The 72,089-nt window shown below is 42.1% G+C and overlaps 2 protein-coding genes across 2 annotated transcripts; one reads left to right on the top strand and one right to left on the bottom strand.

Moving 5' to 3' along the window:
* Nucleotides 1-19,085: 19,085 nt before the first annotated feature.
* nvl (nuclear VCP like) lies at nt 19,086-49,985 on the top strand. Its single transcript, XM_071528468.1, has 24 exons — nt 19,086-19,150; nt 20,068-20,147; nt 21,032-21,102; nt 23,721-23,773; nt 23,933-24,023; nt 24,160-24,220; nt 24,312-24,557; nt 25,024-25,132; nt 25,696-25,772; nt 25,988-26,122; nt 26,475-26,576; nt 27,698-27,815; nt 27,977-28,121; nt 32,335-32,695; nt 38,905-39,123; nt 39,766-39,870; nt 40,193-40,255; nt 43,991-44,110; nt 44,329-44,428; nt 44,564-44,670; nt 44,903-44,979; nt 45,316-45,404; nt 45,547-45,644; nt 49,849-49,985. Exons 2-24 carry the CDS (start codon nt 20,091-20,093, stop codon nt 49,891-49,893), a joined length of 2,649 nt encoding a protein of 882 aa, XP_071384569.1. The 5' UTR covers nt 19,086-19,150; nt 20,068-20,090; the 3' UTR covers nt 49,894-49,985.
* Nucleotides 49,986-53,526: 3,541 nt separating this feature from the next.
* degs1 (delta(4)-desaturase, sphingolipid 1) lies at nt 53,527-60,734 on the bottom strand. The gene is made up of 3 exons (XM_071528470.1): nt 60,514-60,734; nt 55,922-56,664; nt 53,527-53,682 (listed from the first exon to the last, which is right to left on the bottom strand). The coding sequence occupies exons 1-3, from the start codon at nt 60,593-60,595 to the stop codon at nt 53,536-53,538; spliced, it is 972 nt and encodes a 323-aa protein (XP_071384571.1). The 5' UTR covers nt 60,596-60,734; the 3' UTR covers nt 53,527-53,535.
* Between the last annotated feature and the right edge of the window lie 11,355 nt (nt 60,735-72,089).

Genomic DNA, 72,089 nt, shown 5'->3' with positions numbered 1-72,089 from the left:
AGGACATGCAGCAAAGGACCACGGGTCGGATTCGAACCCGGGTCGCTGCGGGAAGGCCTGAGCCAAATGGTACGCACCCTACTCGGTGAGCCACCAGGGCTCGTTAGGTAGCTGTTTTTTTGTTACTGCAATGCATTACCGATAATTACAGTAATCGACAACGGCACGCTCCAGAGACTTCCGGCAGGCACCAGGGCCCTCATTTATCAAGAGTACGTAAGTACAAATATGTGTGTAAACCATGCGTACGACCATTTCTAAGCAAAGAGTCGGATTTATCAATTTGTACTTATGCTTGAGAACGTGCGTAAATTTAAGCACAGCTCTGACCATGCTTACGCACAGCACCAAGCGGTTGAAAATGAAAGACCACCAAGAACGACAGGAACAGATAATCAAATGAATAGGCATTTTCATAATTATTAATACAAAATTCCATAGGCTTCAGTAGTTGAGACTAAAAGTGCATGTTATACCATTTATATACAATTTCGACAGTGCATATTGTTCAACTATATTATCTAGTCCATTTAAGCATACTGAATTAAATCGATTAATCATCATTTTAATTATTAGTATGGGTGATGAAATTCAGGGTATAGGCAATCATAAAAGGCAACAATAAGACATTGATAGTTGTGTGCGTAAAATGGCTCATCTTGCTTTGATGGATGATTTGGAGCATTATGCATTGCGCATGGAGCGTTCTCAGAGAGCGCACCAACTTTTTAACTGAAAGCGATGAGGGGCGACTCAGTAGATTTAGTTTTATTGGACCTCTGCCCCACCTTCTCCTTCAGGGAGGACCTGCAGGCTGAGAGAAATATATTCAAATGAAAATTATCTATCACAATCCGGTGTCCGGAGTGTCCGGTCCACATCGGACAGGCTGGTCTCAGTCTGTTCTCCGCCTGTTGCAGCAATGTCCCTGTTGTTGACTCTGATTATTTTGGATTCAGGTCAAAACTTTTTTTTTTTTTCTGCCACTGCTCTGCTGATAAAAATGTTTAATGCCGCCGCTCTCACCTGCTGACAGGCTGGATGTTTTCGCTTGTTTATCAATCTACCATCGAGTGTTCCAGAAAGTACTTTGTGGTGCCACAACCTCGGTTATTTTTAATAATTTTAATAATTCAGTGTCTGCATCTGTAAATTCTTCCTCCTGCGTTCTTTGTCTGACCTGTGTTCAGCACAGAAGAGATATCAATGACGTTTCCTGCTGCATTTAAAGGGAAGGTTGTCACCATATATGGTCAATTGGGGGCGTAAATTTATGTTAATGAGTGGCTGTGCACGAGCATGATGGTGGTTTAGAACGTGTGGTATTTATCAAGGCAGGTTACTTACAGGTGTGCGTACGCACGTTTGATAAATACCGATTTTTTTGTACTTATGCACATTCTAAATTGTATTCGTAAGAGAGAATTTAGAACCTTTTCTACGCAATGTTGATAAATGAGGGCCCAGGAGTTTACCGGTATCCACCATTGTTTTTAGCTGCGACCAGCAGCTCTATAGCTCGCTCTGTTGGTCGGTCGGTCGGTTGGTTGGTCCACAAAAATTTCCCCACCCTTTGGCGGCTTATAGCCGCACAGTGTGTGTACATGTTCGCAGCTATTGCAAATTCATGCTTGTTTCCTTTGTTTTTTTCCCTGGCCTGTATTTGGGGCCGGCCTTTATTTGTTCGTGTCGACCACGCCCCCGGCCATTATTGGAGACCCGGCTTTTAATTGACTGGCCACTATTAGAGGAAATACGGTATGTATGTATATATATGTATGTATATATATATATATATATATATGTACACATACATACATACATACATATATATGTTATATATATAATAATGTGTGTGTGTGTATATATAGTGTGTGTGTGTGTGTGTATATATATATGTATGTATATTTATATATATATATATATATATGTATATGACCCAACTGCTATGCCCAGATTTTGTTTGTGGACAGCTTGGCTTTTAATACCATCATACCTGAGCTGCACCATAAACTAGCTCAACTCAACTCAACAAACAGGAAGTAGATTGTCAGACTTGATGCATATCACTCCAGAGTTCTCTTCACCAACATAGGTGCCCCTCAGGGGTGTGTGCTATCTCCTCTCCTATATTCACTCTACACAAATGACTGAACTGCCAATGACCCCTCAGTCAAGCTGATCAATTTTGCTGATGACACCACAGTGTTAGGCCACGTTGTTGTTAATGATGACAGCATCTGCAGGAGAGAGGTGGCCCAACTGACATCATTCAGCTCCTCCAACAACCTGGAGCTTATTACCCATAAAACAGTTGAACTAATAATAGACTTCCGGGGGAAACAGCCTGCTCATCCACCCCTGCAAATTAATGGCTCAACCCTACAACTGGTTGAGTCATTCAAGTAAATGGAGACCACAATATCCAACTCTCTGAAATGGGACGACAACACAAATACAATATTGAAAAAGCTCAACAAAGGGTGCACTTTTTGAAACAATTAAACAAACTAGACATCTCCCCTCCCATCCTGGTCCACTTCTTCAGAGCAGTTATTAAGAGCATTCTCACTTCGGCCATCACTGTCTGATTCTCCTCTGCCTCCTGCCAGCTGAGAAGATCATCACAAGCCCCTATCATCAATCGAGGAGCTCTTCACCCAGAGAGCTCATTTATAAAACTGTGCGTGGTTTGATGTTGATAGGATGAAAAGTCAGGGAGCTATTACAAAATAAATGCTTGAAATAATCATAAGATAATAATCTACCAATGCCAGCTCTGTCCAGGACATTTATAAATGTTTTTCTGGAAAATAGAAGGCTGTGAAACTTCATGATGAGCTGAAAAACAAATAAAAAGTGGTTTGATGTTGATAGGTTGAAAAATCAGGGAGCTATTACAAAATAAAGCTGAATAAAGCTGATCTCCACTGTGTCTCTCTCTTTCTCTGTCTCTCCCTGTTTCTCGCCAGTGACCAGGTGCTACTCATTCCCTAATCAGCCAGTCCCTATATGAGATTGTTTTTTCACTTTACCTTTGTCAGATGGTTCTAGCGTTTTCCCTAGTCCGTTCGAGCCATTTTCCTGTCTGCCTGATTATTGTTACCCCGGTTTTGATCCTGCCAGTTTTTTTACCTTGTTTCTCTGCCTGTTGTTTTGGTACCTTTACCTGAGTTTTGCCTTTTCTGGTTTTGACCTCCTGCCTGTTTGAACTACAAGACTGCCTGCTGATTTAAAAACCATATTAGAACTGTATTTCTGCCCCCACCTCTGTCTGCATTTGAGTCCTCTCAGATTTGTGACAGTACGATCTGACCAGAATGGATTCAGCAGACATGAATCAGCCACTGTGGAGGGACAGGGCTCTATGTTGCGGGGACAACAGCAAGAAATCCAGACAATTAACCATAATCTGTAAGCCTTGGTTAACAGCATGGACAATATAGCCACTCAGCTACAACAGCTACAGCTTCCTCCCTAGCCAGCACCTGTTACGCCTCCTGCCGCTCTTGCTAACCCAGCACCCCCTGCTCTTCCAGTCCGAGAACCACGTCTGCCACCACCTGAACGCTAGTCCGGGGAACCAGGTACTTGCAGGTTTTTCCTCTCCCAGCGCTGTGGGATTCCAACTCACCACTCTGGACCTGGTCACTGGCGAGATGAAGAAAGTCTTCAACCGGTCTGTGTTTGGTAGGGAGGCTGCAGTAGTTGCTAGGTATCCATCAAGTTAATTGTAATGTATAAGATTATGCCATTGAATTCCGCACCTTGGCTGCTACATGTGCATGGAATCCCGAAGCTCAGTTTGATGCCTTTCTGCATGGACTGTCTGAAATTATTTTTTTTATATATTATTTTCAGAGGTTTTGTTGTTTTACAATACATATCACAGATCAATAACAGCCATCTGTCTGCAATAGTGTGGTCATGAGAGAGAAAAGAAATGAAAGAGAGGAAAAGAAAAAACAACAAAAAAAACAACCTCCCTCCCTCCCACACACCCACCCACCCAGGAAAGGAAAACAGGGTTAGTAAAAAGGCAAGGGGAAAAAAGGAAGAAAAAACACAAATACAATGTCGCCAGACATAAAAACAACAGTAATAAGGAGCATACACTATGTCATGGATATGCAATTAAGTCAGATATACAATAAAGTGTTTTAAGTACAACCAGTAGAGAAGCAATATCATGTGCTATTAAAGCACTCAACAAAAGGGTCCCAGATTTTACCGAATCTTTCTAAGGACTTAGACCTGCTGCTGTTCTCTCAAACTGCAGGGAGGAGACCATTTTGTTGAGCCATATTTTAGAACAAGGAGATGAGGTGGATTTCCATTCTTTCAGAATTACCCTCTTGGCCACTCCATGCCGAACATAAGAGCTTGCTGCTCGTTGTGTGGTAGTTCACGGGTGCTATCTGAGCAGCCAAGTAGAGCCAAAAGGCAATCCGCAGAGATCTCCCTCTCATACACCTTGGAGTACCAATCAAAAATGTCCGTCCAGTATTTAGATAATTTGGAACAAGACCATAACAAGTGAGTAAGGTTACCATCTGAAGACAAGCAGCGATCACAGAGAGGTGAGACAGAGGGATACATTCTGATAAGTTTAGTCTTGGAGTAGTACAGTCTGTGCATAACTTTGAACTGAATGAGTTGGACTTTGGCGTTAATAGAGCATGACTGTATTCTGCACATTCCTTCAGCCCATACCTCATCAGAAATGTCTTTGTTAAGCTCTGAGCGCCAGGCGTCTTTTATGTGACTGGAAGAAACTGGTAAGAAATAAGAAACAAACTACTAAGTGTTTTGAATCTGGTGGTAGGCAGGACAAATTTTATAGTTGGGGATACTGTTACGGGCATAATCTCTAACCTGAAGGTACCTGAAGAAGTGTGAGGTGGAGATGTGAAATTTGGTTTTCAGTTGGTTGAAGGAGGCAAAGTGACCATCAACATACAGGTCTTTGATAGTAGTCAGTCCCTCCTTCTCCCAGGCTGAAAAGACCCTGTCAGAGTGTGCTGGAATAAAGTTATGATTATGACAAATAGGGGCATACATTGAGGTTGCAGGTATTTTAAACAGTTTTTTGATCTGATTAAATATTTTTACTGAAGTCCAGAGGATAAAACGATTGCATGCCAGCTTGTTAACTAATTCAACCTTGGAAAACAGCATTGCTGGAATAGAGCTTTTCAAATGAACATGTGCTTCCAAGTCCAGCCACCTGGGGGCATCCGTGTTAGTGGTAACCTCCCCAGGGAAGTAGTCTTGCCAAAAAGTCAAGACTCTAGCATTGGCAGCCCAGTAATAATGTTGGAAATTAGGAAGGGCAAGCCCCCCAATGTGCTTAGGCTTCTGCAAATGCGCTTTAGAAATATGATGTGTCTTATATCCCCAAATAAAAGGCATGATTATGGAGTTGAAACTTTTAAAAAATGACGCGGTTAAGAAAATGGGTAGATTCTGAAAAAGAGAGGAATCTGGGAAGAGTGACCATTTTAATGGCGTTTACGCCCTATAAGGGTCAGGGGTAAAATTCTCCAGCTCTTTACACTCTTCTAAAGGTTTGTGATCATTTCCCCAAAGTTCAACTTAAATATGAGTTTAGGATCTCTTGGAATAATTACACCCAGATAAGTGAGATGGTCAAATACAATTTTGAAAGGTAGCCTGTCTAAGAACTGGGGGTCTGGGTTCCTTGAAATAGACATGAACACACTTTTTTCCCAGTTAATTGATTATCCAGAGAAAGTACCAAACTGTTTGATTAAATCTAAGAGGTATGGAATGGAGGATGCAGGATCAGACAGATACAGGACAACATCATCAGCGTAAAGCGAAATACGGCTCTCATAGTTACCAATTTTGATTCCACTGATATGATGATGATTCCTGATGCTTATGGCTAGAGGCTCAAGGGCTAAATTAAAGAGCTCTGGACTAAGGCAACAACCCTGTCGAGTTCAGCGATGAAGTAAAAAGGGATCAGACCTGTTATAGTTGGTGAGGCAGATTTAGGGTGGGCATATAGCATTTCAATAAGAGATCGGAATCTAACACCAAAACCAAAGCACTGTAGGACTTTAAACATATATTTCCATTCTATCTGGTCAAAGGTTTTGTGCGCACCAAACGCTATAACTGCTGGATTGGTCTGCTTATCATAAGTATTATATACTATGTTAAGCAACCTTCAAACGTTTGAAAAAGAAAACCTTCCAGAAATAAAGCCTGTTTGGTCAGAATGGATAAGAGATGCCACATGTTTGCCTAGTCTGTTAGCCAAAAGCTTGGCCACTGTCTTTTGATCAAAATTTAACAAACATATGTCTTAAGGGCCTATACCCTGATGGGTATAGGCCCTTAAGACATATATGTTCGCCTCATAAAGGGCGTTGGGGAAAACATTCTTATCTATAGAGTGTTTAATCATTCAAAGTAGTAAAGGGCTAAAATATCACTGTATGCTTTATAAAACCCCCCCCCCCCCCAAAAAAAAACCATCTGGGCCCACTGCCCGCCCATTAGGGAAGGATTTTATTGCATCTATTATTTCCTATAAGGTGAAATCAGCATCCAGATCCTCCCTCGCCTCATCACCAAGCACCGGCATATCAATGGAATCAAGAAAGCCATCAATCACAGAATCAGGAACTTGGCATCTAGAGGTATAGAGGCCTGCATAGAACTCCTTGAAGCGATTATTTATATCTTTAGGGTTAGTTAGCAAGTTCCCTGAATTTGATTTAATATTATGAATTGCCCTGCTAGCCTGAACACCCCCCAACTGTCTAGCCAGCAGTTTGTCTGGTTTGTCCCCTAGTTCAAAGTGCTTCTGTCTGCGCTAAAGAATGAGATTGTTAGCCTGGTCACCAAGAATGGAGTTATACTCACATCTCAATTTCAAGATGTGAGTAAGGTCAGTTTAGGGCAGTCTTTAGACTTTCACAATCCCAAAGAGGAAGTTGTACTTCAATCTCAGACAGTCGCTTACATCTTTATCTGGAGGCTTCATAGGATATAATATGCCCTCTCAAAACAGCCTGAAGAGACTCCCACAATGTAGCATCAGATACATCCCCAGTGTCACCATAGTAATGGGCTTCTCATTACCCACAATATTAACCCCTTGTGTCATTGTAAATTAACATCAAGTAGGGGAGATCCAGGGCAATTGTAGCACTTTTTTGTTTTTTCCTCATTACAAAAATATTGCGTCACCTAGAGTTACAATATTTTAATGCGGACAACCTTCACATGTGCCCTACCAATATAAACAATAATTTCGTCCCACGGATCAATACATCAAACGTCATCAGACCGAAAAGAGAAGCTGCGTAGTGCTACTTTTGCCCCTCGCTGTCGGGACGAAAGTAGCACAGGCAGGGGACGAATGTAGCACCGGTCAAAACGGACCACAAAACAGTTAACTAACACATTTTTATGGCATATACTTATCATTAGTTCACCAATTGATCATCCAAACAAATGTTGAGATTATTTAATACAATTTATTACATTATCTGTTACAAATATATAAAATTCAACCTTGGATCTAACTATCTTACGGGTTAACCAATATTTTATCCTCCATTTAATGCCCCACACAAACAAATGTTTTGAAGTATCAATTTATTGTCATGTTTTGCTTGTAATGTCTAGTCTACACCATGGTCTACACTCCCTTCTTTTCAGAATATGTACCTAATCTATATATTTGCTGTCATTTTTCAGTGACAGCTGATATATTAACGGGGACTTGCGTTTACCGGGTTAAGGTTATAAGACTGTGTCTCATGCCAGACCGCCTGCAGGCTCATATCACTTCACCTCACTGATCAGACCTCTGTCTGTCTTCCTCACATTAATCCCAGGCAAATCCAGCCAGCATAACACCAAAGAAATGCATAGTTAAGGCTGTGCTACTTTCGTCCCTCCCGTCTCTCCCTGCATTTAAGCTAGGAGAACAGAAAAGCTAAGCCAACATGGTACATGAAACAATCGCTGATGTTTAGTCTCCCAATAGGACTAACAGATGACAGAAGTTTGCAGCATTAAATAAACTCTATGACAAAAACAAAAAACACTTCCGTTTTCAATATTTTACTTTCCGACATGAAAATCACATTTTTGACCATAACTTGCTACAACCGTACTGCTGCTACAATCGACCTGGTTCTTCCCTACTTTATTGACATAGGTATAGGGATGGGAATTGATAAGATTTTATTGATACCAATGCCATTATCGATTCTGCTTATCGGTCCGATTCTTTATCGATTCACTTATTGATTCCCGATCAATTTTCTGTGTGGAAAAAAAAGTAGGCCTACACAGGTTTTCAGTGTCAACGCAGCTGTTTTATTATCTCTTGAGTCTGAACACAGCGTAGAATGTCTGCCTAATAACATTTGAACATGTTAAAATAAATTACAATGCTCCTTATATAACTTGGAAAACAAATATCAAACTGACTGATAAAATAAACAATTTTTCTTTAGAAAAATAGGCATGTATGCCTAGTAACATTTGAATAAATTACAATACTCCTTTTCAAAAGGGAATAAGCTTGAACCAACTGTAAAACTGGTACATAAAATCAACAATTCTTCTGCAGAAAAATGAGCATGTCTGCTTTCTCTGGGAGGATCCTAGATCTCTCTGGGCTAATGGTGTCTCCAGCTGTGGAGAACACCCTCTCAGATGGGGTGGAGGACGCCTGAACACACAAATAGGTTCGGGCAAAATCTGACAACAGGGGCAGTGTGTCTCTCTTCTGCCACCACCAGAGAACAGGGTCAGTTGATACAGGGATGGGACGCAGGCCTCTGTAGATCTGGACTTCTTGTTCAACTCTCTCACTGATGGAGTGGGTGGTCTATTGGATAATCTGCTGCAGCTTGCGGTCCTCCGCTGCAAACAGTTCCTCCAAGGCTGTCTTGTGTTGCTTTAAGGGGTCTGAAATTAAATGGACCATAAACTTACCTTTACAGGAAGGCTTTTTAGTAAATCTGTTGTTTGTCTAGTTTCTATCCCTCTTTTATCACTTTTATTTCACCTGTTTTTATTATACACTCTATTTTATCAGGTCTTATGTTCTATGTTTTTATTTATGTTTTTGTTGTTATCTTGACTGTGTACTATTTTATCTTGTTCTCTAAAGCACTTTTGTAACTGTGTTTTGAAAAGTGCTATACAAATAAAGTTTATTATTATTATTATTATTATTATTATTATTATTATAACCAAATGGTTTAGTTTAATTCAGACTTGCCAACCTTGGGAAAATATTTTGAGTACCACAAATAGTGTAACACTTAGTTCACATGCTTTCGCACCAGTTCGATTTGCATTGTCCTACGGTATGGAAAAGGTATTGTAATAAACTTTAGCTGTTAAAGATTTTACGGTAGCATAAGGCTGCCACCACCTTTGTTAACCCGGTCTGGTCCGGTGTCAGAGGCAAGAGAATATTCACCAAGTTGCTAATCGGACTGTAAACAATGACCGGCGCACAGAAGAGGAAGTCTTGGCCCGGATGTCCGCTGGCTACACCGGAAACCCTGAAATATTGACCGTCGTCCCCAGAGTCTAATCGTCGTCAGACCGATAGACGATGGGTTCCGAGATTGCCTCTTAATGGGCAAATCACTAAAATCTATTTTTACAATAAATCATATAGACCAAGACCAAAAGAACTCTTAACAAGACAAAATATAAACATTAAACATAAAAGTGTTTTAGACTTATCTCACCCCGGTCTGGCGACAAGACCCCCCCCCCCGTGGGGTGCAAACATGGAGTCTCCCGTAGAACCAGGAAGCGCCCACAGAAACACTCGCTGCAGCCGGGATGCCAAGACAGTGACGGCAGACAACCTGCTTGAGACGGCGTGAGGTGATGTGTGGAGTCACGATGATAACTATGAGAAAGGCACATACTAGTCCCAGGTCCCTCTCTACCTAAAGGAGGTGTCCAGCCTCCCCTCCTAACACAGGAACGGATCCCCTGCTTGGCTGTCTTCACTGTCGGCAACTGTCAGCACCCTCCCGCCACAGTGCCACAGCCACAGACAAAAGCAATTCAGTCTCTCTCATGCACCGTCCGGCCGTTCAATACACCTCTTATTCCAGCGTGATCCTCCCCACCCCCCTGACACAGGTGAGAGTCATCAGTCATCAGTTCTCCCAGGTTCTCCCCCACATTTCCTCACTACACTCCTCCCTCCCCTAATGGAGAGGACTCGTCCTCGAGTTAGCATGACCGGCTGATGGCCATGTTAGAGGCAGGACCATCAAGCCAGTTAATTTCTTTTTCCAAAACTACCAAAACTACGCTCCTTGAGTTCCAAGAAACACGCCAAGGGGAGCAACGGAATGCAGCACGCACCTGAAGATAAAGACAAAGAAGTAATGGGCCTCATTCAGCAATATCTTCCTAAGTTTTTTCTTAAATTTGTTCTTGAGAAAGGTCCTAAGAAAAGTCTATGTCAGATTCATGACATGTTCTTAAACCGCAGAATTGTTTGCACCTGTGTTCTTATAATGATGAATCCCATTGTCCTCGTAAATTGAAAGCGCGTGCCAGGTGATCCTAATTAGCATAGGTACGCCCCGCCAATCCCCATAAAAGGGCATGAGACTGCAGGGTCGTGTGCACACAGAAATCACACACAGAAATTGAAAAGAAAAGTTGAGAGAAGTCAAGAATGCCCAAACAAATGTCTAAAGAGGGTGGAGCGCCAAACCTAAAAAAAACTTCAATAGTTATGAAGTGGAGGTACTGCTGCAGGAAGTGAACACCAAACGAGCTGTCATATTTAGTAGCATCAGTAGTGGATATAAAATAACAGGAAAAAAAGATGCATGGGATCCCAATTAACATAATTGATATTAATTGAAGTGTTAGTGTAGTGTTTATTTATTTTAAAAGACCATAATACTTTGTAAAATAATGAAAATAATTATTACAAAATATTATAAATGATAAAAATATTATTGTAATTTAAATCCCATAATATTATACAACTGTAGAATTGAAGGAAACGCAATAACCACTTATTTTGCACAAACATGTCAGCACTCAAATGTGCTAAGTGTGCTCTTGAGTGTGCGTAGATTCTGTTCTTACCTAAGAACAAATCCCAAATAAGAAAACATTGGTGAATGTCAGAATCTTCGTGAAAACTGCGTAAGTGGGTTTTAAGAAGAAATTTCTTCTTAAGAACGGTTGGTGAATGAGGCCCAACGTTAGTAGCATACATTTTTTTTACATGCATACAGTTGACAGTGATGCCTGATAATTTTAAACAGTTTTCAACCTGGGCCTTGTATGGAAGAGGATTAGGGCCACATGTGAAAAATGTATTTAAATTCTGAGATTAATCTCAGATTTCTGAGAATAAAGTCAGAATTCTGAATTTAAAGTCAGAATTCTGACCTGGGACCTGCCTACATCCTTCCTAAATGCCGCACTCAGTACCACCCTTGCTTGAGTCTGTCACATTTCCTTACTACAGTATTTTAAAAATGTTTTAACTACAGTAACTATGGCAGGCCTTTTTAACATTTAATCCTTAAAATGCACTAGTCACTGTAAAATTAGGCACTAGTGCTTATTTTCTAATGACTAGTCAATATTCTTCCAATTACTAGTCACTAATGTAATTTTACCAACGAATAGGTTTTGGATTTCAACAGGATTACAATATGAGTAATAATTATGATGATATAATATCTTCATTCACCTCGAAACTTTATGTCTGTCATGATCCCTGCCTAGCCCTTGTGTTTTCCTTGTGTTTCCCCTTTCCTGTGTTCCTAGTGCTCTCCTGTCTGTCTTTTTCCCTGTCCATGCTTTGTGTGTGTGTGGGTGTGGTCTCCCTTCCCTGTTCTCCTGGCTCCCAGCTCAGCTTATCCTGCACACCTGAATCCCATCACTCGTCACCGTCTGCTCACCTGCTTCCCTTCACTCCACACTTTAAAAACCCCAGTCTGCCATCCACTCTCTGCCGGATCATACACCTTGCCATGCCTAGACCTCAGCCAGACTCCAGTCTTCGCCTCCAGTCTTCCTGCCAGGTCTGTCTCCCGCTTTGGATCCCCGCTGTCTGGAACCTGCTCAGCCTGACTCTCCTCTGCACTTTCCCTGTCCTGCCTTGGCCCAGCTTCACACCTCACCTGCTCCAGGTTTACCACTTCCAGCCACATTAATAAACTGTCCTTGCATTTACTCTCTGCCTTCTGTCTGTGTGTTCTGCAATTGGGTTCAGCCTAGATACGTGACAATGTCTCTGCTACACCAGGTCCATCATCATCTTCCTCAGCAGACCCACAAACACCAGATGCAAGTACTGTACCTCTTGTCTGATTTGTGAAATTATTTTGCATAATATAGGCTATATATTGTAGCAACCCTGTTCATATGTGTTGTGATTATGCTTACTGTCAGTTATGGCCAGTTATGGGAGATGTTTGTTAGCGAGTTTGTACCTCTCATCTGCTGTCTGTCAATCACCTGTGTTAGGGTGCTGAGTGTTCCTGTTGTTGGTTAGAGGCAAGGGGAGGCGGGTCAAGGAAGTAGGTGATTGGTTGTTGTTGTTGTTGTGGTTCCGGCTCGGAGTCTGGGAGAGTTGTTGATACGGCGTGGTTACGGCCGACAGTGACCAAAGTTTATCAAAATAAATGCACTGAATTGCAAGATAATCATTTCTCGTGATTATTCAACGTATCGGTCCTTGAGGGGACGCTACATTTGGTGTCAGAAGCAAAGTTTGACAGGCTATTCGTCATCCTGCGTTAGCCATTAGCTTCAGTTAGTCGGCTAGCTGGCTTGTCGAGTTGGGGTTGCACGTGTGGGACATGATGAAGGGGAGCGGAGCGCGCCCGAAGGTTAAGGAGGAAGAGGTGGGAAGTGATTATGCTTTGACGTCGGATCTGGCGAGGGAGTTTGGACGTGCATCAGAACTCAAGGCCCGCTTACGGGAAACAGCCAAGAGACTGGCTGCCGATGCGGGGATGGGCTCTATCGACCCCCAGCAGAGCGGCAAACATCATGCAGATTCCCTCCCTGGTGCGGTGTCGCCAGTGCGCTGTGAAGGCAAGGATTACGCACAGACTGTACACGAAGATGGCGGCGCCCATGGCAACCAGGTGCCGGTTAAAACGCCAAAGTACTCCGGTAAGGCGGATTGGGAGGCATTTCATGCCCAATTCGACCTGCTATCGCGGGCAGCGGGCTGGTCGGAGGACAATAAAGCTCTACAGTTGGCATTATGCCTTACGGATGAGGCATTAGCATGCTTGTTGCTTCTTAGCCCAGATGAAAGAAGTGACTATGGGGCTTTAGTTGGGGCTCTGCAGCGGCGTTTTGGACATTGTGAACAACCTGGTTTCCTGCGCTCTGAATTGTGTAGCAGGCGCAGGCAACCTGGAGAGCCGCTCCGTGTGTTAGCCAATGACATTGAGACCCTATCAAGGAGGGCATATGCCCACATGCCCCCCGCAGTGCAGAGTGAGCTTGCCAGGGACCAGTTTGTTCAGGCTATAACCCCCAGGGAGCTGCGCATTCAGACCCAACTAGCACACCCCCGTACCCTACAAGAGGCATTGGAGCTGGCTCTGGAAAGAGAGATTGTTGGAGCTGGAACTACGGAGTGCGGACTGAGAGAAAGCAGCCCTATTGTAAGAACTGCAGTGGACAGCAGCCCGGCTCAAGATGGGTGGCTGAGATGACTGAACTGATCCGTGCTGTATCACTGCAATCATCACACAGTGCCACACGACCTCGACAACGCCCCCTGGTCTGTTGGGGGTGTGGCCAACCCGGCCATCTCCTCAGGCAGTGTCCCAAACATGCTAGTAACCAGGGAAACGGCTCGGGGTCCGTATAGATGGGGCGATACGGACCCCTGGCATTGTGTCCCACACTGCTTCATCACCAACAGGAGGAGCCCAACAGTACAGACGGGGGAGCTGGGCTCTACTCCCCCCCTGAAGCAGATGACACCGCAGAGTCCGCGATGGTGGTGGGTTGGACTCATGTTGGGGATTTCTGCCACGTCCCCATCTCCCTGGCTGGGGCCCCATGTACTGCCCTTGTGGACACAGGTTCCACAGCAACACTGATGAGGCCTGACGTTGTTCCAGTGGGGACACAATTGGAACAGACTACAGTGCAGCTGCGGACAGTGACCGGTGAGCTGGCCCCTATGCTAGGAAAGGGGAGGGTGACTCTAAGTGTGGGGGGTCTGTCAGTGAGCTTTCCTGTGTGGGTGGCGGAGGTGCAGGACCCCTGTATACTGGGGTTGGACTTCCTGAGATTTGCGCGCTGCCTGCTGGACCTAGGGGAGAACACATTGAGCTTCCCTGGGGGCCCCACTGTTAAAATGATATCCCCCTCACAAACCCCAAGACCACACCCACTGACTGTGAAAGCCACAGAGACACAATGTCACCATACGAACCCCCCAGCCAAGAGCGTTAGTTCCCCACTCCCGAGTTCAGTTGCTCAACAGAGTTGCTCCCCCACCCCTTCAGCACTTGGTAGCCCACCCCTTGTGCCCCACACCCCCACCGATGGACAGCCCCCCTCTCCGGCAACACTCCCCTCTATGTGCTTGGGCCCCCTTCCCCTGGTCCAGCCAACCACAATTGAAGAGGTGGATAGATTAGAGAGATATGGAAACGCAACTGTGACATATTGGAGCCCTGGCAACAAGAAGAGCTGTGGCAGGTGTTGTCTGAATTCAAGGAAATCTTTGCTCTGACGGACAGTGAAGTGGGCTTGACACACCTGGTGCAGCACGAAATAGACACTGGGGACGCACAGCCCATCAAGACGCGTCCCCGCCGTCTTCCCATGGCGCATCAGGAGGCTGCAGACAGTGCGATTGAGGAGATGCAGCAGGCAGGCATCATTGAGCCCTCAGACAGCCCATGGGCTTCGGGGGTTGTGATGGTCCCCAAGAAACGGAGCCCCAAGATGAGATTCTGCGTGGACTACAGACCACTAAACAATGTGACCAGGAAAGACTCATACCCATTGCCCCGCATCGACGAGTCACTAGACCTGGTGTCTGGCTCATCCTGGTTCTCCTCACTCGACCTGCGCAGTGGCTACTGGCAGGTGCCCCTCAGCCCCGAGGCTAGACCGAAGACGGCCTTCTGTACAAGCAGGGGGTTGTGGCAGTTTCGCGTCCTTAGCTTTGGCCTGTGCAACGCCCCAGCCACGTTTGAGAGACTAATGGACAAGGTGCTGGCTGGCATCCCCCGCCAGGAATGTCTGGTTTATCTGGATGACATCCTGGCTCACGGGAACTCTTTCCAGGCAGCCCTGGGGGCGCTGCGGCAGGTACTTCAGAGAGTGGCAGCAGCAGGTCTGAAGCTCCACCCCGAAAAGTGCTGCTTCATGAGAAAGGAGCTGGAGTTTTTGGGGCACAGACTGGGGGCTGAAGGCATCAGCACTGTGGAGGAGAAGGTGCATGCAGTAAGAGACTGGCCCACCCCCACTGACCAACGACAGCTGAAAAGCTTCCTTGGCCTGGCCTCGTACTACAGAAGATTTGTACGAGGCTTCTCCTGCACAGCCGCCCCCCTGTACTGCCTGCTGCAGAAGGACAGGGGCTTCATCTGGGCGCCGGAGTGCCAGCAGGCCTTCAGCTCTCTCCAGAGGGCATTGACGGAGACCCCCATTCTCACTCCCCCCGACCCCACCTTACCATTTATCCTGGACACGGATGCCAGCAACGTTGGCATGGGTGCAGTGCTGGCTCAGGTGGGGCCAGAAGGGGAGAGAGTGGTGGCGTATTTCAGCAAAACTTTCAACAAAGCTGAGCGCCGCTACTGCGTCACTCGTCGAGAGCTTCTTGCCGTGGTGATGGCGGTAAAACACTTCAAGTACTATCTCTGTGGCCTGCCCTTCACTGTCAGGACGGATCACTCAGCTCTCCAGTGGCTGATGTCTTTTAGGGAACCAGAGGGGCAGGTCGCACGCTGGCTGGAAATGCTGCAGTCCTTTGTCTTCACGGTGGTGCATAGGGCTGGGGCTCGCCATGCCAATGCCGATGCCCTGTCCCGACGCCCCTGTGCTCCAGATGGGTGCCGTTACTGCGAGCGGAGAGAGAGCTCCGTGTGGAGGAGGAGACATGCCCCATGCACGAGGGGAGTGGGCCGGTCTGCCGGGAGATGCAGGTGATTGGCACAGCAGAGTGGAGAGCACAACAGAAGCAGGATGCGGAGCTTCAACCGGTGCTGCAGTGGGTAGAGTCTGGGCAGAGACCACCTTGGGTCGAGGTGGCAGGGAGCTCAACTGCAACTAAGGGACTATGGGCAAAGTTTGAGGCTCTGCGTGTGAGTGATGGGGTGCTGCAGAGAGCCTGGAAGGAACCAGCCACAGGAGAGGAAAGGTGGCAGGTGGTGGTCCCCAGAGCACTGAGAGAGGCAGTGCTCAAAACCTCTCATGGTACAACCGGGCAGGGCATTTTGGAGTCTCCAAAACCCTCTGCCGCCTTCGCCAGGGGTTCTACTGGGGGCGGTTCAAAAGGGATGTAGAGGACTTTTGTCGCCGCTGTGACCCCTGTGCAGCCCACAAGGGCCCCCCAGATCAGTCCCATGCCCAGCTCCAGCAGTTGGCGGTGGGGGCCCCAATGGAGAGAGTAGCAGTGGATGTCATGGGCCCGTTTCCCCGCACGGATAGGGGCAACCGTTATGTCCTGGCCGCCATGGACTATTTCACAAAATGGCCGGAAGCATACGCGGTACCAGACCAAGAGGCAGAGACTGTGGTGGAGGCTCTAGTGGAGGGCATGTTCAGCAGGTTTGGAGCGGCAGAGACCATCCACAGTGATCAGGGAAGGAACTTCGAGTCACGTGTTTTTGCCACTATGTCTAAGCGTCTGGGCATGCATAAGACTCGGACCACAGCCCTGCATCCTCAGAGTGATGGTCTCGTAGAGCGGTTCAATAGAACCCTAGCACAGCAGCTGGCCATCCTCACCGCAGAGCACCAACGTGACTGGGACACACACCTTCCTCTTGTCCTCATGGCCTACCGGTCAGCTGTTCAGGACTCCACCTCCTGCACACCTGCCCTGCTCATGTTGGGGCGGGAGCTCCGGACACCGGCAGAGGTGGCATTTGGCAAGCCCCCTGACACCCCTGCTGTTCCTCCGGGGCGAGAGTACACTAGGAGACTCCAAGATCGGATGGAGTCAGCCCACACCTTTGCCCGGGACCAGCTGGGAAAAGCAGGCATGAGACAAAAACGAAATTATGACGTGAGGACCAGGGGGAGGCACTTCCAGGCTGGAGAACTGGTTTGGGTGTATAGCCCACGTAGGAAGAAGGGCCGGTGCCCTAAGCTAGACTGTCACTGGGTGGGGCCTTGTAGGGTATTGGAGAGGATGGGTGAGGTGGTGTACAGAGTCCAGCTGCCACTCCGGGGGAGAAAGGTGGCACTCCACAGAGACAGGTTAGCCCCGTACAGAGGCGACTCGCTTCCCCTTCAGAACCCTGAGCCCATAGCACCCTCACAGAGAGATAATGACTCAAACACCACGCCCAGCCACACACACAGGCCGGGGAGAACTGGCCTCAGACCACCGGTGGACAGAAGCCCCATTCCCCCTGAACACAATGCTCCAGATTCACTGACTGTGTCCCCCATTCACACACCCCATTCTCCCCTTTCACCACACACAGTCCCCACTGCACAGCGGGGCGGTCCCACTCACCAGGCGGAGCCGCCTGTGTCACTACCTAAACCACGACCTCAGAGACAGAGACGGGCCCCGGGTCACCTCAGAGACTTTGTTTGATCCCTCGGGGCGAGGGACTTTGTAAGGGGGGAGCAGTGTAGCAACCCTGTTCATATGTGTTGTGATTATGCTTACTGTCAGTTATGGCCAGTTATGGGAGATGTTTGTTAGCGAGTTTGTACCTCTCATCTGCTGTCTGTCAATCACCTGTGTTAGGGTGCTGAGTGTTCCTGTTGTTGGTTAGAGGCAGGGGGAGGCGGGTCAAGGAAGTAGGTGATTGGTTGTTGTTGTTGTTGTGGTTCCGGCTCGGAGTCTGGGAGAGTTGTTGATACGGCGTGGTTACGGCCGACAGTGACCAAAGTTTATCAAAATAAATGCACTGAATTGCAAGATAATCATTTCTTGTGATTATTCAACGTATCGGTCCTTGACGGGACGCTACAATATTATTGGATTGTTATTTGTCATTTGCACTTTTATCCTGATGCTAGTGTCATTTTATAGTATTTAATTTTATGTGTATTCTTATTCATAAGTTTATAATTTATTCAAAGCATTCTGTTTTTGAAAAAAAACATTTTATTTGTTCAGTATTTACAATTTGCATGTTTTTTTTGTTTATTATTTATATAATACAAATAATCAAGTTGAAATTTATTAATAATGAAATATAAAATAAACCTTACAAAATAAATGTAATACAATAACTTAGATTACATGCATATGGAATTTGTGTCGATGCAGATTAGATGTGTATTCATGAGTGCTTAAAATAGCGGGGGGGCCCAAACAAGATTTTGCATAGGGCCCCCAACAAGCTAGAAACGGTCCTGGGTTTATGGGATGTGCGTATGGTCATCTTCTCTTTTTTATCATGATAAACTGATCAAATCAGACGCTCTTCCCTGTTCGGCGAGCTGGAAAACCTCTGCCCCCTCTGTGCTGCCCCCTTTTGCCGCTGGAACCGCAGATGCAACGCAAGTGGGGGGTTTTTCCAGCGGGATATTGGCCAAAGGGGGCAGCAAAGAGCAGGTTTTCAGGCTCGCCGCAGAAGAAGAGTGGCAGCCATGACACCCGGATGAAAACAACTCGGACAAACCACACAAAGATGAGATTTTATACTTTCTTGCAAATATTTTCAAACAAAATGTTTTACTCTTGTAACAGAAGAGTGTTCAAGGACGCCAGAAAGCTTGTCAGAATGGCAAAATTCGGTCTGGAAACCTTGCCTAACGATGTGATAGCTAATGGGACCATGGATACAGAGTCAGGGAGCGCTTTTATTTTGGAAAACGTAACCCGGCTTTATATTTTTTGCTTCCGGGAGAGCAGATGCTCCACGAAAACACGCTGCCTAGAAGCACATAGTTTACGGTCAGTTTGGAACATAAGGTAAGTAACCACACCTGTCCGTCTGACATATGACGTTGGAAGCTGGGCATTTCCCCTTTGACTGAAATGAGTGCAAGTCTCAATGCAAGCTGGCAAAGTGGGTAAGAGGGCTTATTTCTGGTTGTTTTCCACATGTGGCCCGGTGTCTTAAAGGTAAATTCCACCCTCGGATACTTCTACAGTGGTACTAAAAATCAATCTGTGATGTTCAGTGCATCCCATAAGAGTTGTAACTTACCGTTTTGTTGTACCCACTTTACCTAACTTGCCTCGATTACTTTTACTGATTTCGTGGGAGGTGGCCCCGCTGGGACTGGCACTAACCTGCGTGGGTGCCACTCCTGAGGCGTTCCATTAAAAAACAAAAAACAAACGTGTTTATCGCATCTTTGCGGCACTTTGACTTCATTTAGGCAATGTTTGCAGACCGAATTGTACCAATCTGACAATATTTCTGGGGTCCTTGGCCCCCTTTCTGTTACACGAGTAAATTATATTGTTTATAAGTATTTGCATTAAAAATATAAAAGCTTATCTTTAGAATGTAAATCTTTCCAAAACTTACAGTTTACAGTGTTAGAAGCCCCCTCCTAATGGCCATATAGTGTTAATTGGCCATGTGGTGTTGCCATAATTGGCTAAAATGCTTATAAGTGGCTACAATTTGAACAGCGCATCTGTTATCCCATTTCAGGTATAGTTATGTGTGCATCTCCTGATGTGAAACAAGTTGGTAATGGGGCATGGAAGAAATTATTAACTTTTGGTGACGTGGTACTAACATATATCGACAATTGCCTAGTGTTGGGTATACGCTCTACTGAGTGGATTTAACAATGTATTGGGGTGGATTTTTCCTGAAGAGTCTGGAGCATTCCTCATTTGGGTCTTAAGTCTGAATGCCTTACTTTGTCCAGGTGAGCAGAAGTAGATAGGCTACATGAAGAACAGAAGTGGTGGGTGGCTGGACAACCAGCTCAGACAGAGAGTGGAGCAGGTAAGAGTATATTTCCTCATTTTCCTTAAATTGCACAAATTATGAGTTCAATGGGGTTTGATTGAACAGATGAGCTTGGAAATGTCCTGTATTTTCTAAGCTAAATATTGGCAGGCATTCGTTTCAATTTACTTTATTATTAAATTTTACTTTGTTTTATTTACTTTCATATCCTATATGGGCAGAACGATTTTAGTAATACTGCACCCTTTTAAGCCAACGTTAAATGAATTAAAAAATTTACAAATACTATAAATGCAAAAACTATGCAAGCTTGATTCAACAGTACAATAACACAAAATGCACTGAAATTTGTAAGTTTTCAATACTTAGTATTATATTGTTGCATCATTATATTGTTTCTTATCATTATTAATAGCCTAGAATCTTACTTTTCAGCAAAAACAATGGCCATTTGGTGTTATTTGCTCATTCCTGCCTGAAAATGCGCTGATTGTGGAAAAAGGAACCCACTTAAAATTAAATGACAAATTTTCACTACAACTGTGATTTTTTTTTTTACTATCCTACCGCAAGTAGATTATAGGTTTATAAGTTTAACTGTTTGCACAATTGTCATCTAAGCAACACATGGTGCCTCAGCTGGGTGCGGTGGGGCATGAGGGGATGGGGAGTGGACAGTATTTGATACTGTGGAGAATATTGCAATATTCGCGAAACTGCCTGGTCTAATTTTTGGAATTCAATATAATTACCATTGTGTTATGCATTTTATCTTCGATTGATAGCTCTGTATGAATTTCATGTTGTGTTCATATTGTTTTTCATATTATGGACAAGTAATTAGAGGGTGCATATGAATTTTTGATAACACAATCCTGTCAGTCATCTTGAGCCAGTTTACTGTGAAATTCTATTTTCAGTACCTCAGGAGCAGCAACAGTGCGTATGTCGACATTGCAGCTATGGCACTTGAACTTCAAAGATTGTACAGGCAAGTTCATTGTACTCATTGTTCTCACATTGTACAGTTAGAACATCTTTAATTCATAAAATAAGAACCAATAGTTTGGTATTAAAAATGATCTCTATCTTTAATCCAATAAATTAACACTTTCAAACAAATCAGGGAAATTAAAGGAACAAACAGTAATTTTACTGGCTCGTTGCACAAAATGACCATAATACATGGGAGTTAGCAAGTGTTGTTGATCAATGCCTGTTACCTCAATGATTGCTGTCATTTCAAGCTTTCTAAACAAGCAGCCCATACTCTGTTTTGGTGGAAATTCTCCACCCCCCATGCATTTCAATACATGCCCAAGCTTTGTTTTTATTGATTTAACAAGCTAAAAGCATTTTGATAGGCTTGTGACTAAAGCAGTCACCAATCACAAGTGACTAGTGTTGGGGAAAGTTACTTTGACACTAACTAGTTGCTTTACTTCGTTACGTTACTAAGTTATTCTTTATTAAAAGTAAAATAATAAACGGCAGACTGCGCTCACAAGCACTTTCAATATGAATCTTCAGGTTAGATAATGAAAGCTGAACTTACAGTTAACAATAATGTTCTTATCCTTCTCTTCGATCAGTTCAAAGTAATGTGAATATTTCCAAGTTCTGCAGTTTATTGTTATGTTCATTCTGAAAGCGAGTCGTAACCTACAAGCCTCCACCGCACCGCCAGCCTTCTGCACAGTCTGCTTTTTATAACATCATGTAGCGTACAATACCTTATTTTTTTTATTTGCACTAACTAAACATTTAACCATTTGAAAGAAAAATAAAAGTAGCGAAACGTAACTTTGAGAAAGTAACTAATACCTGATTACATAAATTGAAAAACTAACGCGTTAAGTTACTTGTTACCTCAAAAAAGTAATCAGATTAGGTATAGTAATCAGATTAGGTAAGGCGTTACTTTGTAACGCGTTACGCCCAACACTGCAAGTGACTATATCACCCCACGTGGGTGTGTGTTTCACTGCGTGGTCTGTGTAAGCGCATAGTGCAAAGTTTTGAATAGCCTACATTATCATTGGACCTACATGATGGAGATAAAAAGGTAAGAGAAGCAAAAATGTATCTCTGTGCAGGGCTCCAGATAATTGTTCTTGCCAGTGCCACCAAAAAATATAACTGGTCACAAACAACAAATCATGATGGTGATTGACACCTGTCAATCAAAAATGTGTTGTTTGATTGCTGTAACCTGCGTTTAAACTCTATCAGATATGGCCATCAAATATAGATGTGCATGTGCTTGGGGCACATGCACATCAAAGCATTGATATGACTAAGTGCTGCCGACTGTTCCATTGAAATCATACAGGAAAGCAAGGTCTCCAGAGGTTATCAATGAATTCAGTATTGAATGTAATAATGAACAAGCATAGAAAGAATAATATTGTTGCTGAATGATGCTGATAAAACTGAATTACATTTAGGTTAACCAGGTTCGAGCTCTATACACACACACATCCGCGCACAATGTCTGGTTTTATCAAGATGCAAATCAGGCAACCTGAGCTTCACTGCGCATAATTAAATATCTGTCAATCAACATACTCACAAACTGTTGCTTGTAAGTGGCTAAAGGTCAATGGATGAAGTTGGTTAGCGTTAGCTACAGTTTGAGCTGTGTCTGACCTCTGGGGTAGCCGATAACATAGCATTGCTAGCTATTGATTCCATCTTTTACTTGATTTACCGTATAATAATTGTGTAATTCTGTGGGATGTTCTTTTATAACTGTTTGCAATGGGATATGTTACCTCTTCACTTGACATTTCTGAACTCCAATGCTACTTGACAAGTTGGTGTCATACTTTGTGTCAATTTCATCCCACCTTAGCTCACGGGGACAGGAGGGGTGAGAGAAGTTTGGGCAGAGCTGGGGGCTTTGGCTGAGACTTGTGGAGGAGGACGTTGATGTAGTTCCTATGACTGACAGTAGATGGCTGAAGGAGTAGTTATACGCACATCACGTAGGTGCAAGGCTATCAGAAAAACTGTGTCAATGAAAAAAGGAGTAACGCCTGCACACTCTACAGTAGATGGCTGACATTAGATGTTACTCAAGAGTCCATATTACTGATTGTTCCTTTACTTTCATATAAAACACAGAAAATAATTCTTGATCCATAATGAACCCTGAGGACCCTGTCCATCCATGCCATTGACTTCTACCGTACTTCTGGTGTACCAGCCATGACTATATTTTCCTTATGCAGGGCTCTGCAAGGTGTAAAGAGCACATACTGTAATTCCTCTAAGCACTAGCCATTGTAAAACGCACTGCACATGCAAAAACTAACGCACACACAGAGCCTTTATAGAGGTGCTCCTCCCAAGAACCTAATAAAAACAAATAGAGTTTTACCTTGTGCAATGTAGCCATTGTAATGAATATACAGTATATACTATTTTTTTTCCCGACAATGCTCATTTTTCCACCAAGGCAGCACAGAAAATGACCCAGGTGGCCGCCTTGGAATTCTCTACAAGAAAAACGTTTACATTTTATTTTTTTCTTGCTTGCCTCGTATTGGGTAGCGGTAGGATTTACTTCAAACACAAACCGTGACAAGGATTGTATTGTATCCTTAGAATGGAGTATGGCAGGAGAAACAAGACAGCATTCAGGATTCAAGTAGAGAAAGGTAAGCGAGCTAAAAAGATGGGATGCCTTATTACATTGTGTTAGAGTGGTTTTGCTTGCACTTGTTTTTCATGGCTTGTTTCAACTGTAATTTCTCACTTAACTAACTCAGCTAACCCATCCCTGTTTTATGAATTGCTTTTGCATCTGTCTCTCTTAGTATATGGAGCAATTGGGAATGAGTCTGGGCTGAATGATCTGGAGAGCAAGCACTTGGCTAAGAGAACCAAGCACAGTCATAACGACACTGGGTAACTTACATTTCCTGCCTACTGCCTTCCCAGATGCCCTCTTTAACTCCTGGGCTCTAATCAGTACTTCTTTCTGTTGTACTGCCACATTATTGTTAAAATCATTTTTAATGTCATGCAAAAAATCTCTTGACAGTGATGACAGCAACATCTCAGAGGAGTGTTCCGACAGTGACGAAGACATTCTGGAGAACCCGGTAGGGAACGATGTTCAGGACAAGTAGCGAGCTCATAATGGTATACAGTGAAGACTAACCTTCCCTTGCATGCTCCTTTTATCTTCTGCAGCCAAACAACCACATGAACAGCTCCCTGATGTCTCTGTACCGAAAGGGCAACCCTGACACTACCACCTCGTCACCCAGAAGGGAGCAATCTGCCACGAGCAGTCCTGCCAGCACACCCAACCCCAGTACCGCTTCAGGGACACTGGTCTCCACAGGGGGCTTTTTCATTGATAAAGGCAGAGGCTCTGAGCAGACAAACATCCTCATTGACCTGTGTGAAGAGGAGGCTGCCAATCCAGCAACAAATGTATGTAGCTGTGGAGGGACTGTCTGCATACTTTATCTACTGAGCTGTCAATTCTTCTGTTTTCAGTATTTTTTAGGTCGCGGCAGATTCAGGTCATGCATTTAGTCAGTCAGTCAGGTAACGCTTAGTGAGATGTTGCTTTGTGAGATGGCCGCAAGAGGGCGTCTCTGAGCTTAAACTACTGGCTCGGTTCGTTTTATGACCAAACTTTTTCCGGCTGGGCAGTGTTTGGACCTTCGGGCCAATCACAGTACTTAAAAATGGAAAACTCATTTTTATGTGTACTGTTGGGCTAGCTTCCGTATAAACAGACTTCGGCTGTATTAAGTTGCTGAGGCAAGAGGTTTTGCAGCAAGGATCAAAGCAGTTGAGTTGTACATTATGTATTCAGGAGATTATGTATTCAGGAGATTTTTATCAAGTACTTGCACAGTAATAATGTCTGTTTTGTTGTTGTCACCAACAGAAAGACATTTCAATGCTTGATCCTGAGAAAACTCGGAAAAAGCCGAAGAAGAGGACAGAGAACAAGAGTTCCAATGGAGACACTGAGTCTAGTACCCTGAACAAGAAAGGTAAAGCTCTGTCCACTCATTTGTCTACTCTTAAGGTGTACTACACTGTAAAACAGTGGTTTCAACTTTTTGGATCGTGACCCTTCAAAAACGTCAAAGTGATGCCATCTCGCAATTTCTGTCACAGGCGTGCATATGCAGAGTATTCAACCAAAGAATGATTTTTCCATTTCAGGTTGTTTGATTTGATTATCAGAGGAGGCCTAGAGGCTGAAAACTGTTCAGTATTTTTCCAAGGAAAACAGAAAAAAATTAGAGAATAATCTGAATAAATAGACATAATAAATATATAGTAAATGTATAGTATAGTATGCGTGTAGTAGAAATGTTTTATCCTATCCCATAAGTCATTTCATGACCCCTCAAAAATGATCATGTGACCCCCTGGGGAGTCCCCGACCCCCAGTTTAAGAACCACTGTTATAAAACATGTCATACGGGCATTATTCTAGCATACCGCAGAGGAATGCAATCTTTATTGAGCTTGCAAGCACTACCTGCTCACCCTACCATGTGACATTCAGTTGTTTCAGTCAGTTTTATCTGTCTGCATTATTTCTCAGCAAAAATAAAGTCAACTGAACTGCAGTATTCCACATTGAAGTTTGAAGATGTGGGAGGCAATGAAGCGACGTTGACGGTTAGCGCTTTACTCCTTACTACACTTATTATTATTTGTGTTATTATTCTGCACCTAAACCTTTTTTTTAATTAATATTAATTAATTGTATTCATGGCTAAGGAGCGGGCTTTAAACAAGCCTTTAATTTAGCATGTATTGTCTATTGCATTATCTGTCTCTGTTATAATTCCTATGTACTATTATTGGCTCTTAAACATTGGACACCCTTGCAGGAGGTGTGTAAGCTGCTGATCCATATGCGCCACCCAGAGGTGTACCAGCAGCTTGGAGTGGTTCCTCCCAGAGGCTTCCTCCTACACGGACCTCCTGGCTGTGGCAAGACCCTGCTGGCTCAGGCTGTGGCTGGGGTGAGTAGGAAACCACAGCATTATTGTCATTGGAAGTGACGAGACATGATTGAAAATACATGTTGATTGTGAACCGCATACCTAACAATACACATTGGAATGTTGTGAGCTTGTGATTTAGAGTTGTGTACTTTGGGTATAAGCACAACATATCGGGTCTTATGGACAGATTTTGTCAAGTCACTTTGGCTCTTTGCACTAAGAGTTGTGATGTCTTGCAGTCCAAGAAATATACACCGTTTATGATGTTCCACTTTTGTGGAACTCACCCTGTCTGCACTGATGCAATCAAGACAAACCTCTGTGTATTTGGTGTACTTGGAGAATGAAGTGATTTCATTGTCTCTTTCAGGAGCTGGAGCTGCCCATGTTGAAGGTCTCTGCTCCAGAGCTGGTGTCTGGGGTGTCTGGGGAGTCCGAACAGAGGCTCAGAGAGCTATTCAACCACGCTGTGGTCAGTGTGTGTGTGTGTGTGTGTGTGTGTGTGTGTGTGTGTGGAAAAAAAAAAGAAAATATATATTTTTTTTTTTCATTGTCGTTTTCCCACTCCTAACCTTAGTGTCATTCTTGGCTTATGTCAGTTCCATCCAAGTCTTAACTGAACACAAGTTATTTACCTGTCAAAGTAGCTAGTAAAATGGACAGCCATTGTCAAAAGCTAACAGCATGTGGTTGGTGGCTAGCGTTAATTTCAAGCCTTGTTCCTCATGAATACAGACATTAACGCTGCATTTGCTGTGTTACTATCTGATGGCCAATGTAAGCCAGCTGATTGGGTGCATTCCTTTTCATACAGCTGGACAGTTCAATGGAGCGAAAAACCTTTGAAGCAGTCAAGAAACAGAGCATGGCAGATCTGTTCGAGACACCTGTTGTCATTAATTATCAACAGTGGCTCAATACAGCCTAACTTGCAGTGCATAATCATTACATATAAAAACCACAAAGGAACATGATAGGTCATTTTCAGCACAAAAATTATTACTAGTGAGACAACTGCACATAATTTCTCCTAGGCATCAGGAGCTAAATTCAGGTCAGTCAGTCAGTGCACTGGTTATAGGGGTTAAGTGTCTGATGACTATCAAATTGATTTGCAGAACTTGAGAAAAGAAGTGTAGATATGTGAACGTTTAACAGTTATGAATTTTCTCACAACCTTACTGGAATTTTGCTTGAATATCCCTAACCCTAATTTGAGGGATGCTGCGCAATTACACACACCTCAACCGATGTGGGTACCTTGATTAAATCTTGCTCAATCTCTTGCAAAATAGGTACGCAAACTTCTGTGTTTTTGTGCAGACAAAACTGGTTGGCTATTCTGCACAGCTTCCAAGTTTCTAAAGTGCAAATCATTAGGAATACCGGTGACGGTGACATCCTGGAGACGAGTTGGATTCCGAATAGTAGAGCCTGCAATTGGGGGGAAATTTTGCAAAGCTAGTACGTCACTGGGAGCTGATGATGGAAAATGCCTGCAAAGTTCCATGCCAATAAACAAGGAAATGAGGTCACTCTAGTCAACATTGACTTTATTGGTGAACTGTGGCTCAACTATTCATTACCTTGCAGAGCAGTGCCCCGTGCATCCTGTTCATAGATGAGATTGATGCCATCACCCCTAAGAGAGAGGTGGCCTCTAAAGACATGGAGAGGAGGATTGTTGCCCAGCTACTCACCTGCATGGATGGTAAGGATACGCCCATGGTTGTGTAGTTCCAAACCCTGTCACTCAGCTTAATCATTACAGGAAAATTACATAATGTGAGTGCACCTTCACTGGAGGAACAACGTTTATTTTATTTGTTAAATAAGATTACATTTTGCCCATTGTTCCTTGCTTCTCCCCAGACATGAACAGCCTGGCAGTGGCAGCCCAAGTTCTGGTCATTGGTGCCACCAACAGGCCAGATTCCTTGGACCCAGCACTCCGCCGAGCTGGACGCTTTGACAGAGAGATCTGCCTGGGCATCCCTGATGAAGCGGCTCGTCTCAGGTTAGGGCCACATGATTTGACCTGACCTGGATTTTTGGAGCCAATACCGATTGCTGATATTGTGCCAGCCATATTGGCCCATACCCAGACGATTTTTCCCTGTGTGTGTGTGTGTGTGTGTGGGGCGTAGTAATTTTGTATTATTCCATTCTGTTAGATTGAACATAAACATTGATAAAGGTCCTGATTGTTGAACATCTTCACGTTTTCTAAATTACCTATGCAGTGATGGGGAAAAAAAGAAGAAAATAAAAAATGAAAATTCTGTCATTAGCCTACTCACCCTGATGACCACATAACAACAATATGTCCACATACCATAGGCATATACTGTAGTTTAGAGCTCCAAAAATGACCATAAAGGCACACTCACATCTAGAGTGACAACTGTAAAGATAACTACAAGCTATACTGTGTTGCTCATGCATTCACACTACAACGATATCATCGGTGCCGAATACCAGAGATAAAATGGAGCATGATTACTAGGGCTGGACCCGAATATTCGACTATTCGGATATTCGTTCGTTGGGTAGGTATTCGGTTTTCAATTTTGGGATTCGGATATTCGTTTTTTTAAATGTAATTTTATATGTAATCCGTAAGCCGGTTGCCATTGACGCTGCGAAGCAGTTTCTTTTTTTTTTTTTACTTGCATTCAAATGTCAGTCACATTTGCTGATCGCAATGGTGGCACAGAGAAAAAAGTACGACCTGAAATTCAAGCTGTCAGTTGTCAAATTTGCTGAACAAAACTCAGGAGAAGCAGCAACAAGACATTTCTCCGTTGATCTTTTTTTTTTTAATCTTTTTTCTAAGGTAGGCTACCGGTATTTTGATACGGGGCTCTCCCTCTCTCTCTCTCTCTCTCTCTGCGCTTTAGAACGTAACCGCTGTGAAACAATCAGAAAATAATGTTTTATTTCTCTGATTCACCGGCTTTCTCGCTACTACCGCTCCCTCTCTTCATTCACTTTCTGGCTCGCTCGACCATCTCTCTCTCTCTCTCTCTCTCTCTCTCTCTCTCTCTCTCTCTCTCTCTCTCTCTCTCTCTCTCTCTCTCTCTCTCTCTCTCTCTCTCTCTCTCTCTCTCTCTCTCTCTCTCTGTGACTATGTGTGAACTTTGTCGGGTGAACTGTTACCTGTGTATGGAAAGCCAAGCCCCCCCCCCCCAGCCAGTTTGCGCCAGAGCCTTCTGGCGCAAACTGGCTGCCGTGCATCACCCAGGTGGGTGCTACACATCGGTGGTGGATGAGTTCAGTACCCCCCCACCCCCCATATGTGAAGCACTTTGAGTACCTAGAAAAGCGTTATATAAATGTAATCTATTATTATTATTAACGTCACTGTGGCAAAATAGGTTTTCAATAGGCTACTTGTTACCTTCCGGTTATAGCCATTAAAAAGATAGGATAATAACACCTTTGCCCTCAGCAGATCAGGTTGGCCAAGACATGATGCTATTTTGTTAGTTAGCAAGATAACTAGCAAATACTCTAGTTACTGAGTATATCCAAGTCAGTAAACACGCCTTACCGCTAATCCCAAGAGCTCTTCCGATCCTGACCGGTATGTCACGTTTCTTTTTAACAATTTTAGAGGCGATGGTCTTTGTCAAACAGCGCCGGGTTCCTCTGGACTTCTGTAATCAGTTCCTCAGCAAGCAATGCCATCACTGCAGTGAACTACCGAATTCTCCCACCCCTTCCTTTGTAGAACTTTATTTTGATTGGTTGAAAATGTTTTATCGTTGTCTCTACCCCCAAAAAAATCGCTCTGAGATGGAACCAACAGTATAGTTATAGTTGTTGTTTTGGATTATTTTATAGTTGTAGTGTGAACACTGACATTCTATTTACTTAGAACGATTTAAAACTTGTTATAGTTATAGCGATCTTTATAGTTATTGTCTAGATGTAAATGGGCCTTAAAAGTGCAGCTTCTGCAGCATAATCCAAGTCTTCCGAATCCAAATGATTGCACTCTGGGTCCAAAAGTCCAATATTTAGGTCATTATCTCCAAGATTTCCCGCACTCATGGAGCTGTGGTGGCCATACAGTGATCTGGTAGTCTGGCTGCCTCCACGTGCTCCAGGTAAGCTCGTACTTCCTAGACGTAAATACCGCATTTCCTCTAATAGTGGCCGGTAGTCATTAAAAGCCGGGTCTCCGATAATGGCCAGGGGCAAAACAAAGGAATTAATTCGCAATAGCTGCGACCACGTACACACACTGTGCGGCTGTAGGCCGCCAAAGGGTGGGGAAATTTTTGTGGACCGACCGACCGACAGAGCGAGCTATAGAGCTGCTGGTCACAGCTAAAAACAACAGTGGATACCGGTAAACTCCTGGTGCCTGCCGTCGTCGATTACCGTAATTATCGGTAATGCATTGCAGTAACAAAAAAATGGCTACCTAACGAACCCCAACAGAAGCAGATCAGAAAACAAGGAGGCTTCGTACTAAAATATGAGCAAATATACTTATCAGACAGAGGGAATTAGAAATAAAGGCCTGTCTCTAATATAAGCCTGCTTCCAATAAAGGCCTGGTACCCTCTGCAGTTGAGGTAAATAATGGCCCGGGCCAATATTAGAGGAAATACGGTAGGCTAAAAGTGTCTCTAGCCCACAGAGGCTGCCACCGGAGCTTACTTGCACCTCTCCAAAAATGTGACTACACGTAGGGCGACGCAGGGCCGCAAAAACAGTGATTGGCCCGCTTTGTATTAATTTTGTGTTGATGCCTGCCGATAGCGAAGACAATGGAGCAGATCGAAGAGAGACGAGCTGAGGAGGTCTGCAAATATACAGTATTTATTTATAGGACACTTCATCCCCAAATTATAAAGATTACCAGATGTCACTGAATTCATGGTGAGAAATATCCCAGAACATGAGCTTCAGAGAATGTAAACACTACTAGATGCCACTGTATGTCCCCTCACAGCATTAGAATCTCTGCCCCAGTCTTTCCTGTGTGGAGTTTGTATGTTCTCTAGGGCTGGGTATCAGTACTCGATACCTTTTAAGGTATCGACCGAAATAACCCAGTACCAAGTAGTATCGAAACTTCTCCAGTCAAACGATACCTGCATTCGATTGTCTGTGCATTTTGTACACAGATCTAGAAAAAAATGACTATTTGTATGGTTTTGCTCGCAGCCAATCACCGCAAGCGTTCTTCGATTTAATGCGACGTGTGATTGGCCCACTACTGCAGCAGCTACAACCCATACAGTCTGTGGTGGTGAAGTCGAGTGTGGTGTGTGTGACGGAGTTGGCAGTTCAGCGTGCCGAGATGCAACCAAAACGTAAAAAAAAGGTATCGAATGAAGTACTCTATTGGTATCGGTATCACTTTAAGGGTACTGGTATTGGTACTGGTATCGTAATCTTTTAAACGATACCCAGCCCTAATGTTCTCCCTATGTTTGCAGTAGATAGTTGCAAAAGAGTTAGCGGAGAATTATATTGCAGGCTACCAATTTGACAAAATGAGTTAAATTTAATTGTAAAGCTTTTGCCTCCTTTGTTCAAGCAGATTCCATGATAGCAAAAGATATTCTCAGACATTAAGACCACCGACAATCTCTAAAATGCATCAGCTTTTCAAGCCATTCACTCATAACTAATCATAATGTTTTAGGTTTCTCATCTTTGAGCAAATTAGTGTATTGTGCTTAGGTCCTGCAAATTGCCACTTGCTGCTATATTTATTATATTTATTTTGAGAGTGCTCTACAAATTTGCGAGTTAGACCACTAAAGTCTACCCAAATAGCCTTATTTGACAAATCAGGTGTTTTCAGTTTTTCACCTATCACAAAGTGATGCATTCAATACAAATATTGTTTTGCCCTCCTCTGCTCTTTCTGTATTTTTTAACCATTCATCCTTTGAACCAAAGTTACTCTTAGAATGATTTTGTAATGGAATTAAAGATCCAATCATAGTTCAAATGTAATCAAAAGGAGAGTCCTATCAACAGAAACCCAAAACGCATTTGAAATAATTTTTCCATTCTCAAATTGGCCAACAGATCTTGACATAAAAACACCAGCAATATGCATTATATGTATTTTTAAAAAGAGGTTTGTTTACGTTGGTAGATATTGATTTAAAATGTCTTTGAGTGGCTGCAGATACTGATTGTATTGACACTGTTACTATATTAACACTTAACATAAAACATACCATTTTCTACTCTTACAGGATCTTGAAGACCCTGTGTCGGAAGCTGAAGCTGCCCGAGGACTTTGACTACCAGCAGTTGGCCCGGCTCACCCCAGGCTATGTGGGCGCAGATCTTATGGCACTGTGCCGCGAAGCTGCCATGAGTGCGGTAAACAGGGTTCTACTAGAAATGCATGGACAGTTGCAGAGCCAAAGCCAGTGCCCCTCAATGGACCTGTCAACAAGTGGGCCTCAGGACAAGGCTCCTCTGCCACAGGTTAGAGAGGAGAGCTGCGATGTAGGACCCATCGATGGCCACCCCTCAGTCAACACAGAGAGCGAGGAGATGACGGAGCTCAAACGGTTACCTCAGGGAGATTCAGGGCGGCATACGCTGGAGGTAAGGTAGATTAATAGGTTGTAAAGGTCCAAAAACTTACCATTCGGTACAAAACCATTAGTACGGGATGACCTTTGGTTCAGCCATAGCAATTTCACTAGTCATTTGGGAAAAACTTACATTTGCATTTCTGTTTGTATGTACATATTGCGTACATGCAGACGGATATACATATGCTAAGAAATAGATGGAAAAAGTAGTCAGAATATACAAAATGGGGGATGATGATGATGATGATGATGATACTGGCATTGTGGTTTGTTCTATGTTGTATGTAGTGTGTTTTTTGTTAGTATGCATTATTTTGCTAGAACAAGGATTCAGAGTGATTTGCGAAGGTGAGGTCAAAGATCGAGGTTGTCCATGTCGCCGAGGATGCATAAGCAGTGTTGTAACAGGTTGACAGGAGTTGACTTGTGGCAGTGGTTGTGGTACTTGTCCTAATCTACAGTGAGAGCGAAGGGCCCAGTGGAATCTAACTGTTGATCAGGGGCAATATGCAATTAAAGGAATAGTTCACCCAAAAATGAAAATTCTGCCATCATCTACTCACCCTCATGCCAAATGAAACACAGGTGAAATTTGTTAGTCCATATAACACACAGGGAGGTTGCCAGCACAACTTGGTAGCAGCCTTCTCCAAAACAACTGAAGTCAATGGGGACCTGGGGTCCGTTTCACAAAGCAGGTTTAGTGAAAACTCTGAGTCTGTTAACCCTGAACTGAGGGAAACTCTGAGTTTTCCGTTTCACAAAGGGAGGTAACTCAAACCAGAGAAAGAGGGGTAACTCTAGCCTGTTTCACAGAGAGAGGTAACTTAAGCTCTCGGTCAGTTACCATAGTAACAGACTCTATGAACCTAACCTGGTCGGGACCAGGTTTTTCTCAATGAACCTCGAGTTTCTCTCTGTCTCCGCCCTCTGTCAGCCACACACGGTATTTGATTTCCTCATTCATTCAGTCAGCAGGCGAGTTTTGGCGTAACATAGTTCTGCCGTCTGTTATTTAAAAAAAAACAGTCAGTAGGCCTATATTAGAAGTCCACTTTTTTCACTAACATGGCATGTCCTTTTGACAACGATCCCGTGGATGAAGGTGCAGCATTACTGCGCAGGGAAATAAATATTTTTATGAATAGGCTTAAAAAAGATATATAGGCCTAGGCATATTACATTTTATAAAGGCACTTGTGTCTTGGGGGGTGAGCTCTGAAGATGAGCTCCCTCCAGGGATTCCCTCAGCCACTGGCCTTCCTAAATTCTGGCTTAGGGCCAGCTCCTCTGCCTCCGTTAGAGGTGGCGGTGCTGGGCCACCACCCGTTTTACGGGCATCTGCCTTCTTTCTGTTGGCTGAGTAGAAGTCTGTGTTAGTTTAAATAGGCTTAATTATTTAACAGAATATGATATAGGCTAGATGAGAAGACATTTATGTGTGTGTGAAAACAGCATTATGTTGGGGATAAAACAACTGCACAGTCAAACAGCCACTTAATATTTACTTTACAATGTAAAACATGATCAAAATGAGGTACCCCCATTAAATTCTGCCGAGGTCTCACCTGTTTGAACAATGTTTTTATATTTCATCTTAAGCTGCTGCCAAGTGCGCTTCTCCCCCGCGGGATTGCACCTAAATGAAATAAATTAATGAGCTACCATTCAAGCAGTTTTCCCCTGTAATATTATTGTGATTGCAAAGGACTACATTTAAACTTACGCATTGACCCGAGCAGCAATGTTCTCCCACGCCGTCTCCCTCTCTTTTGCAGCTGCAGCGGTGTTGCACTTTTTTCTAAAAACATGTTCAAATTCGCCGTATGAGCGCATTAAGATTTCCAGTTCTAGTGGGGTAAAAAACGCAGCCCTCCTCTTCCCCGTTGCCATGGTGACTCGTCGAATCGGGGCTCCATTGATGCTGTCTTTTTATAGTGGTGGTGCACGTGCTTAACTCCAGGTGAAACTACTCCGAGTTGATCTAACTACCTCAAATCAGCTGTTCTGGAACCGAGAACTCAGAGTTTCCTATCTCAGAGTAGATCAACTCAGAGTTCAGGGTTAGACTCAGAGTTTTTTGAACCTGCTTTGTGAAACGGACCCCTGTTCTTTAGAGTTCCAAAACAAAAACAGCCAAACAATCACACTGTGAATAGAAAGACCTATACACCATTATTTGTTGCAAATCAGTCAGCTGTAGTTAAGATTTGCACTACATTATGTTGTAAATATACTGTAGGTCTTTTTGGAACTCTGAAGAACTGGTCCCCACTGACAAACTTCACCTGTGTTTCAACTGGCATGAGGGTGAGTAGATGATGACAGAATTTTCATTTTTGGGTGAACTATTCCTTTAAGTCACTGCACTGCACTCATGTTAACTTTCTGAGTATTGAGCAGTGCTATAAATCTCCAATTAAAAAGTATCAAGTTACTGTTTACAAATACTGTTGCTTACACATGCGAGTTTGGTGTAAACTGTGGAATTTTACTGCAGTGAATCTCAGAGCATACTGATTCAAGATGACTTCACGATTGAAGTCCATCCGAGGCCATCCATATACTCAAAATGAGCAGAACCATGAAACCCCTATGGAAAGTGTGGACGAGTTGCTATTCACCGTGATTGAATCGGAGATGGAGAAACGCTTGTTCATTGAAACACAATTTCCGAATCTCCAGAGTAGACCCGACACCATTCCAGCAGAACTAACTGGTTGCACGAACGCAGTTAACTAACTACTAAATATTCCTCTTTAAGCACACGGGTTACACCCGGGCCACACCGCCTACCTGAGCGGCGCGTGTCCGTTGCGGAACCTGTTGCTTTTCATTTCGGCGCCCATGTTAACAGGTTAGAGCAGCCACACAGCCCGCGTGAGCAGCGCGGCTCAGGCGCGCCGCGGCTGCGGCTCATCTAGCGTGTCGCCTATTTTTTCCGTGTGACGCGCGCGGTTCTCAGCAAAAATAGACAGTGAAAATGATGTGTTGATAGTCATATTGACATCATACCAGCAACATTACACTTTTCAGTACAGTTTCAATGTCTATATCTGTAGAATATGTCACAGACATGAAAAAAAAAAAAAAAAAGTTTTTCACTCAACACTTTCTGTTTCCGTTTCAAATTAAAAGCCCTCTAGTGTTTCTGTGGACCGAATCCCTTCATTTGTTAACACAAGGCTTCTATTGTTAATTATTTGCAGGACCGTGTTGTAGAAAATTCAGTGACTTGCACGGCTAAATTAGTGGAGTACCGGCTTTTAATTGTGGAAATACGGTGGTCATAGCAGAAACCACACGTAGGCTATAATTATATTATGTTAAAAGAACATCAGGTGAGAGCAGTATTTTTCCGGTTCTCTCTCTCTCTCTGTACAAGGGTAAACAAAAACCATGTAGAAACAAACTCAATGTAGAAAGATAGGGCTGGAAGGCAGCGCCGCAGCAGCAACGCTGTCAGTGTGGACACCACAGGTGTGCGAGCTGCAGCAGTTCAGCGAGGTAGCCGTCACGCACAGGTAGAGGTAGGCGGTGTGGCCCGGGCGTTAGAAGGCAGAGTAAAATCGCACCAAGCTCACAAACTATGAAGCAAAGTTAGGAGAGCTCAAAGACCGGAGTCGAAGAGACAATTTCTATGTCTCCAACATACCTGAGGGAGTTGAAACATTCAGCTCCTTATCCTACATCTCTTCTTCCATGCCGGTACGGTTCCCATGCTTGGCTAGGGAGAAGATTGAAATCGAGCAAGTCTCTGAAAACGGGCTACAGAGCATTCCTTATCTACCCGGCCAAATTCAAGCTTACCCTGGCTCTGAACATCATATCTTTGCGGCCCTGCAGGAGGCTGAGGAGATAGGATTTGTGGACTGGATCTGTACCACTTGTCTCCTTTAGCTTTGTCTACTTGGACTGTTGCACTGTTGTAGGATGGGACGACTAGAACTTTTTCGATGGTATAAGCTGCACTGAATCACACTCACTATGATTAATGCATTGAGCGTTAGTTTGTGGACGTGGTAGCAGTGGGGTTCTGTTATTAGTAACTGGTTGTTTTTGGAAGTGCTGGCCTGGTGGATATGTTTGCCAACTTTCTCAGTGTCACGTCATCTGATGTAGGTTTGTTAGGATATTTGGGGTCCTTCCCCCTGTTTTTTGGGGATTTGTGGGTTTTTAAGGGTATGGTCGTGACCAGGCTTAAAGAGAGGTTAGATCTCCTTTTTGTAGGTGTTTTTTTTGTTTGTTTTTGTTTAATTTTATTATATGGTGTCTACAGATGGTTTTATATACTCTCTTCATTACTACTAATGACGAAAGTTCAAATAGTATTCTATGACAACATTGCATGTTATTAGTTAGAATGTAAATGGGTTAAATGGGCAAATTAAATGAGACTATCAACGTAGGCACCATATTGATATTGCATTTATCCAAGAGTCTCATTTAAAGAAACGAGATGTACAAAGATTTTTCTAATAAATATTATGTGGCAGCATCAGGTTCTTTTAATACTAAATCCAATGGATCGTTTGTTGTGTTGAAGCGCAGACTTTCTATTACAGTCCTAGGAAGGTTCGGTTGTGAGGAATGTAGGATATCCTACATAATGTTTAAAAAAAAGTGTCTCTGGATGCATGTTTGCTTTCATCTCTATCTACGCCCTGTCCCACTTTGAACTTGAATTCTTTACTAATCTAACTGCAACCTTACTAGATGTGTAGGACTGCTCTCGTCAACGGTGCAGACATGCATCACACACACTCTCTCTCTCTCTCTCTCGCTCTCTCAGCGGACCCGTCTATGCGCCTCCCATTGCACACGCGGGCGTGAGGGATATTATATACTGTATATATTATACATAATAAAAAAAAATATATACAGTACTGTGCAAAAGTCTTAGGCACCCAAGAGTTTTTATATAAATTGTGTCTTAGATGTTTATTCATTTATTTCCTGCATTGTGTGTCAGTAGACTCCTCTTTGTAGTACATTTTTTTATATTTAGAAACTTTTCATTTAATAATTTTTGAAAGCATCTTTGCTTTACTTTTTTTCTTTTACATGTGCCTAAGACAGTACTGTAAAAAAATAAAAATAAAATATATATATATATATATTCTTTTTTTCTTTTTTTTCATGCCAACAAGACAGCCAGCTGAATTCCCGAAAATAACAGTTAACGTTACTATACAGCAGGGTTTCCGAGATGATCACGCAGTCTAGCTGCTAGTCAGTGTTAGGAAAGAAGGCAAGAAGGAAAAGGACTCATCCTGAGGAGGAGCAGGGACAGTCTGGACCAGAGGAGCTGCTGAGCAGTAAAACTGAGTAGATAATGTAACAATGTCAAAGGCTAGTAATTTAACAATGTTAAGATACAGGTGAGACTGACAGCACAGAGAGATGTAGCAGGGCGGAGGGGCAGAAAAGCAGATTTCTCTGTAAAAGGGGTCTCATTTCTATTCTGTACTTTGTAGACAGGACAAAAGCAAGCAACAAACAGAACTGTGATATGGCATAGATCTCAGGAAGGGTATGAAACAATTTCTTATGCATTGGGAGTTCCTCAATACATAGAGTACATACAGTATACAGTATAAGCAGTATGCAATATGCTGTAAGCTTTGTTTTTTATCAGCTGCCTTCATCTCTACTGAGAAAACGGTAACATTAGCAAAGGAGCCAGACATCTGAGATTACATTCAAATAAGATGATGATGATAAATCACGAGTAGTGGTCATGCTTTGTTTTAAACAATGAGTTTTCGTTTATGTATAGAGATGCATGCTGATAGAAAGAGGGCTTGCAGCTAGTAAGTACAGTGAGGGAAGGTGGATTTAATGCTCCCTCTATCACTTAATCATTTTAAAACACTCAGGGCTGGTTTTGCGGACAGAGATTAAGCCTAGTCATAGACAAAGGACTTTTTCAATAGATATCTCCATTGAATTTTGTGTTCAGTCTAGGACTAGGCTTAATCCCTGTCCACGAAACCAGCCCTTAAACATGCTTGTGATTTCATCCAGACCGTCATGTAACGTAACGGATAAAGCCACTTGGTTGTGTTTTAAGATGTTACCCCAGGCTTGTCTTCCTGTTTTGACTTTCACAGTGTATGAAGCCTCTCTTAAGTGCCACCTGGAAATACCTGGGTGCAAACATTTTGAATTAGGATTACTGCCCTGCTATCCTGATCAGGTCTCTGCTCTGTCCAACAGGGGGAGCTGTGTCGCCTGTTGCAGCTGCTTAAGAACACTGAATCACTGTCGGAGGAAGAGCTGGCTGGTCTGTCCATCCTCATGTCCGACTTTCAGGCCTCCCTGGCCAGCGTCCAGCCCTCAGCCAAGCGGGAGGGTTTCGCCACCACACCTGATGTCACCTGGGAGGATGTGGGAGCTCTGCAGGACATCCGAGAGGAGCTGACCATGGCCATATTGGTAGCATCAAGCTTCTGAAAACTTTAAGTCCATGATCCAAATTAAAATCTAGCCTCACCCTGGGCTAATTAAAGCGTACTTGAACTTTGGTCATACAGATTCCAACTAAACACTGGCAGGTTACACATTTTATGGTCCCTACTCATAGTTTAATAAACACTGTAGTCAGACGTTGTCCTAGAATCAAGATAGTAGTCACCCTTTACAGCAGCAATATATTAAATCAGAAGACAGGTAGATTGTTTATTCCTGTTGGCACGTAACACAGTTGTGCTACTCCAGACTGTTAGCTGCCTGATTTTACACCTATGGGGTACAAAACTCATATCACCTACTTGACCACCTTTTCAAGTGTTACACATTTTAGCAGAGTCAATACAGGATAGGACGTTAATTTGTTGTTATGCCCCATTTAACTGGGCGGCTGTTATTTTCCTACCACATACCGTGGTCAATACCACATTATGTTAAGATAAAGGGACTTGATGCTTTCAAGTGGAGTGGTGGCCCATGCCCCGCTCTGAGCTGGCCCACATTTGGACTGGTTCATCGCAGGTCACACTCTGCTGACTCAAAGAATGAATACTGTCATTGTACTGCAGAGCAGAATAAGATCTGTGTGTGTGTGTTTGTGTTTTTCAGGCCCCAGTACGTTCTCCAGAGCAGTTCAGTTCCCTGGGGCTCAGTGCTCCATCAGGAGTGCTGCTGGCTGGACCTCCAGGCTGTGGGAAGACGCTGCTGGCAAAGGTACCCCTACCTCACAAATGTGCAGTTGTTACCTGAATGTCAGTATCATGATTGTTTGTTTTTAACAACTCTAGTCTGATGTTTACCAGTCATAGTTTTACAATAAAACCAGTCCTTAACTAGCATTGTGTGATTTGGACACATATCGTCAAATGTATATCTGCCTAATATCTACTCTGATTTAATATGACTGTATGATATATGGCCATTCTTTCACAATATGATAATTTTAAACTATAACACAGCCAGGTGTCAAGTAGCTGTCAGAGAGAACATGTAGCTGCTCAGTGACAGTTTTGCACTGTGTTGTATGTCATGGCAGGCAGTGGCCAATGAGTCAGGCCTGAACTTCATCTCTGTCAAGGGTCCAGAGCTGCTCAACATGGTGAGTCACTGAGCTCCATGCAGTTGTGCTCATGTTTAGGAACTTGCTCATCTTGTTGTAGTGGAGGTTGCCTGGACACTGCTGTTCAGTTGGACCACAGTACTGCTGCACACCTGATTTATTCCAATAGCGAAGTGAAAATGGTGAATAAAATGCAACAAACAGGCCACCTTATTATCCCATCCCAAGTCCTTCTACTTTGATTTCCCACCAGTAAATTGTTTATTTTGAGCAGGGTTAGGGTTAGAGGTGTGCCACCTCTGTATGTCTATATGTACATCTTTGAGAAGCAAATTTGGCTTGTTCTCCTCCTGAAACTAGAACGCTCAGATGTCTATCATGTTTTATTGAAAACTAAACGGAATCACTCTGTCAGTGGATGTAAAGACCCAGGGCCTCACTTAGAAAACCTTGTGTGCACACTAAACTGGCATGAAAACTGCACGTGCCACTCTTCACACAAATTGTTGGATTTATAAAAACAAACTTGTGAGACTGTGCGTACCACTATAGAAACTTAGACCTGTGCATGCTCACATTTTGGAGATGGTGGGAAATTTTGACTACAATGGCAAAGTAGTGAAATAAAACAAAAATGTCCTTACACTCAGTTAATTTCTAGTCCTACTCCACAGAAAGCCCGCTAATAATAATATTCTGTGTCATAAAAATGTCTAAAAACCTCCTTGACCATGTCAAGGGGTACATTCCATTTGGCCAAAATGCGTCTTATCCTCACGGCCTCGACTCCTCGCTGACTCGACATCCGCTGACAGCCGCCATCATTAAGGATGGTTAGAAGATGCATGAAGGAGGATCCTTCATATCTCCTCGCCTCTGTCCTCCATTATCTACTCACCTCCATGCCAGTAGAAAATCAGGTAAAGTTTGTTAGATACAACAGTCCCGGAGATCCCCGAAGTACATTGCAGCTTTCTCCAAAACAACTGAAGTTGCCGGAGACCTGTCTTCAGTCTTCAAAAAATAACGGAAAATAACCATAAAATGGCTCCATGCAGCTCTTACAGGATAATCCAAATCTCTTGAAGCCAACAGATCCCAAAGTGACTTGAAAAGACCGACATTTACACCATTATTTAACTGAAATCACCATTCTAGCTGTTCATTTCAAAATATGTCACGTTTGCGCGCACCCCAGCCTCGATAGATAAGACTAGCTCGAATTACCAGAAACAAGACTTCCAGTTTGGCCGTTTAGCCTTCAAAATAAAAGCGCAAGATTTTAAAATGGGTAGAAGTACTGCTATAAACCAATTACTTTGTATTTAATCCTCAAATTCAATAACTGAGCACCCATATTAATGTCCACTTTAGTCTCCGTTCTGTATTTATTCTGCACAGTGAGCAGAATTCAAATCTATTTGTGGTGGGAGGTGAGTTGGCCGGGGGGGTATGACTGAAAAATTATCTAATGTACTCCATTTCAAATACTTTGTGTCAAAGATAACATTACCTAAAAATATATACAGTGCTACACTGTTCTGTTTGTTGCTTGCTTTTGTCCTGTCTACAAGGTGCAGAAGAATAGAAAAGAGGCCCCTTGTACAGAGAAATCTGCTTTTCTGGCCCTCTGCCTGCTACATCTCTCTGTGCTGTCAATTTCACCTGTATCTTTACATCGTTAAATTACTAGCCTTTGACATTGTGACGGTGGCTGAATTCAAATGTCTGGACTTCGGCAGACTTGCAGAATTTATGGCACGCACCCATGAAGTCCAGGAGGGTTTAGGGCTGTCCACTGTCAAAATGTATCAAGTCTGGGACTCTCATGCGGATCTTTGGGGCGGTCCATGCAGACTTCCAGCGAGTCCGCTACCTTGCAGACTTCTCTGGCAATATTTCCCATTGTTCATTGCACGACAGATGTAATACGTCAGCTCACACAAAGGCAGATGTGAAACATGACAGAAAAACAGGCAAAGAGGGTATTCCTGTGTAAGTATTTAACATCTACTTATATGATAAAGCATGTATTCAGGCAGCATTGACTGTAATCAGCCTGTAACAGCTAATGGACTTCTCTGCTCTGCACCCCTCAGTGATCGTTTGTTTAACGTTTGTTTCGCATCGGTGGTATCCACAGCAACGAGCAAGGGGAGAAGTCCCGTCCCATTCGCCCCTTGTATGCAGTCCCGCACCCCTGAGCCCTTGCGAACGTAGTTACGCTGAGCACTTCAGTCAACATCAGCATACGTAAAACCATAGTCCTCGAGTCTGCAGTGCAGACATTTGGATTGGGCCATTATCTACTCCGTTTTACTGCTTAGCAGCTCCTCTGGTCCAGACTGTTCCTGCTCCTCCTCAGGACGAGTCCTTTTCCTTCTTTGAAAATATTTTTCAATATTAATCTGGATTGAGGGAACAAATTCAGAGTTGGAGTTAAAAAGTTAATATTAACGGTGGATACTGACTAGCAGCTATTTTCAGCGTGCTCATCTCGGAAATGCAGCTGTATTCCGAATAACGTTTAACTGTTAGTTCTTCTTTTCAGGAATTCAGCCGGCCGTCGTCTTTGCAAAAAATATCTCAGAGAGAGAGAGAGAGAGGCTGAGCGAATCAATGCACTACACGCAGCTCTACAATTAAATAGTGAAAAAAATACAATTATTTGTGGCGGTCAGTGCTGATATTGTGGCAGGCCGCCAGAAAGTTGTCTGTATAGGAAACCCTGGTTGTTTATATTTAAAAATGCCACATTTTATGGCATTTTTCATTATTATTATGATATCAAACATTAATGTGGGTGCTCACTTATTGAATTTGACTATTAAATACAAAGTAATTGGTTTCAAACAGTATTTCTACCTATTTTCAAATCTCTCTAAATGGCCAAACCGGAAGTCTTGTTTCTGGTAATTCGAGCTAGTCTTACCTATCGAGGCTGAGGTGCGCGCAAACGTGACGTATTTTGAAATGAACAGCTAGAGTGGTGATTTCAGCTGGTGGTCTAAATGTCGGCCTTTTCAAGTCACTTTGGGATCTGTTGGCTTCAAGAGATTTGGATTATCCTGTAAGAGCTGCATGGAGCCATTTTATGGTTATGTTATTTTCCGTTATTTTTTGAAGACAGGTCTCCGGCAACTTCAGTTGTTTTGGAGAAAGCTGCAATGTACTTCTTCCAGCGATCTCTGGGACTGTTGTATGGACTAACAAACTTTACCCAATTTTCTACTGCCATGGGGGTGAGTAGATAATGACTGAATTTTCATTTTTGGGTGAACTATTTCTTTAAGGGCATTTCATTAACCATCTATGGTTAATTGTGGGAGTTAAGGGGGCGGAGTATGAGGCGTGTGCACTGGGTACCGCGTATTTCAAGATATTGGGGATTTAAACAGGGGAAATTGCATGCCGGTATGCATACACACAGCTTTATAAATCTGATTATTTTTGTCCGTACATAATTTTCCTCTTTTGTCCGTACATAACTTTTTAGTGTGGAATCTACACATAGTTTTATAAATGAGGCTCCTGCAGCCTATCACACATGTTCTGAAAACATTCCTTAGTCTATAAGTTTTATAAATCTGTTCCTAATTATTTTATGCCAAGTTGTATTGTGCCTTTCATATTCCTGTGCTGTATAAATGCATTAAACACTTGGACCAATAAGCTGTCGGTCCTGCTGCCCTTATTCACCATAACTTAAGCTTCATACACAAGGATGGTGTAAGAAGTTCCTGGTTGAACTTATGTGTTTCTACCATTCACCAGTATGTGGGAGAGAGTGAGCGGGCTGTGAGGCAGGTATTCCAGAGGGGACGCAACTCGGCTCCTTGCGTCATTTTTTTTGATGAGATTGACGCCTTGTGCCCACGTCGGTCAGGCAGTGAGGTAAGCAAGAGGATTGTATGACTGTGACAAATAAAATGGTGCAGAGGTCATGAGAAGATAATCATGTTCACACTCTTAATCTTCTAAGATTGTTTTTCAAGCCCAGAATACAACACTTTTGATTTGATCATCAACTGGTATTTCATTTCCACCATTATATGCTGTTTTTGTGGTGTCCTGATCATATCTCTATACTAATATGGTCCCTGTGTCTTCAGTCAGGTGCGAGTGTGCGGGTGGTTAACCAGCTGCTGACGGAGATGGATGGCCTGGAGACCCGCCGGCAAGTCTTCATCATGGCTGCCACCAACAGACCAGGTAAGCTTGACTAGGCTGCAATAAAGGCTGCAAGTTGATCAGTGTGCTCCAGTTTCTCTCCTTTCTCATCCCCAAACGCATTTTGTTTTGTTTTTATAAACGATAAACCATTGCCACCTTCTTGTCTCTTCCAAGATATCATAGACCCTGCGATACTGAGGCCTGGCCGTCTGGATAAAACCCTGTATGTGGGCCTGCCGCCTTCGGCAGACCGCCATGCCATCTTGCTCACCATCACCAAGGTAATGGTTAAACCAGGGTAACCAAGGGTCCTCAAATACACTCTTGCGTCCAAACTGAAGAACTTCAACTACCCCTGTTGTAATTAAGAAGAATGTTGTAAATGGAATGGGGGGGATATCATGTACTTAGAGCTAAAAGCTTTTTCTCTTAGGTGAGCTGGCACAGAACCCCTGCTCCCAGTATTGACTAGTGTTACAGTACGACAGATACTTAAAAGTTCATATGTTGTAGGGGGGCACCAAACCTCGTCTGGAACAGGGTGTAAGCCTTGAAGAGATTGCCCACGACGAGCGCTGTGACTGCTTCACGTAAGTCTCAGCTGGAGACACCTGCTTGTCCTCTCATACTATATCTCATACTATATTACATATATTCATATTGCTGTTTCCCCATATGTTATTTTGTAGCAGTGGTGGCAATTTTATTTGTTTCCTGGGCCATCCCTCCAACCTTATGTCAGTGTTAACTTTGGTTTTGTTTGTAGTGCAAAAACTGTACTTTTCTCAAACATACTCAAACTCAAACATAAAAAAAAGAAAAAAAAACACTGGCTCAAATGGCTGGCTCAAATGCTTCATACACAACAGGAAAAAGAAATCGGATCAAAATTATGTCTATATTTGTTTTTTTTCTTGTTGATACAGTGGAGCTGACCTGTCTGCTTTAGTAAGGGAAGCATCTGTTAATGCCCTGAGGGCCTATCTGATGTCCCAACATTCCCCATCTTATTCAGGTAACTTGCTTCCTACTTCTACTATTCTACTAGACTACTATTTGGCATTTCCAAGTGTGAACTCTAAACTACAACTGGGAAGAAAAAGTTGGACAAGCAGGCCTTATCAGTTGAGATTGTTCTGTTCATTGTCTACATACAGGTCACTCATTCTCCACTGGTCCCGTAGCTGACATCAGGGTTAGCAAACAAAACTTTGAGGATGCCTTTAAGAAAGTACGGCCTTCTGTGTCCAGAAAGGTAAGATAATGAACATGGTACAATTATTCTTTTTTCTCCATGCAAAAAATACTTCAAACTCAAGAATTAAAATTTTTGTTAGGATTGGACAATTGGAACACAATTGTTTTTGTTTGGATTCTTCTTCATCATCTCTGTTAAAAGTATCTGGACACCATAAGACCCACAGCAGCCCAACTTGGCAGATAGGTTTGAAATCTCAACCACTACTCGGGCAACAAATATTTTTTTCCATAGATTCCTTGAATCAAGCCAAATCAAGTGCACATGGCAGGCTGCAATTTTCTGAAAAAGCTATTTTTGCGAACACGTCCTAGACCATTGATCCAGTCATCCCCCAATTTGTCATGCAGCATCTCTGGACTCGCATGGCAAAAAGTTCCAAACTGCCATAGGCAGCCAAACTATCTAAGCACCTATTTAGCAAAATGAACAATAACTTGTGAATGCAAAGTCCAATACCCATGAAACTTGGCCCACCTCATCAACAGGTGACTATGCTTTGGCTTGAAAATTTCAGGAAATTTGGCCCATAAAGGGCACCACAGCAGAAAAATGCCAATAACTCTTAAACCGTTTGCCTGACATTCAAATTTGAAATGATTTGTCTTTGACAAAGATTTTAGACCTGCAATAAGTGATTTCAGACCCTGTAACCAATCCTGAAACTAACGTGTGCTACATGGAGATTTCTGTGACATGTAATCATATAAACAAATAGCCACACACGCGGACCAGCTGTGTTGTTGTTTTCACCTCTTTCCTAAAGCATGTCGTCAAAGTCGGCCGGAGTAAACGTTTTCAACTAGTAAACGTGCTACCTACCTCTTCACTTGTCATTGTGGTAAACAGATAAACAGAAATATCAGTATTAAAGGTCCCATATCATGTAAAACAGGATTTCCCTTGCCTCTTTGATTATAAAGGAGTTGGATGTGCTATCTAAACATTAGATCCTTTGACTCACGCAGCCTGTTCCATAAATGTGATGGCATGCTGTTATGTGTGAACAGCAGCCGGTGTGGACATGCCAGTATATCAGTTCTGCTAATTTCCCAGCTCAAGACGTTGTAATGTTACTAGTAGGGTTGCAAAATTCCGGGAATTTTCAAAGTTGGAAACTTTCCATGGGAATTAACGGGAATTTATGGGAATTAACGGGAATTTATGGGAATAAACGGGAATAAACCAGGAATTTACGAAATTGAAGGTATGCTCTTAATAGGGAACTTAAATATAGTTGGGGAAAATATATTTTAGCATAATCCTGACTAAAACAACCAGATATCATGCAAGTACAGTTGAATATCTATGCTATTCCTCAATCACATGCACACATAGCACACTGCTTACTGCAGGGCTATTGAGACCACGCCCCCTACATGCACTGTGCATTCCTGTGCATTTTTGTTAATTTTTGAATGGGTTGGGTCGGGGGGATGAGTAATATTTAACTCAACATTCATGTTTTTGTTCTTCAATGAAAGAATTGATTGTTCAATAAAATATTTAACACTTGATAAAGTTCTACTTACAAATAAATCTGTTTTAATTGTATTATTTTGGATGGATGTCTGCTTATAACAAAACAAATATTTATGCTTGGATATGATACCTTTCCATTAAATTACCCTCAATTCCCAGTTAATTCCCATAAATTCCCATAAATTCCCATAATTCCCATGGAAAGTTTCCAATTTGGAATATTTCCAAAATTCCCCAGCTTAACTTCCCATGGAAATTTACCGGAAACTTTCCGGAAATTTACCGGAAATTTTCCACCCCTTTGCAACCCTAGTTACTAGTAATGTTCCGTATCCACTGTATGTGAACGATGCCAGAACATTAACCATTAACCATTTTACTAATCCATCATCCTGTCAGGAATAATTTCACCTTCCTATACCTCAGAGCTGAGAAAGCTCCGTGTATCACACATATCAGATCATAATTAGACCTATCGTGTGTGATCAATCAACAGGCTATTATTATTATATTACTATTAACTACTCTGATTTTTTTCTGGCAAAATGCATGAAATAATGAAATATAGTTTATTACTGAATTGAACAGCGACCGTAACTTTGTGGCGTCACAAAGGTTCGCTCATTATCATCTTTGTAAGAAATAATAGACTAACAAGTGTTACTAACTAAGTGTTTTTTCAGAGTTTTCCCTGCCTCTCGCTGTTTGCAGCTGCCGTGGTCTGTGGTGTCTCACGTTTCACTCTTGAAACGGTTAGCCAGAGGGGTCGTTAATATTAATGAGCCTTAAAGAAACAGAAACAGGCTGTTCTTGGCAAGGCTTAGAGAGATGCTGGAAAATCAACGTGTAAAAATGAGTGTTTTTGGTACATGACACCACACAAACAGCTTTTAATGGACCCCAAGACATAAAATAAAACACTGGAAAGTGTAGAATATGGGACCTTTAAAAGTGGCTATTGGCAGCTTGAGTACAAAATATATTGGCATCTGTCTTACAAAATCCATATCGGACATTTCCTTACCAAATATATAGATTTGAAATGTATTGGAAGAAACAAACCGCATCCAGTATATCAGTAGTGGCTTTATTTATTTGCACATTATTATTCCCCAGGAGCAGCATTCCTGTGTAGATGTGTGATGTTGCAGCTGATTATTAAAGGAATAGTTCACCCAAAAATGAAAATTCAGTCATTATCTTAAGTTTGTTAGTCCATACAACAGTCCCGGAGATCCCCGGAAGAAGTACATCGGATCTTTCTCCAAAACAACTGTTACTGGTTACAAGTTGCTGGTGACCTCTCTTCAGACTTCACTTCAAAAAATAACAGAAAATAACCATAAAATGGCTCCATGAAGCTCTTATAGCAAGACCAAGTCTCTTGAAGCCAACCGATCCCCAAGTGTCTTGAAAAGACCGACATTTACACCACTATTTAGCTGAAATCGCCACTCCAGCTGTTGTTTTACGTCACGTTTGTACGCACCTCGGTCTCAATAGGTAAGACTAGCTCCAATTAGCACAAACAAGACCTCCGTTTCGGCTGTTTAGCCTTCAAAATAAAAGCGTGATATTTTAAATTGGGTATAAATACTGTTTTAAACCAATTACATCATCAAATTCAATAAGTGAGCATCCATATTAATGTTTGATGTCATAATAATAATTATGAAAAATGCCATAAAAGGTGCCATTTTTAACTGAAACGCTGCATGCATTACACTGTGCAGAATACATACAACACATAGACTAAAGTGGACATCAAACATTAATATGGGTGCTCACTCATTGAATTTGATTGTATGAAATACAAAGTAATTGGTTACAGTAAAGTAACAGTATTTCTACCTATTTTCAAATCTTGTGCTTTTATTTTGAAGGCCAAACCGGAAGTCTTGTTTCTGGTAATTCAAGCTAGTCTTGCCTATCAAGGCCGGGGTGCACACAAACATGACATATTTTGAAAACAACAGCTAGGGTGGCGATTTCAGCTCAATAATGGTGTAAATGTCGGTCTTTTCAAGTCACTTTGGGATCGGTTGGCTTCAAGAGACTTGGATTATGCTCTAAGAGCTGCATGGAGCCATTTTTGGGGTATTTTCTGTTATTTTTTGAACTCCTAAAAGACAGGTCACCAGCAACTTCAGTTGTTTTGGAGAACGCTGCAATGTACTTCTTCCAGGGATCTCCGGGACTGTTGTATGGACTAACAAACTTTACCCGATTTTCTACTGGCATGGGGGTGAGTAGATAATGACTGAAATTTAATTTTTGTGTGATCTATTCCTTTAAGGCCCAGGACTCGGACAGTATAGCACAATGGCCTCTTCACAGTGAGAAGCTGTCAGCTCACCCTATCAAGTTGTCAGGAAAACCAGTCTTTCTTGTCCCACTGTAAACATGGCAACATTAAACATTAGGCTGGTGTCCTTGGAATTCCTACACAGTCATATTGGCAATAGCAAGAAATTAGCTGTTAACTTTAAAATAATTATTTGTCCATAATGATAAATGTGAGTGATAAATATTAGCTGTCAGTGTTCATAGATGGACTGTGTTAGTTCTGCGGTTCCTCACCTGCCACAATAGGTTAGCGATGTTTGTTGTGGGAAATTGCCTGGTCGGTGAATAAGGGAACCTGGGGCTGGATTTAACTAGAACAACAAGCATGCTTTGATTCTACACTAATTGTCTTTGCCCACTGTCCTCTCTATAGGATCAGAGGATGTACGAACAGTTGAAAGAGTCTCTAACAAGATAAAAGTGATCAATGACCAGAGGATAACTGCCAGAGCCATCACCACCAAAAAGAGTTCAACTTTGTACATAATGACTTTACAACAACCTTTGGTCTACTGCATTAAAGTAGTGAATAATCATTTTGTATGTACACACATTTTATTGTGGTTGTTCAGAATGGAAATGATACATGCTGTTGAAATAAAAATGTTTAGTTTCTTGTTCATAAGATGTACTGTAGAAACGTGTCTTATTGTTTTAAGACAAGGGCCTGAAGTTGCTTTCAGTCTTAAGGATTTGGTTCGTATCAAATCTACCAATCTGCTCTTGTTATCAGGAACTAAGGCGGTGTCAAACCTCCCAAGTTCACCTCACCCTGCACTCCACTGTTTGCCTTTACATACACTTTGGATAGATGTACTGTACTGATGTACAGAATTCAAATATGAATTGCCTAATTTCTTTTAAAGGAGTAGCTTTAAAAGAATTTTAAAAAATTTGAATTTTAATCTTATTTTCTTCATCAGACCCTTGTCAGATTGTGAGAATAAAAACATATTTTTGTCCTTCACTTTCCATACCATGGCTTGTTAGCATTGTTAACATCCCCCATCAACCAAGGGGCACTGGTAGCCAAGTTAAGTATTCCATCACAATAACAAACAAGTCATATAATTCGTTTTTAATAAAGCCTTATTTGGTGCAGGAAAATGAAGCATTACATAATAAAAGAACTGTGGAAACTTAATCTCAAATTGCTGATGAGTCTATACAGACAGCAGGTGTGGTTTGACCAGACTATTATAAGGTTGGATTACACATGCACATAAAATCTGATTTTGACTATATGTGATACAGATATATCTTTGTGTCCTAGCAGATTGAATCAGATGTTTCCAGTATTAGATATGTATGCATTTTAAAACTGATACGCATCTAATACTGGGTTCTGAAGAAAGTTGTTAGTAACTGACCCAACATATACTGTACACAGCAGTATTCACCATCAGGCAAGGATTATTCTACGTATTAATGTAATGCAGTCTACATGTGATGGCAGGCAAGACCAACATTCTAGCCATGTTGAGTACACCTAGACAAATGTATTGAATGATACAACTTTATTGGAAGATGGAAGATGGAAGCTGTAATTACTGACTAACATGCACTCATTAAGGTGCTCCAGTTACAGCATTGTAATTTCATAAATCAGGCTTCCTGTGATTAGTAATTGAAAAAAATCTTACTATGGAGTTGAATTTGAAATCCATATAGGTTATATATTTATGAATGATGCACCACTCACTGCTTATATGATCTGTGCTACATGTAGAGTCTACCAAAAATGATCAAAAGATCAGATGTCAGTTGGGCCTACAGTGTAAATACAACCTTAGATCTGTCTCAGCCTAGCATGAGAGGGTTTTGTAGACAAATGTCCAGCATGATTTTAATACTGATGTAAATGAAACCGCTGGACAAACAAACAGCATGTCCCCCCCTAGATAAAGTGTCAAATGAAAGTGGAATTTTTAAGACTCATTACAAGTCATGACCCTGTTATTAGGGAAGCTACTTTCTACATAGCCTCACAGTTTGCAAATGTTAAGGACACAATTGGAAATTAGAAGAGTGAAAATGTAAGCAAATAATTACCAAATGACAAACTTACAGTGCCTTTGGTTTCTTTGCTTACACTAGATATTGGCAAGAGTACTTAGTTCCAAAATTGGAACTGTTTTCCATGTTAGCCAGCCCAGCTTTTTAAAGGAATAGTTTGGTATTATTAGTAGAAACCAGAACTTCGCTAGCTGCCTGCTCCACCCCTCCGCTAATACCGGGAAGCCCCCTCCTATTCTTGTTTTTTTTTTTTTTTCAGGATAACATACTGATATGATATGATTATAATGTGAGCATCGTGTTTTGCAAAACAACACTTATCATAGTTGTCAAAGACTGTCGCGTATGCCCTTTGGTTTCTATTTCAGTAGAGTGGGAGGGGGCTTCCCGGTGTTACTGGATGGGCGGAGCAGGCAGCTAGCGAAGTTCTGGTTTCTACTAATAGGGATCATGACCGAAAATATGTAATTTGGGCCCAGGGTTCAAAATACCAAACTATTCCTTTAAATGGAAGGTAGCACTACTATGCTAGAAACAAGTATAAACGCTCAAAATAAAGTACACACTGTAAAGGTACGGTTACATGCATGGGTCATGATAATTCCTACCTGTATCTGACAAGATGTGTGCACTGCTTGCATTACACATTCAAGGCCTTATTTGGTTGACTCATTAAAGCTCAAACCCAAAATGCACTGAGAAAAATGTTTGAAGCCCACTATCCCCATTGTTTCACCATAAACTTAATCTAATCAGAGTAAGTGCACAAAACATTAAAGGTCAGCACTTTAAGATGAAACAGTATTGGTGGATTGGCACAATTTCATGCCATACAATTTCCTAATTGAAATGAATCAAATCATATAATTTTGATTGTGAATACAAAAATGGAATCAGAACATAGCTCTTAGGTACTGATAAGTGATAGACTTATGTCACATAGAATTTCCAACACAACCTGAAGTTAACTTTGCTTTAAATTGTACAACCACAATTGCTATGGAAGCATGTCGTCAGGTTTTGCAGTGAGTGTTGACGATGAAATAAGGTGGTGGATGTCAATCTAACACATGTAAGGCTGCGTTCACACATACCGTTTTTTTCCCCAATTGCCAGCGCCCTTTTCTCATTAAAAGTAATGGGAAGCGGCCGCAAGGCCCACAAAAGGCAGCCGCTCCCGAAAAGCGCTGCAGCTGGTGTTTTTTTCGGCAGAGCAGAGCACATTCAAAAACTTTTCAGAAAAGCGCTGGGTGACGTGAACTGCTTTTTTCTCAGCCGACCAATCGCGATGAAGCAGAGGCTTGCCGTTTCCTGTAGCAACAACAAATATGGAGAAAGTCAAAGTGCCGGTGGAGAAATTGGTCGTCGTAATAAGTTAATTTCCGCTACAACAGCGAACATAAAGGCAGTATGGATTGTACTGGACAAGTATTGGAAATATCTGGTAAGCCTTTGTTTGTTGCACAACACTATTGTCTGCTAGAAGTGCTAACCAGCTGGTTAGTGAGCAAGCCAGCTACTCAGCTAACATCAGATGTTGTGATCGGCTTTTTATTTCTCCTCACAAAAAGCGCTCCAGGCAGGACTTTTTCCACAAAAGAAAACGCTATGTGTGAACGCAGCCTAAGGCATGATATGCTTCCATAGCAGTTGAAAAAGTCATAGACCTAAAAGGTTAACTTGCATACATTTTACATATTAAGCAACCACAATCTCCCCACAAACTGAGTAAAATGTGACAATGAAACCAGAATGTGATTTCTGCCACTCTTACAGGAAAAGGTGACCCCTAACCCAGACTAACTTCACTAGTGCTGTTTGTGAAGGAGAAATAAGTGTGTACTGCTTTGGGATATCTGAATGCAAGCAGCAATAATGGCTTTTCTGATTTGTGGAGGGAAATCACTTCCAAACTCATTTATACATGTCATACACCCATTAATATGCAAAAGCGGTTATGTTTATAGGACATTAAGCTGGGGCTGGTGTCAGGTTGGATGATGTAGCTTGTTCCAGAAAAGCTTGACATAAGAGTTAAAAAGAATTATTCCTGCTTGATGTCTCCCTTTAGCCTCCTCTTGACGCGGGAGTATGGGCTGAGCGTGTCATCCATAATGAAGTCATAGAGGACCTTCACCCAGGATGTGTAGTGAGGCAGATCATCATAGTACTCTGCTGCAATTTTCTTCACCTATGTAACAAACATAAAAAACAAACACTCACCACTTGATGCCACCGTTAGACTGACATATCCTAAATTTGGAAGAGGCATGGTAAACATGGTAATCATTGACCCCAAATTAATCTGAAGTCGTAAAGAGATTGGCTCAGGGAGCTATAAAAAAACGTAAATTATGAAACAAGCTTGGCCATTGTTATGGTAAAATTAATTTTACCACAACTGTGGTACAGCCAAACTAAGAGTCATAAGAGGAAGATTTAAACTAAGTTTATTCTCAACTCATCAATATCATGAATGAAAGTGAATCTATAAGGTACTTTTTTGGCCCGGCCTAGACAAAACTGACTTAAAATACTGTCAGTGTCCAGCGGATGTTCTCTTAATTTTCCCCACAGTGCAGCCAAGGGCATCAAGAGGCAAATTCAGGTCAGGCAGTTAGTCAGAAACAAAATCAAACGTTGGTCACTATATATAAATATATATATACTATATATACTATATATAAATCTAAATCGATCTCTAATGCACCTGATGTGCGCATCACGTCGTGTCTGTAATTTGGAGATGTACAGACAACAGACCAGCAGCATTGAACTCAATCCACAGTGTCTCCTGGTGTGAAAACAAAAGTGAAACGTAACATTCCACAGTTAGTAATGGGGATTTGCAGACAGTAACTCGTCTTTGCTGCCCTACAAACATCAGTTAAAGTTTGTAGGTATTTCAGTAACATTAGTGGAATTCGCAGAAGTCGCAGTGCTTCAGTGCATAAAATTGAACACATGCGCCGTGGGTCTGTACAGGATATGCGCTTGTTTTCTTTTGCCAGCCTTTCCTCAGAGGCCCAATTAAATGCTACATACACACTGCCAGAATTTGGTTGGGACAAATCGAATTAATGAATGAGAGTGAATGCACATATGTATGGTATGTATGATACATACATATCATACATTAAATAATGTCTGTAACCATAGTAATGTTTACTTCAGACCTGTAGAACTTTTTTTGAGTTCCAAAAAGGGCAAAAATGACCAGAAAATGACTCCAAACAGCTTGTGCAGCATAATCCAAGTGTTTCTAAAATAATCACGAAAAAACGACTTTTGTTTCAGGGTCCATTTTGTTATTTCTAACTGTACTTGAATACGTGATGAGTTGTATTTACAACTTCCAAAGTCAGGAGTTTATGTGGAGCACATGAAGACAGCAAGACTTTCCCACCATATCATTGTAGGGCAACCAGAGCTTTGTGAGTGGGGCAAATCTAAGAGATAATGAGATATAGGCCTATATTGGACTTTTGGACCCACAGTACAATTGTTTGGCTTCAGAACACTTGGATTATGATGCACGAGCTGTTTGGAGTAATTTTACGATCATTTTTGGAACTCTAAAGAACCAAGACCTGGCTACTTCTATTGTTTTGGAGAAGGCTGACTCAAAACTGTGCCAGTTAAGTTTACTAGTGTTTCAACTGACATGAGGGTGAGTAGATAATGACAAATTGTCAACTATTCCTTTAAGTCCTACTGAGATGTATTTTGGGGACCTGATTATAAGAACAGAAAATATTTTCAAAATCCTTTACAACCTAACCTACAAGCCTTCGTTGTCCGATTAACACATAAGGACAGATTCACATGCAGCGCCCTGAAATGCTTGGAAAACGCAATGCACGCTTATTGCATTCTTTTATCAAGGGTGATTGGACAGTCGCGCTACAGGCATGCCTGGCATTGCCGAGCAACCAAAACCAACCAGGACTTTACACAAACTTTGTTAGTATTGACATAAAATAATGGATTATCATTGCCGTAAAACCCTTGTAGTTGCTTTAATTGATCTACATATGGAGCAGAAAAAATTTCAGGCTATGTGACATGCGGTGCACTTGCAGTGTTCCCAAAAGTGGATATAATTATCTCAGGATGCCATGGTCAAAAAACATGGCTTGCAACACAATAAAAATAAAGTTTGGTGCACTCAAAAGATGCCACATGTGAACCAGCCCTGTTGAACAAATGGGCAATTTGCCAATGACAACATACCTCCACATTCACTTCTAGAATTTTCTTCTCACTTTTGAGAGGATATAAATTAATTTTGCAGAACAACAAAATATGCAAACATTAAAGGAGTTTGCAATTTCAGAGAATAATTGCAAATGAACACACTATACAGTATCTGTGAAACACCATTATCAGACAATAATATGATCGCATATATAGAGCAGCTGGATACTAACCAAAGGTAGCCTGCGTCCTGGGATGCTAGGGAAGTCATGGTGCTCATTGTGGTAGCCCACATTGAAGGTGAGCAGGTTGAGGGAACCATAGTAAGAGTAGGTCTCATGGCCCTTGAGGAACATGTAGTGCTCAGCAATAAAGTGGCCGGAAATGGGGTGCAGGCCCATCCCCAGCATGGAGCCAGCCAGCATGTAGACCACAGGCTTTGCCCCCCACAGCCAGTACAGGATCACGTCAAAGGACAGCTGGATGGCTACATTGGCCATCTCCAGCTGAGTGATAGGCTTGGGGTTGATGCAGAGGGGCCGGATGGCATAAAACAGTGGCTGCAGGATGATCCAGATGAACTTGCGGAAGCGTGTGCAGAAGAACCACCCTTCGAACTGCGTGGGGATGTCTACATCCACACCGTCCCCACCCAGGTAGCGGTGATGGTCCAGGTGATAGCGCTTGAAGGAGGCTGAGTAGGGCAGACCAATGGGCAGGTTGGCGAACATGGCAAAGTAGCGGTTCCACATGGCTTTGGTGTTGCCGAAGGCTGTGTTGTGGGAGATCTCATGAATGGCAAGGGTCATTGAGTGGTTGATACAGCTCCCAAAGGCGTAAGTCCAGAACAAAACCCATTTCCAGTCCAAATCTTTGACCAGGTAGAATGCTAAGAACTGGATAGCCACCATCATGCACACAATCCATTTCAGCCTCAGATCAGGACCCATCAGTGACTTGATCTCTGGGTATTTGGCTGTAGGGTCAAAATCACAATACTCAAGTTAAATTAGGTGTACACTAATGTATTGAAAATGAAACAGTGGTAACAACATACTTAAACTAAGGAAATTTACATCTAAGAAATGCAAGGGTGATTGGATGAATACATCACAGATTTTTTTCCTGATGTAAATTACCTTGAATTATGGTAATTTAAAATATAGCCTAGTGCAAAACATTCAGGGTTTCCCACTGTGCTTGACACGCATAGATAGCTAACACAACACCCCGTCTTGACTAGGGTTGTAACAGTTCAGAAAACTGCACGGGGGGGTATATTATCTTGTTAAAAAATGGTAAAAAAAAACAAGCTTTCTGTCAATAGTTGTGTTCTATTTGGATAGGAATAATTTTTTCTCAAAGGCGCACTACCCCGCAAATTCCTGTGAGTTGGTACATCGCAGAGACATCAAATTTGGCCCAATGACAGATATTGGTAACCATTACTAGGTCCAGAAATATGAACTCAATCGGCCTGAAGGTGGCGCTATAATTAAAGGGCAAAAATTTGACCCTTTGAGGCCATAACTTCCACACTGTAAGTCCGATTTTCATGAACCTTGGTCCACATTATACAGGTGACCATACTCTACAACTTTGCCATTTGGACCCTCAAGGTGCGCCTGTAAAGTTTTTGAGATATTTTTGAGTTTTAAGTTTTGAAAAACACATTTTTAACATCTCCTCCTACACCGTTTGACAGATCACCACCAAAATGTTTATGTATCATCTACAGACCTATCTCATTAAAAGTTGTTAAAAGATTGTTGATATCTACTGTCGTTTTGAAGATATTAATTTTTAAATTTGAGAGAAAGCGTGGCCTGTCAGCTAAATTGTCGTAACTTCATGACAGATTGTCCAATCATCACGAAACTTTGTGAATATGTTCAGACATCATCAATGGCCATGTGTAATCGGCTACATGGATTTGTACAAAATTTGCATGATCTATAGGGTCATGACTCAGTCGATGCATAAAATTTGGTAATGATTGATTAAAGTGGGCGTGGCTTATTACAACAAATCTAAACTTTCACATTTCAAAATTCAAAATGTCCTAGAGAGCTGAATTTTTTTCAGCACATCCACTGAATTGTGACAAAAGTTTGCCTCACTGCAACCTATGGTCAATTCAGAAGTCCATCACTCTATATTTTTCAAAATATGCAAAATCAATTAACATCTATATCTCCACAAGTCTTCATTCATATGCTACCAAAATGTTCACAGACATTCTCTAGATGGTAGATATCAAGTTTTTTAAAGGTTGTTCAGATCGGTCAAACCGTGAGTCTGCAGTGATATTCAATATCTTGCTGTAATTTGTACTGTATGCACATTTTCTATTTCATCTAATTTTTAAACAAATTTCACCAAAATATTTGACAATACACTCGAGAAAAGCAGGTTAAAGTGTGATTTTGTTCAGAATTTTATCCCCAACAGTTACATTTTTTTTTGTTTTGTGACATCCCTCTCTCTACCTTCTGCTTGTGAGGTCGGTTTGGCTTCCCGGCTCAGGCGCCAGTGGGCGGGGTTGGAGAGGGCGTCAGGAAACTACCTGCACCTGGGTAGTTGTGGCTACCCCAGTTTTGCACATGTGATGTCATTGCCTCAGCTTGTGAGGTGTGTGGACACCATATCTCCCCAGTGGTGCAGACAGTAAGTCACCTTCTCTCGGGAGGCAAAGGTCCAGGGTTCGAATCCCCAGGTAGCTAAGTCCTACTTGCCAACAATGTAGCAATTCATGCATGTGGTATGTAAATAAATAAATGTAATCAATTTCAATTTACATGTCAGTACCATTCAGAAAAGGCTTGAACCCCTTTCATGGCCGCTTGCGGCTATATTTAAAAGTCACTCGTGCTGATTAACGGGGCTCAGCAGGCGGACATGCCACTCCACCAGAAACATTTTTAAATGCACAGTAGGAGCATTTATTCACTGACAAATAAACTGTACACACACTGCTGCTTTCACAGCTATACTGTTAATCTCTCTCTCTCTGGCAGGTAAACTGCATAAAAAACAAGTCCCAGCAAAGACCTGTGTGTAGACCAGCAAAGACCTGTGTGTGGACCACATTGTTCTGTTTCTCTCATTACAAGGGTGAGCTGCCAATTGTGGGAGAGGCCTGAAGCATGTGATCGCACACAATTGGGGCTCTGTAGCAAACTCAGAAATGGCTGACAAGCCTAAAGATTTATTTAAGTAACAAATCTGTAGAGCCTAATAAATCCAATAAGATTGGAAATCGGAGACTATGATCCAGGGATTCTGACACTTATCCAACCTGAGAAATTTGGTCTCATTCTGGGAAGAGTTTGATTAAAATAGATATTAGCTACTGTCATGTAACATTTCTCACACTTGGCCCTACCAGTAATTGAAGAAATACTGATACCGTAAAGACTCCATCTAAAGTTAGAAGCAGTCTACTGGTCTTTACATACAATGCCTGCAATCTGTTAGGAAACAAAGACATGGCAGCCTTGCTATGTAAAGTGTAGCAGTGCCTCTGTGTCTCCTGATACTGCTGTACTAGGGAGTATAACCCACTGAGATGAATAATTCAACCCAGGAGACGGCTCTGTTGTCAATGAGTATCTTTATCTATGGCTATGGTCTCAACACAATGGTAGGACTTTCCGATGACCAATTAACTTAAGTGTCTGTTATGTTAACAGTGAAAAAAGACATTAGGGGAACAAGGGCTGTACAGAAAACCAACTCAACCTCAATCATCCAAGACAAAACCCTGCACACAGAAGGCCATGGAAGACTAATACACATTAGTTCTTTAGCCTCTCTCATCCTTTTGGTATAAAATAATCACCGGCCTGCCTTGTTGGTAAACTAGAGAGTGCTATGTGTAGTTCACTGATGTTGAGTCACATGATTTGTTGGTTTTGAAGTTCAATTTTTTAAAACAGTTACTTACAAACAGTTGGAGGCGCCAACTGTGAAGTTACCTAGTGCAGCTTTAAACTGTAGATCTATAATCTATAGATCTATACACTAGCATTTTGGAGGCTCTCATATTTCAGTAGATTTGTTTCCTCTTGTAGAGGTAGGCTTTGGACAGGTCATGGGACCACTAGGAGCAAATAATACTACTCTTCATTCAATTCACAAATCCTCAGCCAACATTAGCTTGTAAAACTATTTACACAACTTTGGTATAAAGATTGGTTGCATGGGTTAAAGGTTTCTTGGATTTTTACCTGCCAGTCAAAATTAAAGTTATTCACTAGACAGAGCTGATAAGTAAATGCCTCTCAGAACATGACAAACATCTACATGTTTAGCGTACTGCATCAATATCAGAGACTTGCAATACATTTTGGTGTTTATCTATGGAAGTAGAACAGGAATGTTTGCTAGTACCTACCGCAGCTTTACTGAGAAGCCCACAGTATGTCATGTAAAGTCATTCCAGGGAGTGGCACAATGATTTACTGGCTGCAAAGTAACTTTGCTAACATTGTATATTAAGCTAGATATGTAGCCTGAAAATGTAAACAACTAAATATATCTCTGTAAGCAACTATGGTTGTAACGTTAATTGCCAGTATGTAGGCAGGAAGGAGTGCTAATTATTTGCTAAAGTTATGCTAGCACTGAAAGGCAAATACAGGGCCGGATATGGAACCGTTAGCTAACGTTACCGAGCCAAGTCAGCTAACGCTAGCTTGATGGAGACAAGTCGAAATGCATCAACAAACGTTTATGTCCATAGACTAGCTAGTTAAAATAACAGCATATCATAATAACCATTTAACCCCAACGCTTGCTAACGGGTAAACTATCGTTAGCTCACCCAGGATTCGTTTCCTCCTGTCGGCATGCGGCTGATCCGTATAAACCCATTCATAGTCCTCACGGCCGACCCGGTTCCCCATCTCTCTTAATTTGGTTACAGACACGAGTGTCTTAATTTTATTTTTTTACAGAGGCGTTTTTAAAAGAGCTTCTCTTCTGCTTCTATCAGACTGGGAACTTCCTCGACCGTTCCTCTCTTCAGTATTAGGCCCGAGTCCAACAAGCTGCCCCCAGGGTTGCCAGATCTACTGAGAGAAACAAGTAACCCAGACTGTCAAACGAAACCCAAAACAAGCGACTTGGCTCTGCACATGAAACTCCAAAATAGGCAACCACGTATCCACGTTTATCATACACGAACACGGTTATGTGATGAAACAGTCACTTACTGGATTACACTAAACATAGTGATAGTAGGCTAATGTATAGGCCTAGGTCTGTGAAAATTTAATAAATTTGATTTATTTAATGTTCGGTAATGTGGTCTTCAATCATGACTACTTGTATGTCAACTATTCTCCCTTCTCCCACTAAAAAGTAGCTCATGTAAAATGGACTCAGTAAAAGTTACTGAGTTTCTTTTGAGAAAACAGAACACTGATGTGATCTTTTCCATGCAATTGTAAAAGGCTAAATTCAAACTAGATTATTCAAAAAACAACAACAACAACAACCACCTTACAAAATAAAGACAGATTAGCTATTCTTCTCTTCTCAGTTGAGGTGACCATTTACTGTAGCTCCACATGACTGGCCAGTTTCTGATGCAATGCTTATGGAGAGCCTACTGAAGTTGTACACCATGCAATTTGGAATATAGCAAAGTACAAAACAAAACATAGACAAAGACACATAGACAAAACATAATCCGGCAGCATTTCCCCAATTTCCCTGTTGTGTATGGAGGGCTGTAACTGCCAAAATCAAAAATAAATAAATAAATAAATGACTCAATAAATAAATTAATATGCCATTAAATGCAACAAAAATAATATAAAAAATAAATGTAGGCATTAATTGATAAAATGTGACATAAATTGATATTTGTTTTAATTTGCTTCTGTATTTATTTACCTTTGTATTAATTCCCCTATTTATTTACTTTCCCATTTAATTTTCCATTTTATTTATTAATTCTTTTCATTTTTACATTTATTTCTGTATTATTTTCCCTTTGCATTTCCCCCCTATTTATTTCTGTATTTTCTTTTTACATTTATATTTCTTTATGCATTTCTGCTTCATTATGCAAATGAGAAATCAACTTTTCGCCTATTGGCTGATCAACATCAGAGTGCCTAGTTCGACTATACATGCCTTGCTCCCACACCGCTGGCCAGGCTCACTCACTACAGAAATGGCTACCTCCAGTCAGGAGATTGCTGAGGCGCATAGCTAATCTAGCTGAAAATAATACTGTCAATCAGGACTATTTACTTTTTCATGTGGACGCTCTGATTGACAGTGTGTTTCAATTAGCGGCATACACAGACACAGAGGTTGACACTTTTGTTTTCAATAATTTGGAGGAATTGGCTCATCGCCTGAACATGTCCGTATACCACACAAATAATGCTGGGACAGTTGGGCGCCCTCCTCATATGCTGCCTGCGGAAGCCCTGGAAAGTTTTTTGCTTGCGGGCTTGTCTATCGGTGACATTGCAAGGCTTTTTGGGGTTGGTGAAAGAACAATTCACCGTCGGATGGCAGAGTATGGCATAAGGTGAGTGTGCATGTGAGGTCTTGGGGTGGGTTGCTGTTGCGGTAAGTTACAGGATTTCATGTATTTGTAAGAATTTAAAATTATAGCAAGTGGTGTTACACTGAAATCTGTGTGCCGTCAAAACGTGTCCGCTAACGTAGCATGAGAATGAGAAATGGATAGGGTAGTTTATGGTATTTCAGTCCGGCATCGGGTAGCGATTTAGCTCCAGTCTTGATGAGACAGAGTTTGATGCGGGCCTGTGAATACGAGGAAGCCTGTTGGCCACAACGACAACAGTTAGCAATCGTCTAGTTGACCAGGTCCCGAAAGGACAAACCTACTATGATCGAAGTTAGGGGCTAGTGCCGTTAGTGGCATGCTAATCTAGCGTTGGCATTGGCGTTGGCGTTGGCGTTGGCGTTAGCTAAGGTTAGCTCCTCTGGCTCACTTTGCGGACACATCTCTGTACTAGACAGCCGCACCTGTAACGTGGCAAAACTCGAACAGTACTTTGTTTATCGCGGACTCTGGTCACTGCGAACATTTCACTTCTAACGCCAAGTGAATGGAAGGGAGTTACTGGCTGATGAGATGTAACATTTCGGTTAGCTAACATTTCATGTTCTGTCTTTGCACCTAGTCTGGCAACTCTAGTCTTGTAATTGGCTGGGGTTGTGGCAAAAAATAACTAGAAAACCTGAACAACAAGACTACAATAAATGCTACCTTTCTCGAGGTTGTAATGTCCTATTTTTTCTTGACTGTGTTTAGAATCAACTACATAGTAATTATTGAGGCTGTAGTTTGTGGTAATGTTACTGGATTGCAGTATATTGTAAGGCATAGGTATTACTCATGATGCAATATCCTAAAAAATATTTGAGATAATTGGTTGCATTAAACATTGGTATTCCCTGCTATGAGGCCAGCACATCTCAGACAGTCATTAAATAAATATACAAATGTTATAACAAAGTATAAACTATAGTATAAAATCATTTATGAATCATTATTGCACATTTTGCTACTTGCCAGTGTCAGGCCACACTAGTATGCAATGTATATTCTTTTGTAATGGAACAACTGATGACTTCTGTGTTTCTGTTACTCCACAGATTACGTCGATGAGTTGATGGACCTCATCTTTGATCAAGTCCTCCAGGACCATGCACCTCATGTGAGCGAGGTTTTGAAGATCCCCATCCCAGAAGACCTGTGTGCCCAGTCTGACAGGCCAACCAAGGAGGACGTCATTGCAGCCACATCCTGGCGCTGCACTTGTTGCGGCAACAAGCAGCAGTAGTTGTGTTTGCTTGTTTTGTCTTTTAATGTGGTCTTTCAACGTGGATTTTTAAACTCGTCTCTCGTGTTTTAACCCGCTCGTCGTGTGACTGGTGTTTTTTCTAACTGTCTTTTAACTACCTGGAGTCATCATGGATGTAATGAGTGCTTTCTTTATGAACATGGTTACTCTTGGGACTGTTATGAACTTTCAACAAAGCAACCAGCCTCACAGACTCCAATATAGTCGTGACTTTCTCATCCGATGCGGCAACCTAGTTGCTGGGACTTTATCCGACGGCATTCCGCCAGAGATTTGTAAACGCGGAGTGCGACAGAGGCTACACAGACTCGACGGCAGACAGCGGCAGACAGCGGTACGAGTGAGGAAGCATGGCCGGAAAGGAGGAGTGCAACAAAGGCTACACAGACTCGGGCTGTGGCGCTTGCCACTTTCCTCTATTATCCTTGGAAACGCGCAGTCACTGAGGAATAAAGTCGACGAGTTGCAAGCAACTGTGAAGTGCTTACCGGAGTACAGGAACGCTTGCGTGATCGCATTGACTGAAACTTGGTTAACAGATCATGACCTAAGCCAGTATTTCGAAATCGATGGCTTTAGTCAGCCTATGCGGCTTGACCGTGACGCACAGCTGACCGGCAAAGCACAGGGAGGGGGCGTGTGCTTGTATGTTAATTCACGCTGGTGTAAGACTGTCACAGTAAGGGAATCTATTTGTAGCCCTCACATCGAACTTTTATCCATTTCATTGCGCCCGTTCTACTTGCCACGAGAAATTCAACAAGTATTTATGACAGTGGTTTATATTCATCCTAGAGCTAACATGGTAGAAGCAACATCCACCATTGTTAAACTTGTGCACCATTTGCAAAGCATTTCCCCTGATGCCCCGCATTTTATACTCGGTGATTTCAACACTTGTAGTCTTAAGAAGCCCCTTGGCCATTTCTACCAGTATGTAAGCTGTCCAACAAGATATGGTAAAGTGCTGGATCTGTGCTATGGCACCATAAAGGCGGCCTTTTAATCGTATGCCATGGCGCCACTAGGCTCTTCTGACCACTTTCTGGCCCCGGTCTATCAATCGGCCCTCAAGAGAGGAAAAGTTGAGCGCAAAGAGGTTGCTGTGTAGACAGAGGGCGCTATTCATGAACTGAATGGCTGTTTTCACAGTTCCAACTGGGATGTTTTTAAAGATACTTGTACTGACTTAGATGAACTGACTTTCACTGTATCAAGCTACATTACCTTCTGTGAGCAAATGATTATTCCCAGGAAGACAATTACATTGTATCCAAATAATAAGCCCTGGGTCAGTAAATCCCTCAAGAATACTCTCAATCAGAAAAAGCTAGCTTTCCACCAGGGTGACATTCACCAACAAAGAGATGCTCAAAAGTTGGTGAAAAAGGAAATAAAGCTGGCCAAAATGTGGTTTAAAGACAAGGTAGAGGATGAATTTAAGAGTGGTAATTCTCGCTGCGCCTGGAGAAGGATCAAATCCATGGTGGGAATTCAGGACAAGAAAAAAGGGGTGTTTAACCCTGATAAGTCTGACTCCGTCCTGGCAGAGGAGTTAAATCAGTTTTACTTGAGATTTGATTCCCATGATTTTAGTGATGAACTGGCCGAATTTAGAGTTGCTTCAGAGGGCGGTCAGATTCAGATTGATGAAATGGACGTCTGGAGAACTCTTGAACAGACAAATCTGAGGAAAAGTCATGGGCCTGACTGCATCTCAGCAGCCGACTGCTTAAACACTGTGCTTTGTTCTTGTGTGGTATTTTCACATTTATTTTCCAGCTCTCTTTATCACAGAATAAAGTTCCCATGTTATGGAAAGAATCCATGGTTGTTCCAGTGGCCAAGGTTCCATCACCAAAGGTGTTGAATGATTATCGCCCCGTGGCGCTTACCTCACTAGTTATGAAAAGTTTTGAACAAATCGTTAAGAGGAGCCATGTCTCAGAGCGTAATTGACCCATTCCAATTTGCGTACCAAGCAAGAAAGGGGGTAGAGGATGCCACAGCAACATTGCTGGATCTTGTTGTTGGGCACCTGGAGGGCAACAAGACGCATGTACACTTATGCTTTGTTGATTTCTCATCAAATTTCAACTGCATGCAGCCCCATATTCTAGCTCACAGGCTTTCTGAAATATCGGGCATTGACTTTGGCACTATATGTTGGCTGGTCGACTTCCTGACAATGAGGTCACAGAGAACCTGTGTTAATGACACTTTGTCTGAGGCCCTGATGTGTTCTACAGGATCACCCCAGGGATGCGTTTTGTCACCTTTGTTATTTGTGCTCTACACCAATGACTGCCAGATTATGTTTGAGTCAAGGTTCATAACCAAGTTTGCTGATGATTCGGTGATTGTCAGCCTCCTGCAGGACCATGAGGTGGGCCATGGTCCAGTCTTGGACAATTTTATCAAATGGTGTGATGACTCATACTTGCAACTCAATGTCTGTAAGACAAAAGAGATGCTTATCGACTTTCGCAGAAACCCTCCTGCCATGGCACCGACTTTTATCAATGGCATAGCTGTGGAGACAGTAAGCCAATATAGGTACTTGGGCACCATCCTGGATGACAAAATGACTTTTGATGCCAACACTGACTACATCTGCAAAAAGGCCAAACAGAGACTGTTTTTCTTGAGAAAGTTGAGGGGTTTTAACGTTGACAGATCGCTCTTGAAAATGTTTTATTCATCTTTTATTGAGTCAATCTTAACTTTTGCAATGACCTGCTGGTTTGGCAACCTCAGCATGGTTAACAAAAATAGACTGGGAAAGATTGTTAAACTCTGCCAAAAGACCATTGGCACTAACTTGAATGATCTTGGCCATGTTTATCAAGTTAGAGCCACTCAGAGGGCAAAGGCCATTCTAGCAGACCCTCATCACCCTCTTCATGCAGAGTTTCGACTCCTGCCATCAGGGAGGAGGTACACTTTCCCTAGAAGGGCCAAATCAAACAGATATTTGAGATCATTTGTTTCGTCAGCTGTTGGGTTTTTAAACAAGCTGTAGGCCTAGTTGCTATTGCACATACACTTTAACAAAGGACTAATGGACTCTTAGTGCTTTATATCTCATTGCAATTTTATTATGATGACATCCACTGTATGTTATATGTATTCATGTTTTTTATTTATTTATTTTATGTTGTGTATTGGTTGTGTTGACTACTGTTTGCAAACCAAATTGCCCTTCTTGGGTTGTTTTGGTTATCTGGCATGAGATCAGGTTGTAGTTGGGTGTTTTCCACGAATACATTACAGATAACTAAAAACATCAAATTATAAATCATTTTGGTGATTGACACTGCACTACTTTACTACACTGCAATAATGCTACGGTGGAACACTCCCCTGTGTACACTCACAGATGTAGATTTTGTAACATAACAGCACCCCATTATGGTCCTGCATAAGCAGTGTTATGTTTCTACATGTGCCTTTTTTATTTCTTTTCTAAAATAAAATAATTTTATTCTGTATGAACAGTCAGTGTTGTGGTTACTTATTGGTTTCACATTTAATTTACATGAGTGTGTAAAGGGAAAAACGTATATAATCCCACACACCGTGTCTACACTTACATGGTGCTTTATTACATTTCAATGACTGAAATGGAATAAAGCACCATGCAAGTGTAGACAGTGTGTGGGATTATATTACTTATTCAGTAACTTTTGTCCTATGCCCCTGTCATTAAAAGACTTTTAGGTGTGCTACAGCTGTTTCTACATGGATGTGTAAATAAAGTATAACAACACAGTTATTTTACTCAAATTTATTGTCATGTAAAGTATTATCCAAAGTCACATCTTCAAATCAATTCATGCACAGAATGCATATAAGAAACTTACTGCTCTATACCTCTAAGATGTAAGGGCCCATTAGTCTGCTTTATAAATGTTCATTGCATTCTGTAGTGAGAACACATTCAAACATACAGGCTCCAGACCAGGATGATCCACCATGCATGTAGGTGGATCCTGAAGCTGATTCATTCTTCTGGTAATCTAGGGAATGAGAAAGGGTAACTGTTATTGAATTTTGCAAGCTTTATAGGAACATTACACTGACAATGACGTTTATATTATATGTTTATTATTTAGCACAGACAATTTAGAGTAGATGTGTACAAACTAATGTACAGGACAAACAATAAAGGTGTCAACTCTAAAAGAGGTAAGATGTTATGCACAGGGCAGGCCAGCAGGCAGTTCTAAAACTGTTGAGCTAGCGTTATAGCTGAATAACACTGGCATAAATTACGACAGTCATATGTCCAAATGGTAGACGGCATGGGACATTACCATGTTTGCCGGTGTCGTGACTATATTTGTGTCCCCTGAAGATGAGTTCTTCTTTTGCACACATCATCACACATCAATTTGATGTATTTGAACGTAATAACTACATAATGTCTGGTGTGGATTTGTTTCCTATCGCTAGCCAGTACAACGGCAATTGTAAGACACTTCATGGAAAAACATTACAGCAGCTATCCAAGTAGCCAGCAAAAAGCTACCGACACCTACTGTGTTGACGAGCTTACTAGACAACCTCAAACCACCGGCACCGGTGAACATCAGGCTAAAAATGAATCAAACAAACCATACGGTATAGTTACCGTGGGAGACACTCTGGCAGATAACGTTAGATATCGTTTTTATGGGATACAAATTTGTCCGCTATGGAGACAAGACAAGGCGAACGGATTTCTAAACCGTGCCCTCGGATTCACAATCCGTGCGAACGGATTTGTAAACTGTGCGAACAGATTTGTATTGTGAATCCGAGAGCACGGTTTTGAAATCCGTGACCCCAGAGGGGCTCCGTAAGAAAGACAACACAGCCACCGCAACTACATACACACGCATGGTGAGAAAGTACGAAAACAGTGAAATTTCAACCTACCATTCAGAGACATCCTGCTGTAACGCTCAGACCTCTCTTGATGAACCACTTACCATCAGTGAGATACAAGCCGCAATTCACTCCATGCAGAGCGGAAGGGCCCCGGGACCAAATGGGTTTCCGGTTGAGTACTACAAGGCTTTTTCTTCCAAACTGCTACCCATTCTTAAAGCAATGTATGATGAAACTAGAAAATTACAGTCTACCGCCGACCCTCAAGCAACTATATCAGTGTTGTTAAAAAAGGATAAAAACCCACTTGACTGCTCATCCTACAGACCCATCAGTCTCCTATGCTGTGACTACAAAATACTGACCAAATCTCTTGCAAATCGGTTAAACGAGGTGATACCTACAATCATACATCAAGACCAAACAGGTTTTATACCAGGGCAACAATCGTTCTTCAATGTGAGGCGACTCCTTAATATATTATATTCAACCCATCCAGTACAGCTGCCTGAGGCGATCTTATCACTAGACACGAAAAGGCATTCGATAGGATAGAGTGGGAGTATCTACATGTAGCCTTAAGGAAATCTGGATTTGGGGAAACATTTTGTAAATGGATTAGAATTCTGCAGCCCCAGATCTGCTGTTAAAATGAATGGCTTAATATCAGATTATTTCCCAATATATAAGGGTACCTGCCAGGGTTGTTGCTTGTCGCCATTCTTGTTTGATTTAGCCATAGAACCTCTCGCTATTGCGATCAGGAATGACGAGAGAATTAGGTGCATTACAAGGGGGGATACAGTCCACAAGGTCTCACTATACGCTGATGACCTGCTCCTCTATGTTGCCGACCCTGTACAGTCCATACCTCACCTCTTACATCTGATGCAGGAGTTTGGGAGCCTCTCAGGCTATAAATCAAATTTAACTAAAAGCCTCCTCTTTCCTACAAACAATATTGGTAAATCGCTAAAATATGACCAATTCCCTTTCAAAATTGAACATCAATCCTTTAAGTACTTAGGCATACATATAACTAGTTCCTTTAAAACACTTACAATGGCAAATTTCAATACAATGTTAGAACGTACGAAAGCAGATTTAGCGGTGGTCATGCCTCCCGATTTCATTAGCTGGATGTGTTAACACCCTCAAAATGACAGTATTACCAAGATTTCGGTATTTATTTCAAGCACTCCCTGTCTGGCTCCCAAAACAATTCTTTGTTAAATTAGGGAAATATATTTCAACTTTTGTATGGAACCAATCAACTCCTCGAATGAAGAAGATCTATCTGGAAAGACCTAAATTTGAAGGTGGCCTGGGCCTCCCTAATTTTCTTCATTATTACTGGGCAACAAATATCTCCAAACTGGCATATTGGGTGACGGCATTTTCTGATAAAGATGGGCCTGCCTGGGCAACAATGGAACTCACCTCACATACATCATACATACATCTCCCCAAACTCCTTATTATCTGCTCCATTGTCAGCATGCACTAATACTAAGATTTTTTCCAATCCTGTAGTGTTTAATTCCATTAAAATCTGGATACAATTTCACAAACATTTCAATCTTAACCAGATGAATGGCTTTTCTCCCCTGTCTTTTAATCATTTCTTCATACCGTCATAAATAGATTCAAATTTTGCTGGTTGGCGCCGACATGGATTAATCTTCTTTGAAGACCTATTTAATGACAAATCATTCATGTCTTTTGAATTTTTATGCAAAGAGCATGATATCCCAAAATCACACTTTTTCAGATATCTTCAAGCTCGCAGCTTTGCTTCCAAACATTTCCCTACCTACCCCAAACCTCCAAATAAAGATTCTACATATGAACTATTAAATTTGAATCCATTTGACAGGGGCTTAATTTCCAGGACATACAATATTATCCAAAATATCGATCCGCCAACAAGGACTAAAATATGGGAAGCTTGGGAACACGACCTAGAAATGACAATCGCTGAGGATGTCTGGGTAAATTGCATCTCTGCTATACATACTTCCTCTATTTGTATAAGACACAGGTTAATTCAATTCAAGGTATTCCACAGAATACATTACTCCAATGACAGACTAGCTAAAATATACCCATCTGTTAACCCCACCTGCCCTAGATGCAGTAACCCAGTTTCGTTAGGCCACATGTTCTGGTCCTGTCCCTCCCTAGTCAATTTCTGGTCCTCTGTATTCGACTGCCTTTCAGTTTTATGTAATACACCTCTTGAACCCAACCCACTCACCACCATCTTTGGAGTAACACCAGTGGAAACTCATGCCTCAAATGCACAAAAGAAAGCAATAGCATTTAGTAGCCTCATAGCACGCAGATTAATTCTCATGAATTGGAAATCCAACAAACACCCCCCGTGCAAGAGATGGATACAAGAGGTGTTGTCCTTGCTCCAGCTTGAGAAAATAAGACATACATTGAGCGGGTCCTATGACAAGTTTACTAAAGTATGGTCCCCATTTATTGAATATGTAAAGGAACTGACCCTCTGATATACCATGCCACCTGACTGATGTTTCTCCTATTTAGCCTATTGCTATTATAACTGATGTCTATACGTTGGACCTTTTCTTTTTCTTTTTTTTTATAGGTATTATCATTTGATTTATTCCTCTACTTTTTCTTCTCTCCCCTAAATGTTTGCCAATCTGCCTAATTTCATTTTTCCTTCCTGTGTGCTCTTGGTCCCAGGGGAGGTAGGGAGGGATAAGGGGTGGGTACTATGCAGGGTTATGTTCGTGCGAGTTCAGTATGTCTGTTCATGTGTTTCTATATGTTTCATATGTTTGTATAAATGTAAAACTCTTTAAATAAAGTTATGAAAAAAAATCAGCAGCCATGTAACACTCAAATGTAGTCAGCGCAGCCAATCAGAAATCATGTAACACTAGCCTGTAGTGAGCTCAGCATATTAGCAGCCGTGTAACACTAGACTGTAGTCAGCTCAGCCAATCAGCAGCCATGTAACACTCACATTTAGTTAAGTTAGCCATTCAGAAGTCATGTAACACTAAGACTGTAGTCAGCTCAGTCAATCAGCTGTCATGTAAAACTACACTGTAGTCAGCTCAGCCAATCAGCAGTCATATAACACTATTATGTAGTCAACTCAGCCAATCAGCAGTCATGTAACACTCAAATGTAGTCAGGTCAGCCAATCAGAAGTCATTTAACACCTGCTTGTAGTCAGCTCAGCCAATCAGGAGTCATGTAACAGTAGACTATAGTCAGCTCATCCAATCAGTAGATATGTAACACTCAAATGTAGTCAGCTCAGCCAATCAGAAATCATGTAACACTAGCCTGTAGTCAGCTCAGCTAATCAGCAGCCGTGTAACACTAGACTGTAGTCAGCTCAGCCAATCAGCAGTCATGTAACACTCAAATTTAGTCAGCTCAAACAATCAGAAGTCATGTAAAACTCAAATGTAGTCAGCTCAGCCAATCAGAAGTCATGTAAACTCTACCTGTAGTCAGCTGAGCCAATCAGCAGCCATGTAACACTCAAATGTAGTCAGCTGAACTAATCAGAAGTCATGTAACACCTACCTGTAGTCAGCTCAGCCAATCAGCAACCATGTAACACTAGCCTGTAGTCAGCTCAGCCGATAAGCAGTCATGTAACACTGAAATGTAGTCAGCTCAG

Source organism: Centroberyx affinis, unplaced genomic scaffold, assembly GCF_046629955.1.
Source record: "Centroberyx affinis isolate AG114_WGS23_722 - 3 ecotype Tasmania unplaced genomic scaffold, CSIRO-AGI_Caff_v1 ptg001679l_1, whole genome shotgun sequence".
Taxonomy (NCBI): Eukaryota; Metazoa; Chordata; class Actinopteri; order Beryciformes; family Berycidae; genus Centroberyx; species Centroberyx affinis.
The sequence above is the reverse complement of the archived record's forward strand: the minus strand, read 5'-3'. Positions and strand labels throughout refer to the sequence as shown.

Coding starts and splice junctions, on each gene's coding strand:
- degs1 (XM_071528470.1), bottom strand. CDS start 60,595: ATGGGGAACCGGGTCGGCCGTGAGGACTATGAATGGGTTTATACGGAT. Junction 56,665..60,513: donor CAGGAGGAAACGAATCCTGG/GTGAGCTAACGA, acceptor TTGACCCTACAG/CCAAATACCCAGAGATCAAG. Junction 53,683..55,921: donor CAGGACGCAGGCTACCTTTG/GTTAGTATCCAG, acceptor TTTGTTACATAG/GTGAAGAAAATTGCAGCAGA.
- nvl (XM_071528468.1), top strand. CDS start 20,091: ATGAAGAACAGAAGTGGTGGGTGGCTGGACAACCAGCTCAGACAGAGA. Junction 40,256..43,990: donor GTCCAGAGCTGCTCAACATG/GTGAGTCACTGA, acceptor ACCATTCACCAG/TATGTGGGAGAGAGTGAGCG. Junction 44,111..44,328: donor CACGTCGGTCAGGCAGTGAG/GTAAGCAAGAGG, acceptor CTGTGTCTTCAG/TCAGGTGCGAGTGTGCGGGT.